Source organism: Chenopodium album, chromosome 17 (assembly GCF_948465745.1).
Source record: "Chenopodium album chromosome 17, dcCheAlbu1.1, whole genome shotgun sequence".
Lineage (NCBI taxonomy): Eukaryota > Viridiplantae > Streptophyta > Magnoliopsida > Caryophyllales > Amaranthaceae > Chenopodium > Chenopodium album.
The window spans coordinates 31,757,269-31,829,357 of NC_137850.1; the positions used below are offsets into that span (position 1 = coordinate 31,757,269).

Genomic DNA, 72,089 nt, shown 5'->3' on the forward strand with positions numbered 1-72,089 from the left:
AGGATGACGACGTTTTTTTTACTTAGATTTTAATTAGGATTTTTATGTTTTGGATAAATACATTTTAGTTGTTTTGATACAATTACCTCTCTTTCATTAGTTTAATTCTCTCTTAAGCTTAGACTTCTCTCTTGTTTTCTCTCTCTATAACTCTTGGTTTAATTCAATTCATTATTTCCGTTAACTTTGGTAACAATACGCAGTTTCATAACAAAAAATTGGTTACTTTATAATTTAGATTATTTTAATTAATTAGGAATAAATTGACTTAATTCCCTGTGGTTTGACCCTACTTCCCTATCTACTTAGTTAGAGGACTTAGGTAATTACTTTTGATAAGGTGATACGACTATAGCCTGTCAAAAATTTTTGCAATGGAATTACCGGCTATTGCGGAGCAGGATGTTCTATATTGGGGAGGCCACTCCTCGGGTGCTTACATGGTCAAGATAGGGTATGCTTTTCTAATGCGTGATTTTTGTTTACACGGGGTGTCAGGGGTGACTTAGTATTTCACAAGCTCATTTGGAAGCTAAACATACCGCCAAAGTGGAGCTTATTTCTCTGTAAGCTAGTGATGAATGGATTGGTTGTTAAGTGAAACCTGGCTCATAGAGGGTTTGAGGTCCAGGTCCTATGTGATTCTTGTGGTACGGAGCCGAAAGATCTACAACATTTATTTAGGATGTGCTCTTTTGCAAGGTATGCTTGGCAAAATTGCCCTTTACACATTGTCTCTAAACTTGATGAATCTGCTTCGCTTTGACACTGGATTTAGAAATATATCCTGCTTTTTCATAGCGAGGATGGTCGAAATAGTGTACGAGTTAGTACATTCGTGGGTGTTCTTTGGAGCCTTTGGATGACAAGGAACGGAAGAGTGTTTAACAGTAATGGTGGATATCTGGTGGACTTATTAAGAAATTATACCAATGCCATGGCAGCTTTAGCTATTTGGAAAAGGGTGGATTCGAGAAGCTCTATTACTACTCGAGACATGGTGTCAATGATATACCTTCGGGTTTTGCAAGACTGGATATTGGTAATGATAGGGATCTCATAATAAGTAATCCTCAAGATGTACGTTTGGAAATGATTGTGATGGTTGATGGCTCCTGGCAGAAAAGTAAGGGAAATGCAGGAATGGGATAGGCATACTCTGTGGACCAAACTACATATTTGGAGGGTGGAGGCACCTTTGGAAAAGCACTTTTACCTCTACATGCGGAACTTTTAGCGTGTTTAAAAACTATTCAATGGGTGCGGCTGAAGGGTTATGACCGAGTTATGGTCTATACAGACTCTTTAACTATTATCCAGTTGCTACAAAACCCCAAACGAAGAGAGTTTAGACTTCTTTGAACGATTGGTGCTCTGATTCAGGAAGGACCGCTTTTAAAGAACTGCATTTTTTGGAAAGTTGGAAGGGAACATGTCTCAAAGGCTCATGATATTGCTAATATGTGTAGGGTTAGCTTACATAGTTTTTCTACTTAGTTTTGTTTGTTTAGTTGCTGTTGTCAAAAAAAAAAAAAAAAAAAAAAAAGGTCATGTTCCAAAGGATCATGAAGATGGACACAATTGTATATGGAATGACTGCTTATCCTCTTGTATTTTCTCCCTACTTATTTAATTTCGTCAAAGATTTCACGTGAAGATGCTATGTATGAATGAAGGAAAAATTTGAAGAATGTCATTCATTCTTTTAGCAAAGGCAAGGCGTTGTATGTAGAATTGGTGCCAACATAACTTATGGCACCTCTACTAACACTACTAGAAATAGGCCGATTTCTGACGGAATCACTTTGACAGACCTGAATTTCCATTGGAAATTTTGAATTTTCCGAGGAAACTTAATTTGTCAGAAAATTCCGTCGAAAAAGGAACTTTCCGACAGAATATCCCTCAAAAATTTTCCGACGGAATTAACTTCTGTCAGAAATTAATACTTCGACTGAATATTCCCTCGGAAAATATTTTAATTTCGTGGATAGATGAATTCCGAATTAGTACATCTTCTTGAAAGATATTCCATATAACATTGTGTTGAAGGAATTGTCAATTTAGTGACGAATACCTTAATAAGTCCAATGAAGAAGATATGGTAAGTTGTAGTCTACTAGGAATTGGAGAAGGTAGAGTATTTTCAAGGTTCTATTAATTTATGCATTGATGATGGAATAGTTGTCCACCTCGGTTAAAAGGTATGTTTTCTAAAAAAGCATGTAAATCCACATTGATCTTGGAAGTTGAGGCATCATCTTTGGATCTGCCATGCTTTTGTTGAGATATCAGGTAGTCGTAATAATATCAATATTCATGATATACTCCTTTTATTTAATGATTTTTTTACACTACTTATTATCTATGTTGTGAATGACTGTCAATACAATATGAGGTGTTATCTTAATGATGGTATATATCCTAAATGTGTAGCATTCATTCCTACAATTTTACTAGTTTACTACTATAAAACGAAAAATGCCTTTTTTTCCAAGCTACAAGAAGCTAGGCAAAGGAATGTTGAGCTTGCTTTTAGGTTACTACAAGCTTGTTTAGCAATAATACAAAATCTTGTGCTAGCTTGTGACGAATCAATTTTAGGAAAAATAATGATAGCTTGTATCATTGTACACAATATGATCATGAAGGACGAAAAATATACATATAAAATGTATTACGATGAATATGAACAAGCTACACCAACATCTTCAAGTCGCGAAAATAAAAAGGAGCCTTTTAGCCACTACCAAATTCCAAGTTTGAAAAATTACATCTTAATAATAGAGCTCGTTGTCACGGGTCGTCTCCCTCATCAAATAGGTATCAAATAGGTCACTACAACAAGGCATAATCTTGGCTAGGGGGCTTGCCCTTAGAGCCCAGTAGCACACTTCCGCCTAAAAAGTTTTGTTTTGCATTGTCCTTGTATTTCTAGTGAACATCGCCTTCTCAATAATAACACAATTAATGAGCCATTTGGATGGGCACATGAGCTCCAAATGGGCTCAATTTAGGGAGGTCCACCATATTTTGGTCTAAAGATTATCATGGAAGTGTCGATTTTCCAAGATGAGGTCCCAAAATATGACTTTAGGTAGCAAGGAGTCCGAAAAATGCAGGAGAGTTTTAGATAGTTCCGGATATCTCTTGGAGGTTTTTTACGGGAGTATTCTAAAGGGGATAGATCTAGATATTTAAGGAACATCTTTTACTTTAGTAGAATTTTCTAGGGTCTACAATATAATGTTCTAGAATGTCCAAGGCTTCTCAAATACATTCTAATTTAAGACAGGTGTGTGTAAAACCTCATTGTATGTAATTTCTTATACATTCTAAGAAGGTAGTCTAGAAACCTCCATTTAAGGTTAGTAAGAATCTAAAGAAACCTTGAAAGTAGAGCACTATAAATAGGCTCCTAGGATCATATGTACATATTAGCCACCACGAATTGTATTTTTTCTTCAAGTAGTAAAAGCATTACCCCTGAAAATACTTGAGTAGGTTGGTTATTAGGCAGGTCGGGGTTGGTCAAGCGGGTCAATAATGGGGCGGGTCAGATAAAGGTCACTTCAAATTATCACTGGACAGGGTTAGGGCTAGGGGCGGGTTAGGGCCAGAAGCTAAATAAAAAGGGTAATTATTGGACTCCATGACTCAATCAGTAATATCTACCTGGAAAATTTTCATACGTATATAAATGAATGAATTGCACTTTTCCCAATAAAAATTATTTAAAAAAATTAAAAACTAAAAAAAATAAGAAAAAAAACGAAAATTGGTTAAATTATATATTTATTTACAAATTTACTATCAATCAACAATTTTATTTGAACTTTAAAGAAAAAAATTCAGGATAACAAATTTAGAGGAGTATAAAGAGAAAAGAGAGGGAAATGAACTAACAAAATAAAAAGTTAATGTTACATGGGGCTAACTCGATATTTACAATGACCGACTCTTCGACCGGAGACATGCTCATTGAAATCTTCTCCTAGTGAATAACCCTATAATGATTGCTATACACTCATCAAAAGTTATTAGGTTGTCCATAAAAATCATACAATAATCACTTAAATATAAACCCTAATAACAATCTTACCCATTTGAAAGAAAAAAGTGAAAACCCTTTAATTTGTTATCCGTCCCTTTTGCCATTGGACTATCATGTCCAATAACTAATTAACTAGCTCTACTTGTGAGAAATCTTTCTCCTACTTAGCCCATGTGGGGAATCCACAATGTGTTCAAATGAGTTTATTGAACCCACTAATTTTTTGGGAATTTTTTTTAATTAAAAAACTAGAGAAAAAGAATATACAATTTATCTGCATAATTATACAATATTTTACACATTCTTTTAAAACAAACTATTGGCGGGCCTGCACCCTAGTGTTTATGCGGCAATCTCAATCCTTTATTCCCTTTTCTTTCTCTCTCCTCTGCTCTCCTCCTTTTTACTGTACTCCATTTTTATTTTATTTTTTCATACATAATTTTCATTAACACCCACAAAATCAATCAATCATCAACCCTAGTTGAATGATTTTCAAAGCATCACCATTGTGCTTCAACATGGAGTATTGTTTCCCCGGAGAAGCGATCGCGATTCGTCGACTGCGAGTCCGGTGGTGGCTCAATTGAGGTGGCCTAGTGGGAGCTGTGGTTGTTTTCGGGGAGTAGACCGTTGTTTTCACTGCTGGTGGCTGGGTGAGGGTGGTTGGGGATGCTTTGGTGGGTTCGGTGGTTGGTGGGTTTAGCTTAAGGTAGAGGTAATGGTGGGTGGGTTCGGTGAACGGCGGCCAGTGATGCTATGGGTGGTGGTGCGGTGCTTGGTGGTTGTGGTAGGTTCAGTAAATGGTGGTTGATGAGTTGTGGTTGGTGGTGTGGTGGGTTCGGAGAACGGTGACTGGTGAGCGGTGTGGTGGAGGAGGAAATTAAGGGGAAGTGAGGATCGAAGGAAGAATGAGGGTGGCGTGAGGAATTGTGGATTTGTTGGTTGATATGTATGAGGATTTGTTCACATTTTCATGTGAAAGAGAGAGGAAGAGGGGAAAGAGGATAGAGAAGAGAATAAAAATAGTTAATCACATTAGATAACAAATTATGCATATAAGCTAATAAAAGTAATATATCACCCAATTGATGTTTGATATCAGTCAACATTAGGGACATATTAGACATCAATAAAAACGTATCAGCTAACAAACGGAATATATCAGCCAATAAAAGATATATATCATCCAACAATAGTAATAAGGAACATATTAGCCAACAAAAGATACATATCATCCAACAAGAGCAATATATCAGCCAGCAAAAGAAACATATCAGCCAACAAATGAAGCGTATCAGCCAACAAAAGGATGATATCAGCAGACAAAAGCAATAGGTAGGCCAACAAAATAAACATATCAACCAACAATAAAAATATACATATCAGCCAACAAAATAAATATATCAACCAACTAAAGAAAGTATAAGCCAAATGATGTCTGATACCAATCAACAAAAAGAACCTATTAAAAAAAATTTAAAAAAAATATATCAGCCAACAAAAAGAATATATTAGCCAACACAAAAATCATATCAACCAACAAATGATACATATCAACTAACACATGAAACGTATAAGCCAATAAGTAAAACATATCAGTCAAGCCATCTGCACGGAAATTTGCGTGCAGGCATCTGCACGCAATAGCTTCTCTTCTTTTAATGATTCCGAACTTACAATATTTTACAATATCGTGTTATATATTTATTTTTAATATAGTGTGATAAAGCTATGCTGATATCATATGATGAAGAGAGTTAGACGTTATTGAATATTAATGCAAAGAATGGAAATTTCCAACAAAAATGTTTACCACCAAACCAAGTATAAAATTTATCTACCGTATGTATGATAAAAATGTTCTTTTATCACACATTTCTCAACCTTTAATTTCCCCAATTTTTACAGTGATGCAACTAAAAAGAAACAAAGAAAGTATTTTACCTTTAAATAATACATGCCATGCATCACCGGTCCACCAGCTAGTAACGTTCACATTCTGCACACAACCAAAAATTCTTGATCTACATCGACTATATATACCCAAAACATACAGCAATGAACACATCATCTAGTAACCCTTCCATAAAAAATCAGATCAGTTAGTAATTAAAGCATTGTTTACCCCATCGATCACTAGCCTAAACAATTGACGGGCATTTCAGATAGATAAATTTGATGGTACATACACATCATTGATCAAAATAAGGAAGACCCCAGGACTCAGGCTGAAAATCCAAAAGTGACTGAAGACTGGAGTCTGCCAAGGCAGCAGCATCAGCCTCAGATTGAGAAGGGACAACCACTACCTTCATTCCAGCAGCTTTTGCAGCTTTAACACCTATCCTGTTGTTTTAAATGACAAAAGATAATCACGGCACAAAAACAACATACTATCACTCACATTCATATTAAAAGAAAAATAATACGAGTATAATTTTATTTTGTATTATTCATTAAAAAAAAAAAAAAAAAAAAAAAAAAAAAAAAAAAAACAAAACAAAACCTTAATGTCTACAGTTGTCACTCTATCAACAAATATTCACCTTAAAACAACAAATTTCATCAGCAAATTTACAAGACTTTCTTCCTATGCCATATCAGCATTTCAAAAGTACAAGTATAATAACTTAAGGCATCTTCAAACTAAATCAAATATATCTCTTTACACCTCATATTGCATTTAGATACGTAGTATTTAATCTCTTATTTTTTTTTTATAATTCTATTTCACTCACAAATCGAGCCTTAAATTAAACAAGGCTCCATTATTTAAGAGTCCATTTATGACTATACCGACACCTATCTAGTTCAATGCTATGCATTGTTTTGTTATGTCTTAAGATTAAAGTCTTAAAACAAAACTGCGCTAATATTGCTCTAAAATCTTAAAATCGTAAGATATTAATCTTAATATTGAATTATATGCAGTAATTTTGATTTGAATTATACAATATCTTAGGATTGAAAATATCTTAAGATTGGTAATTTCAAATGAAAATTTCTTAAGATAAATGTTTTCATTTGAAATTATCTAAATTCTTAACCAAATGAAATTAAACATTGATTGATTATAAAATCTCATTAACCACACTTTTTTTTTGGTAGGAAAATCAGGCCAAGCATAGGCTAGTGCAAGGTCTTAAGCCCCAAAATACCAAGTCACATGCAAACCTTGCTTAATCACACTCGAAAAATACCATGCTGCAGCATGGTCCTATAAATAGTAGTTGGCCTAGTTGCATTACTTACAATACATTTGATAGGAACACAAACACACCTTCAACTAAAATATAATCTAGATTCGAGTACTATGTCATTAGATCTTTTATAATTAGTGTTTTTCCAAAAAAAAAACTTCCTTTTGTAACTTTTTAATCAATTAACTATCTTTTCAAAGCCAAAAGTTTATATTTCAGTATTCAGTAAAGAAAACCATCTATATTTGGTATTACTAAAGAAAAATATTGGTACTTAGGGTACTAACAAAGCCTATATTCTAATTGGTACTGATAAAGAAGTGTAATGGTACTTATTTAATACTATTCAAGGACTACTTTAGTACCAAATAATATTTATTGTACCAAATTGAAAGAATTCATTAGTGGGCAGTAAAACAATAAACTTTAGGCATTGAAAAGATATTTATTTTTAAAAAACACAAAAGGTAGTTATTTCATTTGAATAACATTGTTTATAAATGGTAATTAATACAAAATAGCCTCCAAATTCCATAGATTTCTGACAATAGGTTGTAGCTTAGTATCCCAAAGGCAATAAGCTATGCTAGGGGAAGGGGGAGAAAAGAAAAGGACTCCTAGGAGAATGTAATTCAAAAATCTACTGCAACTTCTAGGATGACTATTTATAAGGTGACTTGAAGCGCTGAAAGTAGAGAGAACTTTTATACAAAAAGTAGAACCATTCTGACATATATTATTGCTTGAATGGATTAAAAAGGAGTGAAGATTCCCTATGCCCATGGAGTGACTTAATAAAAACATCCTATTCTTATAATCTTAACAACTACAATTGTTGAAAGTAAAACTCCATATGTATATCAGCACAATCCAATCAAAACGACAAATAAAATCTCTAATCCAAGTAAGAGTCAAGCAACTCCAAAAGTAGTGTACAAAAAGTTAAGCAGCAGTACTCAGATGTGTAAGTTAACAGACCTAAATCTAAAAAACAGCAGATCAGAAACCTAGTGCATGAATCTCCTACTTACAGAGAATTAACAGTTCATTCCCTTAATTGCGTGAATTTTCTATGTTATTAGACCTTCAGTTCAAATTATCAAAGTATTTTACTTCATGCTTCATAACAAGTTTGAGAGCAGGACAGCCAATGTTTTAAAAGATACTATGAATAGCCATTTATAACCACAAAAACTAAACAGGAAACCACTGACCATCTTACTCTTTAGTCACAAGACAATACCCTCCTGCAGAGTAACAAAGACTTGAGCATAATATCTGTAGAATAAACTTACAAAGAGTCCTCTATAACCAGGCAATTAACAGGATCCACTGATAGTCTTTTTGCAGCCTCCAGATATCTGACAGTCACAGAATTAATACCAGAAGAGAAGAAAATAGGTAAATATCTGGACGAGAAATATACCAATACAGCATGTCACATGAAGTTTAAAACCGAGCACTGAGATAAATGAAATTTAGTCTATAAGAGCTCAGTATAAAACCTGATATAAGATAAATAGGAGGATTCCCATTAGTCACTACGATGCCAAATTTGTCAAGAACTTAAGGCACAACATAAAGCCACTAATGTTTTGTGCCTCTAGATTTGCTTACTGTTGTATTCATTTTATTCAGTTTTGATAGACTGTTCAAGTCTGAGTACTTCAACTGCACCTAGGACTGATTTCAGGCCATTACAATTAACAAATACTATATTCCTTGTCCATCATTTAAAAGAGAATAAAATGACAAACGATAAGGGGTACAATATCTGAAGAAATACATAGTTTAAAATCCTGTTATGTGAATTAAAAGATCTTACAAGTCTGGAAATGGTATCCCTGATAGAACTTGGTCACTTCCAAGAATGACAGAAAACAGCTCCTTCCAACCTGCACAAGATTCCAAGCATTCAACATTTCAACAGAAATGTAAGTCTATAATATGACTGCAAGAAAACTGGGTCTAAAGCCAACAAGACAATAGTTTCATAGAATAACAAGGAAAAATTAATTTTTGAGAAAGATTTTAAGTAAGAAAAAGGGATGGGGGAGACCAATAAGGAAAAGCTATTATTGAGAAAGATTTTTTGTAAGAAAAAGGGATGGGGGTGACCAATAAGGAAAAGTTATTTTTGAGAAAGATTTTTTGTAATCTACACTAATGCAGTCCAGTAAAGATAGACTTCCTGATGAGGGATCCCAGCGAAACATAATGTGACCTCATTTGATACATATTTTTCTTATCGTTATATTATAAAGATTATATGTTAGAAATCCATAAGTCAGTATAAAGAAAATATGACATACTTGACAGGCTAAATATTAGACCTAGCGGAAGATTATAAGCTAGAAAAGTAAAGCTGATAGTCCGATGAGGCTTTCAATTGTTGGCAAAGATATAATTATGTATCAGACTATCAGTGTTACTAAAATCTACATAATTAGCACGTAGTTCTTCAATTTATTTTTAAAACTAAACTATGTCTCTGTGGGTATCATTATACGGCCCCCATTCAATTCACCTAATTTTTGCTGAACTAAAATTAATTTTACTGAACTGAATTTTTTTTTACTGATTCTCTATTAAATTTCTTCTTTAGAGTTACTGATTTGTACTGAACTGAAATATTTTTGCTGAACTGAAATTATATTTACTGAATATTATTTTTTTAAGGTGAACTTAAGAGGGCCTAATTTTGAAATTGTCTTTGAAATCAGACAGCAACATTATAAATAACACATTTCACTTTATCAGTTAATTGGTAAAAATTAAACGAGGTGAATGTCAGCCAAAACTATGCCCTTCAATACAAAAAAGCATAGTCGTGTTTCAGTAAATAACCATTATAGTTGTATTTCAGTAATATAAACCATATAAATCTTTCATTATAGTTGTATTTCAGTAATAATATAAACCTTTCAATAATAATAAGCATTGGAACCAACTAGTATTGGTAATCTTTGACCATGGAAAGTTCTGACCTTTTTGATAAGAAAGTTTGGCATCAATGTATTCTTGTAGAGAGTTTGAGGCAAGAGCAAATGGAATCTGATGCTTACGAAGATGTTGGATAAGCCGATTGGCACCAGGAAGTGCTTTGGCATCTTTCCACCTAAAATATATAAAGGGGAAAAGAAGAAAAGTTAAACCTGAACTTAACTCAGGATACAATTAGTAACTTCAATCCTACAGAAATTTATGGGGGGAGTTTTAAAACACTTATAGATAATTGAAAATAGCCTCACTAATTTACTAAACACCTGAAAATCTAACAATATCATATCTAACAATATCATGCTTTTTGTTTAGGGATGGGAGGGACTCCTCGAAGTGAAGGCTAAGAGAATGCAGGTGCCTAAAACATCGCAAATAAATTCCACGTCGATTTCACAGCAGGAAACATCCTTCAGAATTTTTCTTGAGATGTAGTTAAATAGTATACAGTCAGCCTCATTTATCACCCCAACTTCTTTTAAGGGACGCCTAAAATCAATGTCCACTTCTCTTCTATAGAAATAGTTAGCATACATTTCACAAACATACCATTTACTCTATATTCAGAATCACCTTCCATATAAGAGAGATTAATTTCAAAGGAATGCTTCTTTTTAGGAAGGTTTACTAAGTACAATCCTTAGGCCTTAAAAGGCATAAGAGTGAGATTAATTTCAAAGGAATGCTTCTTTTTAAAAAGGTTTACTAAGCACAATCCTTAGGCCTTAAAAGGCATTAGAGTGATTAGACTAACATTGTTATTGAGCAATGCTCGAGTCACCAAACTCGCTAAATACAGGTAAATGAGACATGTACAAACTGCATAAACTACTTTGTACTTACATCTGAACTTTCAAAGTTTACCTTATCTTGGAACTACTCAAGCAATTTACTTAACTCACAAACTTGCCAATTCATCATAGGTAAAGATTGAAAACAGACTAAAAAAGCAACATAACTAATCATTCAATTCTAAAATGTAATGAAAAAATCACAACTTTAGTATAACACAAAACTATATCAAAAACAAAATTAAGCATATTTGCAACAAAAAAAAAAAAAAAAAAAAAAAAAAAAAAAAAAAAATTACTTAGAACGATATAGAGGAGTAATTTCAGCAATAAATTGATCAGGAGTAAGAGGAAGATCATAATTCTTAACAATTGCAACAGCTGATTCTTTCTGGGTTCTTCCCACTCTCCCATGCTCTTTATCAGTAATCAAAACTTTCCCATAACCCGCCAAATAATCTCTCAAAACACATCTTGTCGCAATTTCTGCATGCAAATTTTTAAAAAAAAAATTAAAAAAAATCAATCAAATTATCACTAAAGATCCAAAATCAAAATTACCCAACAAGATTAAAATTCAAAATTTGAACCTGTATCCAAAAGGGTACCATCCAAATCAAGAATTACAGCAGAAATCGCTACCCCATTAATGGATTCGTTGATAGTCATTACTAAGATTTTTTAGAGAGAAATTTTGTTTGGAATTGATAAAGAGGATGATGAAATACTGAAACGGCGGTGTATTTATAACAGGAGATAGAATTATTCTGTTTTTGATAGAAGTATCGGAAATTGATGCTGATTTGAGGTTGGAAATTTGGCAATGTGTCCAATGTCCATCTTATTGAGAATGATTAGGAAGTTGACAAATGAGTCAAGTTTGTGTCATATTTGGGTTATGAGTTGTTAAATTTTACTTGTACTTATATTGAGATAATCGGATAAGTAAAATAATGTTATGGGATATGTTTTGTGAAATACAAGTTTGGTAATATTGTGTGAGACAAATAATATTGTACAGTGTGAAAAAATATATTGTGAAAATATTGCCCTTTATGTATACCTATTCTATAAATTTTATACGTGGTTTATTGTGTTTAATGAGAATTAAAAAGAATTATTATTGTGACCTATTTTTAGGGCCGGCCTGAAGGGGTAGGCCTTGAGTGCGACCACCTAGGGTCCATGTCAGAAAGGGGTCCAAAAATTAAAAAAAAATAAAATAAAATTCAGTTTGCATAGTTGTAGAATTTTACTCTGTAGTTTTACTCGTAAAAAAAAAATACTTTTTAAAAAGATAATTACTGCATTTAGTTAGCAATTAACATTAAATTACTTAGATGTCAATTAGGTGGAGATAACAATGCAATATAACCTCTTCACTTCTAATCTTCCGGTTTCTATGAGTATCTGCTCCAAAATATTAATCTTTTCAATTACACCGTTTCATATTTATTCAAATACCGAAATATTATGCAAAGTTATTACTCCAGTATTGTGTATGGAGACAAACTATTCAAATAATATAAGTTATTTACATTGTCTTATATTTAAAGCTATTGCGTATTAAAAAATTTGTTTACATAAGGAACCCTTTTCTTACATTATGCTTAGGCCCATAAATTTCCAAGAACAGGGCTGCTGGCTATTTTGTGAGTCAAGTATCAATTTATATTTCAACGCATAAAGGTTAATCGATCAGGAGGGGTGGAGGTAAGGATCGAACCCGATCACACTAGGGGAGATAAAAGGACTAACCAACCCTCCACTCCTTGATCCTCAAAAAATAACATTTATTGAAATTTAGTTTTGTGCCCCGTGCGATGCCTGGGTTGTTTATTGAATTTTTAGATAAATTTTCATTTAAAATATATATATGTTATTTGAATATTATATTCGTGAATTAATAATCACTTCACTATCATACTTGTAAAATAAAAAAATGGGAAATTCTCAATGGTAGCTATTTACTTTTGCACATTCTCATTGGTAACAAAATATTTGGCTAATTCTCTCAAATAGCATTATTTTTTATTAGTTTCTCTGAATTGACAATATTTTTACATTAAGTAACTAATTAGCTTAATTATATGATTTTTTAAAAAAAAAATTAAAAAAGTTGTGCAATACTCTTCACCAGCCACCCCACACCACCGACTATCCACCGGAACCCATCACCACCAAGCTCGCCTAAACCCCTCCGAACCCACCCCCACGCTGCGACTAGCCACCAGAATCCATCACCACCAAGCTCGCCTCAAAGAACCCTGCGAACCCTCCACCAAGCTCGCCTAAACGGACCTGCGAACCCACCCCATGCCGCCGAATAGCCACCAAAGTCCACCACCAGAAAGATCGCCTAAACCCCTACGAACCCACCCACGCCGCCGATTGTCCACCAGAATCCACCACCACCAATTGCACCTGATGAAGATTGTCAATTGGGGAAAAATCGAAAACCCTTAAAATCTAAAATAAAAATTTCTAGGCTAATGAGGAATCAATTCAGCAGAGGAAAGGGGAAAGGAAAATGAAGGAAAGGGTGGGAGGTTCAGGCGAGTACAATTGTACGAATATCGAAGGTGATGGTGGGTTCTGTTGGGTTAGCGGCGACGTGGGGTGGCTGGCAAAGAGGGGTCTGTACATTTTTTTTTTTTGATAATTTTTTTTTACAAGATTGTTAATTAACTGTTAATTATTGTTTAATTAAGCTAATTAGTTACTAATTATAAAAAAAAATGTCATAATAGAGAAACTAATAAATAATAATGCTATTTGGGAGAATTTGTGAAATATTTTGTTACCATTGAGAATGTGCAAAAGTTTATAGCTACCATTGAGAATTTCCCTAAAAAAATATAGTAATACCGCTCATAAAGGTGTTGGTGGTTTAAAGAAATTAAAGAGTTCGAGTTGGTAGTTTTTGAAAGTGATGCTAATAGCATAGTCAGAGCAATTTGAAGAAATTAGTTTGGAATTGCACCCATTTTCATATAACACTAAATAATTCCTATAACACTAAATAATTAATGTAACACTGACCGAGTAACTCCTGTAACACTAATGAAGTAACCCCTATAATGTTAACCAAGTAAACCATAACATTGACCAATTAAACCCTAAAACACTAAGGGAGTAACCCCTATAACACTAACTGAGTAACGTCTGTAACACTAATTAAGTAACTCTCCTTGTGGCTAGCCACATATAAGAATTTGTGATTTTTGAAAGTTATAATTTATTTTATTTTATTTATTTATTTATTTATTTATTTTTGAATAAAGTTATACGTAGTAATTTAAAGAAAGAAAAAATTAAAGTAGAAAGCTGGATTTGGCAGAAGTGTAATGTAGGGCTGCAAAAGTAATAATGCACAACTAAAAAGAATGGTTGTGTAAAGCTGTAATCTCTTTTCATTTTCTTTGAACATTTAAAGGAAGGCTATCCAACTTTTTTATCTTCTTCAAAAATATATTAAGATAAATTCTACGTGTCATAATAATAATAATTAATTGTTGCTTACGTGGCGCATCACTTAGCGAAAAGTAGGTCTGTCAAGTGTCGTTGTCTCATAGTCAGGCTAAAAATTTAGCTTTATATATTAGTTATATGATTATTAAAGTATCCATTTATGGTTAATATTGCAAATTAATTAAAACTGAGATAGTACTTAATTACTTATTTTGTTCCTTTAATATTGCAATTTTACCCCTTCTAAATTTTCAACTAAGGTGGAGGAATTTGAAATTATAGAATCACAATTCTTTGTTTTTGCAAAACAAATTACTGTATTTGAAAATGAAAATCGGAATAGTATAAAATTGGAATTGGAATTACAAAACCTGATATGAAATCCATCATCCCAAACACTTTCTGAACAGTTTCTATAGTGCTACTACAGTACATGTTTTTATAGAAGTATGTAACAATCAACAAAGTTATAAAATGCCCGTAAAAATAAAAATAAATAAATAAATAAATAAAAGTTATAAAATGATTTTATGAATATTTCACCAAATACCCCTAAGTTATTTTTTTATTCGCCAAATACCCATCAAAACTTTCAAATTCACCAGATGCCCTTGACTTTAACAAAAATATTACAAAATGCCTAAATGACTAACGGACGTTAACTACGTTAGTCATTAAGACTAAATTTGCCACGTGACAACCTATGATTGGTTGCCATTTATATTATTTAAATTTTAAAATAATAACTTAATCACAGCCCAACCCCAGCCACCATCCGTCGGGTCATTTCCGATAGTTCCCTCGTGCCAGTGCCATCTCGAACTCGACGAAAACCACCGCAGCAGCTTGCACCCGACGCAAACCAACGCCACCCTAATCCATCACCGCCAATGAACCACCACTCCACAATCCTTAAAACCCCTCATCTCTCCCTCGAAAACCCTCCCCCTCCCCACCGCCAATGTCGAAATTCCCATCCCCATGCCGACGAACCCAAACCACATCCCCCCCCTCCCCCGCAATCATATCCACCCCCAGAACAACCACGCCAAACCCCAAAATAAAAAACCCAAAATCGAAACCCTAGATATTGATTTTTATGGTTTCGATGTTGGGGTTTTAGGATTTCGGGTGGTGGTTTTTGGCTAAGGTGAGCAGCGACGAGTCGACGACGTGGGGATAGAACTTGGCTGCCAACGAAGGTTTTCGACTCAGGTGGTTTAAGGGGGAAAAGTGAGTAGGCTGGGGGTTTTTCGAGTGTAGGCTGGGGTTTTGGAGTGGGGGGGAAGGTGGTTCAGGGAAGGATAGGGGCGGCGACGACATGAGATAAGGGGTGGGGGCAAAGGGATGGGCTACCGTGAGCCCGTGAGTGTGGTGGTACGGTGGGGAGAGTGGCTGGGTTTGGGATTTTTTGTAATTTTTTTTTTTAACTTTTTTTGTTCAATATAGTAATTATAAAAATGAACCAATTAGAAGTCGCCACATGGCATAATTAGCTTTAATGACTAACGGAGTTAATTGTCGTTAGTCATTAAGGGCATTTGGTGACAATTTTGTGAAACTTAAGTGTATATGGTGCATTTGGAAATTCTTATGGGTATATGGTGAATAAAAAAAATAACTCATGAACATTTGGTGAAATTTCCGATAATTTTAAATAATAAATAATACTCTAAAATATCTAAATATGCTCTTGTTAAAAAATTCTCCATAGTAAACAGTTACTTCAAAAATAATACTACATATTTAGATTTATAAAAATATTATATTTTCTTTCTCAAAGAAAATATATTATATTTCCTATCAAAATAGTTTGGACTACTTCACAAAAAAAAAAAAAAAAAAAGTTTGGACTATTGACTTAACATGATCAAAGGTAGACACTATACCATGACAAATTGACAAGAAAGCATGAATTAAATCTCGGAAAAATTTATAAAAATAATCTCACCTTTTACATATCTTCTCGTAATAATCCCATTTTTTTAAAATATGGAAATAATCTCACATTTTTTATTAACCTTCTCAAAATGGACCCTTTTACTTGGAACTTGGTGAACCGGTACTATCCAGAACCTACAGTACTCATCCCCCCTTTCCCCTGCAAATAATTAAAGACCAATGTAAAAATAAAATATAAAAAGGAATCGCTTGGTTTGTGGGATAACCATGAAGTTCAATGGCGGATTACGCATGAAGTTCAATGGCGGATTTTAAGCAGCAAAATTGGAGGTTTTTTTTTTTTTCATTTTTTTTTTTTTTTTTTTTTTTTTGCTGATTTAGTACTAAAAATTTTCAAATTTTGTGGGTTGAATATGAAATCGAGTATGTAATTAGATCCATTTTCTTCATTTTGTGGTTTTTTTCGGTTGAATAGGTGATTGTGGTGGCACTTCATAATTTGGGTCTTGCTTTGCAACACGAATTACAGACTGAATGTTGTGGTGGCACTTCACAACATTCATAATTCGAAAAAGATGACCTAGATCCATCATAATTTGATTTCCTCATAGCAAATGAAATAAAAAAAAAATTAAATTGTTAGATTAAGAATTTACAGAGAAAGGGGAGAAAGAAAGAAATGGGAGATGATAATTAAGAAGACAAAACAAAAGAGCATTTCAAATTAAATACAAACCAAAATATTAACGAAGTTAAGTGCCACGTAGGCTAATTTACCTACTATTGCAGGTCATAAATGAAAGGGGTCCATTTTGAGAAGGTTAATAGAAAAGGTGGTATTATTTTCAGATTTTAAAAAGATGGGACTATTTTATTCTTGTAACTTTTTCCTTAAATCTTTTCACAAACATTTTGCCCTTGCCAATTAAAAAATTTAAATGCATGAAAAACCATGAGTCCACAATAACAGTATGCAGCAATGGCATGCTCAAGGCCTAAGCCAATAATTTATTTTCTAAAGAAAATAAGCGATTAAATAAACAGTATGCAGCAATGGCATGCTCAAGGCCTAAGCCAATAATTTGTTTACTAAAGGAAATAGGCGATTGACCGATGCAATCCAAGACATCTCACCGTATCTTGCATATTATGGAAACATCAGCCAATTTTATTCTCATTTTTGTTCCTGTGAGCCCAGAAAAGGATTTCAGGAGTTAGGAAACACATTCAACCTTAAATGTGCAGCAGTCCCTTGAATTACAAACAATAATTTTACTCCTTGAATAAAACACATAACTTGGGGAAGGAAAAATTAAAAAAAAACCAACACAAGGCCTCGAAAAATATAACTCAATAACCTTAAGAGCAGCCATAATGAAGTTAAGAGGTCTGATACACATACCAAGAACTATGGGAATAGAGAATATCGTTTGGGAGGGAGGAGAAAAAAAGAACTACTATCAATATTAAAAGACATCAAATGGTCGAAACTGATTCATGGCATCATCAGCCACGCCTCAAACTTATCTTCCAGGGCTGTCAAGAGAAGCAAGGAGACACAAATGGGAGTATCATATTTTTGTGTGCATCAAAGCCTCTAATAGCCCACATGGCACAACACCATGTTACAAAAAGCAAAAGAAAAGAAAGATCCAAATCATCTTCTCTACTTCTTTAACTAAAACACCACGACCCCAAGGTTCATGCCAATGCTCTTCACTGCAAAGAACGAGTAATTTAACAATTACAATCGGTGTGATGGATCAGAAGGGGGAAAAAAAAAGGAGAATAAAACATGCAAATTATGAATCGTAAACCAACTAACCTCTGCATCTTCACCAGCATGTGATTTTGCACCATCTCCCTTTTGGAGGAAGTCTTCTGTTTTAAGATCAGGATAAAAGAGTATCAGAGCTTATGAACTGATAGAAGCAGCTAAAAATAATAACAAAATAAATCATGAAGCTAATGCAATATAACTTGGCCACATATAGCTGTGCCAGATTTTGATCAAACTTAGTACGTCCCACAAAAGGAACTTTTTCTGATAAGGTAACCAACGATATATAGATATGCTGAAAGATAATTCTAACAGGTGCGCAAATTTCTACTTAACCTAAAAACATAACCACAAACCATCTATGGATTATTTTGACCTTGTTTAATGCTGATAACTTTCACATGACATCTTGAATCAATTAAGTTAATATTTGATACCTCCACAATCAGCAATAACCCAATGGGAATCCCACTGAACTGGGGTCATGGATTGCTCCACATCCACTTGACAGCAAACCAAATACTTATTTCTTTTCCCAGGAGGCAATTTATATTCATTGACTTACCATACTTGCTAAGTACATCTCATGTTTCCGCAAAATATTTACAAGTAATAAAACAATTTCTTGATATTTATAGCTCCTGATAAAAATACTACTTGTAAATATTACTTCTGGAGCAAACATTTTCCAAAGCTTCTCTTTTACAATAGGTTTTTTTAAAGACCAGGAAAAATGGGAGGCATGACAACTAAAGAATTCACCTAGCAATTTCATTTTCAAGCACCTGTGAACATGCAATGCCAGGCTTTTAATTATTCACCGCATACTAAGTTAACGCAAATTCCATTAAAAAACTAGCCTAGAAAATCCTCCTCTTCCTTTCATCCAATTACAAAATTTGAATTAATCATATTTCTTTTATCCTTCAAGTCTCCTACCCTTTCATCAATTTAATATTTAATTTTCTTGTACAGAAACCAAATATTAGTCAGGACTTGAGACAAAGGAAACATGATTGATTACATTATAGAATTCACATAAGAGAAAAGACATGAAATATATATTAAGCTTGAGAACCTATATAATATATAGAAAACAAAAATTTATGTTGAAAATTTTTGCAAAAAAAATCACCTCCTTCTTCGGGGATGTCAGAAGTCCACAAGGTGAGATTGTCTCTAAGGAGCTGCATGATTAGGGTACTATCCTTGTATGAATCCTCATTCAGAGAGTCCAGTTCTGAGATAGCTTCATCAAAAGCTTGCTTGGCAAGGTGGCAGGCCCTGAACACATTTCAAGAAGGAAAATGAATTAGAAGGTACACAAGAAGTAGCCCTCTCCATATTTTCTTTCTTTTTGACAGGAGCGGAGCTCTTCAAGTTGAACAAAAATATACAAGAAAACAAACCTTTCAGGAGAATTCATAATCTCATAATAAAATACTGAGAAATTGAGAGCCAATCCCAAGCGTATAGGGTGGGTAGGAGCTAACTCAGCCTCAGCTGTTGTGGTGGCACTCTGCGAAAATGGAAGTATTGAAATAAGCAGACAAACCACCACCATAAATTGAGATGCACTATAAATGCATAGTTATCCATATTTTGTATCTTGATATGTTACATAAGCATGTAATCCCCATACCACCCAAATATTAAAGTGTGAATGTCACACTTCCTGTACAATATGAAAGTTGTAAGTCCCACACCAACACAGTAATTATGATCAATTGTTCATAGCCATATTATAAGTGCGAAAGGCAAAAGGCAAAGGGGAACATATAAAGAAAACCACCAGATCAAAATCATATATACCTTTTGATCAACAAAGGTAAAAATAAATACCATATACAAATGAACCTTAAAATATAATAGCACGAAAACCAACAGATCAACAAACATGCAGACAAAGAAATACATTACTAAATCAACGTAGAAAGGTATACATTGATTACATTCACAAGTACATATCAGATATTTCTAGAATACACCCACAAAAATAATTATGATTGTAAACATAAAGAATACTGGTGTCAAAATATGATAGCCAAATATTTTGTATTCATCGGTGATTTTCACTGGCAAAAAAACTAGCTTCTTTTTGTCATGGATAAACAATTTAACACATGACACAGACCATTAACCTAGTGCCACCTAAAGGCTCTCGTATACAAAAGGGTCTATAGCGATCAAATGTAGCACAAAATCACATTCCATTTGAGTCAATCAGACCCTCAGTTACAATAAAGCATAGATTCCTTAACATCTCATTAAAAATTACCATCACAATATAATACAAGAAATCAAGCTTTAAATTAATTTCACCTCATATGCTTTCATAGACTGATCAGAAGCCTCTTTCCTCTCATTACCAAACTTGAACTCAGCAAGATACCTATAGTAATCACCTTTCCTGCAATAACATTGAACCATCGAAAACACGCCATTAATCATCGAAATTCATACACATCCATACATTATACATACAAAAGATCCTCCATCATCATAAAACCCGAAAAAGACCCTCACATCTTATAATAAAAGACGGTCGATTCGCCAGCAGTTGCGGAAGGAATGAGATGCTCATTGATAACAGTCATAATATCACTACAAATGTTTGTAAGCTCTAATTCGACCTTCTGCCTATACTCCTTGATTCTCTTCACATTCTGTTCATTCCCTTTGCCCTCTTCCTTCTGCTCGATCGACGACAGTATCCGCCACGAAGCTCTCCGTGCTCCAACAACATTCTTATACCCTACTGAAAGTAAATTCCTCTCTTCTACAGTCAACTCAACATCAAGCTTCGCAAGATTCTTCATCGCTTCCACCATTTCTGCCACAATTCATTAACCCACAATTCATCAAATTCCATCACCTCAAAAATTGAAATTAACTCCAATTAATCAATCTAAATTCAAATTCTGCTCAATCTAACGCAAAATCCACCAAATTAATACCAAAAAATCGGAAAATCAACAGTATTGATTCAAACAACAAGTAGATCAAGAATCCCTAAATTTTACAAATTCACAATAAAAGTCAAAGTACAGTGAACTAAACAAAAAAAAAAAAACAAAAAATAGATTCCATTTTCCAACAAAATTCCAGAAAATAAAAAAGGTAAGAAGAAATCTTCACCATCGTAGCGTTCAGCTTGTTCAGCAAGCTTGGCGATGTAGACGAAGTTCTCACGTTCTTTAGTAGACGCCATTGAAAAGAGCAGATCTGAGAAATGAGCAAGTTGATGATTGTTCTCTGGTACGAGGAAAAAGTGGAGATGAAGCTTTCTCTCTCTAAAACGACAATGGAGGAGGAGAGAGAAAGTGGAGGTTGAGGAAGATAGAGGAGAGAGAAAGAGAGAGAGAAGGGAAGAATGGTAGAATGGTGATGGTGGTGGTGGGGAGATGTTAAGGGCTCACACGATAGTGACACGGAATCTTTTTGGGGTTTAGGCGGGGTACCTTTCTTTTTTTTATTAATTTTATTTCTCTTTTTTCAACCCTTTAAAAGCAACTTTTTCGTTTCTTTTTTATCGTCCGTTTTTATAATAATTGACATTGTAGAATGGGGAAGGCGTATAAGTATTTTAAGATACCCATCCAGTTCTCCGATGAAGCTTGAACTTGAAACCTCCCTTAAGCTATATTAAATTGTTTACCACCTGAGTCAACTCTTGTTAGTAGTGAAGGCGTATATGCAATAATGATTGATACACTTTTGGCTTGTCATGTACATCGATGAAGGGCTTGTTCTCATGCAATGATTTTCAGTTCAGTTCAACTCAATAAGTTCAGGTCAGCTCAGCTCCTAATTTCCTTCTCTTATAAAATATTCAGTTCAGTTGAGTTCAGTTCTAATAAGTTCAGTTCAATTCAATTCAGCTCATTTTAGTCAATGAGAACAAGCCCGAATTACTTTGAATGTTTAACGGAGGAAGTAGTAGTTTGGACAGCTGTAAAAATATACGAGTATTTTTTAGTTTTCAAAATATGAAAATGCAAGAAAAGCCATATTTGACTTGACACTATATATTTTGTGGGTTTGGCACGAGATTTTATACTTTGGTTCGGTTTAACTCGAATCGAATTTTGATCACTTATGGTTTAAGTATTCTTCCTATGAACTTGTGTTGGCAAGTTTTTGTTGAAATCTTATGGTATATTTGTATGGATATTATGAAATAAACATATGCATCTACAATATGTCAAACCCACAAAATGGTGTCTACGTCAAAAACTTGCAAGGGTGATTAATGTAAATTGTGCCAAAATCAGAAGGATGCTTAACATGAGAAGGACATAACCATTCATCTTTAAACAATGGTCATAATGAAATAGAAACGGTTCACTTTTGTGCATATTTTTAAACTAAATGTGCATCGTTTTCCTTAATCACGTGCATTTTATGTTAATAGAATGTGCATATTATCTTAAGCTTCGAGAAAACTATCTTTCATTTCAAAATTGAAATATGCACATGAAGATATGCATATTCAATGCTAAACAAGGAATTCAAGATGAGAAGTGAGAAAAGTTAATATTGAGACTCGTGTGGTGAGAAGAGAGATAGAAAGAAATCATATGCAAATATGGTAATGAATCTATTAAATTTTTTATAAAGGTAATTGTTGCAATATTTGAGCAACGAAGGAAGTACAAAAAAGTAGCAAAGAATTTTAGCAAGCATGCAACACATTGTGAACCATTTTTAAATTGAAAGTGATGACAATATTTCGAAGGATCGAATTAGCTTCAAGGGAGGTAAGCCAAATGATTCTCATGTTTCAATAAATGCTCAACAAGCTCATGCTTTAATAGCTAAGACATTCAAGATTCGACTTGAAAAAGGAGATACACATGATAATCGATGTTATATGTCTTACCTTAAGAGAATCAATGATTTGAGAACGCCATTCGTGTTGGGTTTCGATGAGTCCGACTCACCGCGGAAATAAAACCTGAGCCCAAGAACAAACTCACAATTAATATAACAAAATGCATAAATAACAGAATAGAGAAAAGACTAAATTACCCTTGTAGCGTGCTTCGCTCAATCGGATGGAGCTCTTACTTGAGAAAGCCGAGCCTCACAAATGGCAAGGAACTCCAATGAAGTCCACCCACAACTCGACCCGACCGGTCTACTACTTGGAGGTTAGCCAACTCCGACCAAAAAGACTACCCGAGTAATTAATGAGCTTATAGGTTTTCTCTCAATTGGAGATGCCTAATTGATACTCAAGTGAACAATCCTAAGGTATGCCTTGGTTATTTATAAGGAGTGCTTCCTTGTGAATTCCACTCATCTTTCAATGTGGGACTTTTTCACTAAAAGATCCCACATGGAAATAATGTTGAATTCAATCCTTAGTTAAATAAACCAAGGAATAGTTAAGTAACAAGTGTCACATGGTTAGGTGAGGACCACTTCCTCACTTGCTCCCCAAGGCAACTCACATGCATTGTGAGCTAACCATGTGGCACCCAACTTTAAGCCCCAAGTTGGGTTCGGTTGGGCCGACACCCTTCGGCCAGCGTCCATGACCCGTCATCCGGGTCCGTGGCCTGTTGCCACATGGCACTGCCAATGTGGCACGCTGCGATGTGGCACTCTGCCAACTTGGCGCGCTGCCACGTGGTGGCTGCCACATGGCGCGCTTCCTTAGCCTTCGCGTGGCTAGGGTTTTTACTTGTTACTTGAAGCATTTTCCCGTCTCGCCAATTCCTAAATTTTGGCTCGACTTTTGAGATTCGGTTCCGACGCTTTAAGCTCGGAATTTGACGTCTTTGTTCATAATACTCGGGTGACTCATTAATTCCTTTCGGATTAATTCGTCGTGTCGGATCTTTAGTTTCTTGGGTGTGACCCGAAGGGTTCAGTCAAGATTAAGCTATAATATTAATTATACATTAATATTACTGATCGGAAGCGGCCTCCACCTAGGCATTTCGACCCTTGAACTTACTGAATAATTAGCTTTCCAATAGCTCCGAACCCTCTATCGGAATAATACACTTGTTCGAAGGACACCATTCCTTTCAATCTCCCACGGACAAGTGCGCTTTTAGAGTATAGCCTTTTTCCTATGTCACTTAATGTCTTTTCATGAACTATAAGGTAAGAATATTCGTCATCCTTATTACGTCCAGAAGTGTTTCTCGAGGTCTGAGTTTGATTTTCAATAAACAGATGATTTCTAAAATCCATCCAAGCACGACCATGCATTTTCACAGTCTCGCTCTTCGAGAGGCCTTGTAAACAACAAAGACATGTTCCCTATTATTAATAAGGGGACATTCCCAGTCTTGTAATGTAAGCTTCTCTTACTAAGAGGACCTAGCCGTATGAGTGTTGCCGTTATAATCTCCATGTACAACAACGGACTAGTACTCAAACAAGAGAACTCATAATACTCATGGTCGAGGAAAGAGGTTCCGATAGCCATAATGAGAAGTATACTTATGACAATTTTTAAATCTCTTAAAGTATTCTCATAAGTCGATCCAGTATGGTCCTAAACCAATACTTGTGCAAATGATTAATGACAATCATGTCCTTGTAGCACAAGAAACGGTGCTATAAATCAAACTACACATTAATCTCAAGCGTTCATTAATCGTCCATCATTTAAATGACCTCTATCAGGGATAATTTTCGATTATAATATTCAATGTTCACTTAATAGGTGTTTCTTTATCCAAGACTGGTCTTGATACCCTATTTTGAATATTCTCAAAATCGAATGGACTCATAATTTAATTCTAAACCACAATTAAATAGAAATGGAGTGATAAAATTACATGAAATTAAATTATTCCAAAACCTGAACGGTTCATCTTATGATAAATGGTTTTTCCAAATGCTTTAAGAGTAATACTCTTTATAAAACATTTATAGAAATCACACCCATATTTAATATGCTTGATTTCTTTCGTGCAATTGTGAATGTTGTCGTTCACTTATTGCATAGGTTTACTTATAATTACTTTGCAAATCCTAGCATCTTCATTATCGATCACTTTCATAATAAGATGATAAGATTTGAGAGTGTCATGGATTATATGTGATTTAGGATTTATTGCCAAAGTGATGGCTCCTACTCATCTTCATGATCTGAGATCTTCAACTTGACAACCTACAATCATCAACGTTCAACAACGAACTTTCCATTTAACATCTTACTTATTATTGCCTTTAAGGCAACCATATTCTCAACATATATTTTAGTAAACTTCCTGATGATGCTTTGCTTGGGTTTCACACCAAACGATTCACAATGATTTGGGATACCCTAATCACTTGTGATCATGGAAATTTACCTTAAATTCCTGCACATTACACATGGATGCATGTCCATGTTACCATTCTCAAGCCACAACTCATTGTTAGCTCGTGCTTATAAATGGTTTCCTTGTTAAGGTTTGTGCTTGCCAACATCAATTCTCAAATTACATTTGGTTCCATGCGTCAAGAATCCATCCCTTTTACTTATCCAAGTACTTTGGATGTTCTTGATCATAATCTAACGGTCCGTGACTTAGATTTATTTTGATTGGTACTTTATTCTTCTCCTGCTCCAAGCAAGTAAGTCGTGTGACGATTCCATATCGTAGCGTACATGAATGATTCTCAACATTCCATCCATGTTACATTTTAGCTCATCCAGTTTCACTGAGTCTTGCTGAACTATTTGCTATGTGATATGGTTGAAAGTCTCTACTAGAGTCTTTCTTGTTTGACTTAGCATTTAGCCTAGCTTATACTTAGTTCAAACATTTACATAGTTATATACATATGGGTCTAAAGCCTTTCAAAGTCCTTCAATTCATGTTTAACATGTTAAATTCCTTTACTCATTTAAACATTTTATTAAGTCTATACAATAGATCATAATTCCCAATATGTACTAAGTATCATCTTTTGCTTGGTCCATTGTCGAAAATACTTTCAAATATAAGCATTTAGCATTTGATAGTTAATTTACAACAGAGTTCGTAAACTTCTCGTTGGACCTTACAAGATTGACACTTGCTCCCACTAAACTTCTTATCCATAAGAATTTCTATGTTTCTTCATAAGCCAATCCTTTTAATTAACTCTATGAGAAAACACGTTCCAATTCCTTTATGCAATGCTACCTTCAATCCCATAATGGGTTTCTTGAGCTTGCTTTCAAATCTAGCATTATTTTGATTTTCAAAACCCTTGGACTATTTTCAGTCACTTCCAAAATCCTATTTTAGGAAGGCGCTTTTGGTATCTATTTTGCCATATTTCATATGTGCAATTTTGCTAGAATAATCACGAAAAGACTTGAGCATTCCGATTGGTGAATAGGTTTTTATTAAAATCAACTCCGTGAATTTAATTATATCCTTTTCAACCAATCTAGCTATGTATGCATGTACATTTCTACATTTGTTAGTTTTCTCCTTGAAAACTTATTTGCAAATCGATGGGTCTTTCACCCTTCATGAAAATTAATCAAGTTTTAAACATGATTTTCAAACATGGAGTCTGTTTTGGATTTTATGGCCTCTAACCATTATTCGGAATTTGGATTTGTCGTAGCTATCTTATAAGGCATTATTCCCATACTATCTAATAGTAAATAGTATGCTTGTAAGTCTTAGGTTTATTTCTAACTTAATAGAAAATTTATAGGATTCAATCCAAGCCTTTGGTGAATTCTATACCTATACGGGGTAATTGCATCAAACACTGAGTTTCAAGGCGCTTTCAAAGCCCTTTTATTATGTTGATCTTACTCTAACTTTTCAGAAGTTTTGTGAGTAATGAATTCTCTTTTAAGGCACTTGTAAAGTCCTTTTGAGTATTCTTGATCAATCATTCTCATGAAGCCCTTTTGAGTCTTCCGAGATTCTCAGTTCTAGTTTGTTGCTAAGCTCGATAGTCATCGAGTTCATTTTCCTCCCACTTGTCGTTTTGAAAATGTGTTACTTTCTAGAAAGACACCACTTAGAGAAACAAACATTATGTTCTCATATAGTTTGTGGAGGTAATGCCCGTAATCTCACTTGAATGCTTACAAAGAGACATGTATATTGTCTTTGGGTAAAAGTTTGTTGTGAAACAAACAGTTAGCTCCCACTTAAGCTATCTTAGCCTTTAATGAGCCATTAAGCTCCTACTGAGCCACCTAGATCTTGCTAAGCCGGTGAGCTCCCACTGAGTCACTTAGCTCCCACTGAGCCAGTGAGCTCCCACTAAGGATAAGAGTCTTAGACATATACTTGAAAGGACATTTAGAAGTTAATTATATCCATAACTAAATATGGTGTCCTTTCTTAGCTTCGACATTTTGTTTAGTGTAACATTAGTCATTTGTGCAAATCTTTAAGAGTTTTACAGGAAGGGATGTGATCCATCATTGTTTGAGTCATTTTCAAATGGCATCGAGGTCTCCGTGAAGACACACAATGTTCTTTGTGGAGTTATTTATGAAAATTTCAATTCATAACTTTGTGATGGTCACACTTGGCTTAAGCAAACATCGCTCGATCTAAGCTAGACGTTGTTTGATATCTTGCCAAGTTGATTCTATACTTCACTGAACCTTTGAGCTACTCAAGGTCAACTTTGTTCATATTTAATGAATATAGCCATATTCTTTTAAATTCTTCGTGAAACGTTGAAGTAATTGAATCTTCTTTAGCTTTCGGAGTCAATTATCTATGTCAAGAACAATAGCTCTTTGCTTTGTCGGTTTTTAACAAGTAAGTCTTGCTTATCTTAGAACGATTCCGAATCGAGCCTATATAGCCTTGATTACGTCCTTGTTAATGTGACATTGCTAAAGATGTTCGGAACACAAATCATGCCTATGATTTGAACTTTGTGAGTTATTCATGTTAGAGAATTGTTTGTTTATAATAAAGCATTCTTGACTCATGGTTTAGACAACCATGCCATTCAAATAAATTCGCAACTATTGCTCTTTACTTTGAATGTGAGTCTTTCCATGTGTTAACGGATTGTTTGCTGATTATGGAACACAATAACCATTTATTTGTTCCAGCCTTAGCTTAAAAGGTCTTTAAACAAAGCATACAACCTTATAACTGATGTAGCACCACTTGCTTCATTCTAAGCTTGTAAGACAATTACTTAGCTTTACTTCAATAGTTTGAGGTCACTTTTAAAGTGGAACACTAAAGTAGTATTTGATACTTGTGAAGATAATGACTTGCTAAGTTAACCAGAATAACATGAACTCTTTAGTAGAAAAGGAATCTTATTCCTTTTCTTTGTTCCTCGTTTCCTATATTTCTTATCATACTTTATCTCCTAATCTTTCAGAATCATTTCTTTAAGAGTCTTTGACTTTTATACTTTGTTAGGAATGACTAAGCATCTAGTGCGCCGTAAAACAAAGTTCCATCTTTTCGTTTAATTCGTACTTGAATTACTACATCAATGAGTTGTACTCATTAGTGTATGAAGCGAAAAGATATGTTGGTTGTCAACTTCTGACAATTTGAGTTTTCAACTCAATACTTCATGTTTATCAAAACTACCTAGTATTTTGAATACATGATGTCCAACCGTCCTTACGGACTTAGTTATAAAAGTCATTTATGAGAATTGTATTTTAGAAATGCCTTTCCTTTATTTGAGAACTATTCTCAAAGATTTCCTTTACCAATCATTGAAAACAATATAGTTTGATTTGGAATTCTACAAATATAAGTGCAAAGTATAACCATTTATCGAGAAAATAACATAATAAGTTTGAAATTTAAAAGCATTTATGCAAACTTTCAATCTTATTTAGCGTCTTATCCATGCATTAAATTTGTCCCCATTTGGTGAGAATAAGGCGATTCCAAGATCCAAAGAATCAATGAGTGATTAAGCATGCTTTGGCTTGTCTTAACACTCAATATTCTAAGGTAAGAAACTCTTTGCTAATGGCTTCAAGCCATTCTCGGTTAGATAAATCGTCGCATCTAATGCTCTCTCAACAATTTATCCCCTTTGCCATGACATGTTAGGACTCCATCACTCATATCGTTGAGTATAACCAAAACCAACATGTATGCAATGTCTTGCTTTGGCAAACCCATCAACATACCTTACATATCCTAGGGAAAAATAGTGATGTCTCGCTTTGGCGTAGCCCATCACTACTTTCAATAGGTCGATAAGTGTTGTTTTGGAATGACAAGTTTTACTCAACATTTTAGGGACCTAGGGTTTCTATATTGGTTTATTTAAGTGAACTTAATTAATCATCACAACATTCGAAATCCTAGACATGCATCTAACATATTATTCATATATATAATCATAAATATATATCGAAAACATAAATAAATGATGCATTTGGCAACTAGCATGACCCCTTGAATTTTCAAGTCTTCAAGGGTCGTCTTTTGCAACTTCATGGCTTCGTCTTCCAAGAACCTCCGTCTTTAAGACATGACCAAAATAATGCAAATGCTAGTATCTACAAATAGGACTAATCTAAATATTAAGGTACAAAAATACTCAACGGTTCGCAGACCGTATTTAGATTTACAAAAATACATGATGGAACGTAGTTCGTATTTTCTATCCTAATCGGGCCCCACTAGTTTCCATTTTTATAAAACCTGTGAGAGAATATACATTCCATTCATCCATTCACTATTTGTAAATGGCCTATGCATTTTACTATGATAAACAAGTAATAATGCATACACACGCGTAAACTAGTAACTAATTTAGGTGGTTAATCCGATTAACGCCCCTAATTAAAACTAGTCAAAGTTATTTAACCGATTATGTAATTTAGCGCAATTAAATTTGAAGCTCCCACTAAATTCCGCATCCATATTAATTAAGCCGGTAAACCCAAAATTTTGCAAATGTCACTAAAAAATCAGGGCCTAGCCTCCAAAATTTTAATTAAAATAAATAAACATAATTAAAATAATTAAAACCGGCAAAACGAAAAATAATTGCCCAATCATTGAGGAGAGTAAGCCCAAAACATTAAGGGGGGGTGCTGCTAGGCTGCCTAGTCGAGCAGCCTTGCTGGCGCTTGAGTTTGGTGCTGCCTAGCTGTCCAGCTTACTACTGGCAAGTGCTCCCCACATGGTGCCCAGCAGCGCAGCACCTGCTGGCCTCGGCAGCCGCACGACATGCTTGGGATGCTTGCGTGCTGCTGGGCTGGCTGGTGCCAATGCGCTAGCTGGACAGCCCTGCCTGAGTGGCACACACGCACTCTACCACGCTCCAATGCACTACACTTGCTCGCATCACACACACTCGCACGCACCAAGCGCACAACCCTTATCCCTCGGTAGCCACATGCGGGCTGCATGAGCAACCCAGCTGGCCAAGGGAAATTCGTGGCTATTGTGCCTCGGTTTGCGTGCTAGTGCCTCGGGATTATTTCCCTATTTTGTGTGATGTTTCTAATCAATTCTAAATTAATTTTAGAATCAATATTTTGAGCAAAATGAAATTAAAATAAGTCCAACTTAATAAATTCATCCAAGTGCACAAAACAAAAATTATTTCCAAGAACTATTCTTTAATAAAATTGGTTCAACTTGATGCAATAAAATGAATAGGGCTATTCTCACTATTAATTTAATTAACTTAAATTAATCACGAGATTTGACAAAATTAAAGGGGAGTTGGAATTATGAACACAAATATTCAAATAAAGATTCCAACTTTAACTTGTGAATCCTTGAAAAATTATATCTTCCAATATGAAGATAAATGAAATTTCTATCACAAGATTGGAACTTTATGATTCCAATCAACTAAATACATGATTAAATCAAAAGTTCCACTAAAAATTTATGGAATTTAGTAACTCAAAGTTCCAACCACTTACAACAATTAAAGATTGGATCTTTAGAACTTAGAAGCCTCAAAGAATAAATTTTTCACACTTAATGCAATGGATTTGCAATTATGTGAAAATTTAACCAATCTTTCAAGCGACTAATTACTACAAAGTAACCATGCTTCGAGAGGTAAAAAAATGCAGAAACATTAAGGAAAGAACCATATACATAATCACCATAAATATGCCATTAAGATTCAAGGTTAAAAGATTTAAAAATTTTCGTCAAAAACGAAAAATCCTCGAAAAAAGGCATTTCTGGTCAGATTTTGGCTTTTTCACAGTCCTAAAAGGGTTTTTAGGCGAAAATCTGGGTTTGGGGCCAAAAATAAGCTTTAAAACGGGTTTAAAATTAATAAAACCGAGCTACTAATCTAATTAGTAACATAAACCAAAAAAATAAATCATTAAAAACACCTTGAAAATATTTGTTGTAAAAATAAATAAGCAAGGCTCCGATACCGCTGTTGGGTTTCGATGAGTCTGACTCACCGCAGAAATAAAACCCGAGCCCAAGAACAAACTCACAATTAATATAACAAAATGCATAAATAACAGAATAGAGAAAAGACTAAATTACCCTTGTAGCGTGCTTCGCTCAACCGGATGGAGCTCTTACTTGAGAAAGCCGAGCCCCACAAATGGCAAGGACCTCCAACGAAGTCCACCCACAACTCGACCCTACCGGTCTACTACTTGGAGGTTAGCCAACTCCGACCAAAAAGACTACCCGAGTAATTAATGAGCTTATAGGTTTTCTCTCAAGTGGAGATGCCTAATTGATACTCAAGTGAACAATCCCAAGGTATGCCTTAACTATTTATAAGGAGTGCTTCCTTGTGAATTCCACTCATCTTTCAATGTGGGGCTTTTTCACTAAAAGATCCCACATGGAAAGAATGTTAAATTCAATCCTTAGTTAAATAAACCAAGGAATAACTAAGTAACAAGTGTCACATGGTTAAGTGAGGACCACTTCCTCACTTGCTCCCCAAGGCAACTCACATGCATTGTGAGCTAACCATGTGGCACCCACTTTGAGCCCCAAGTTGGGTTCGGTTGGGCCGCCACCCTTCAGCCCGCGTCCATGACCTGTCACCCGGGTCCGCGGCCAGTTGCCACATGGCACTGCCAATGTGGCACGCCGCCACATTGGCGCGCTGCCACGTGGTGGCTGCCACGTGCGCTGCCACATGGCGTGCTACCATGTGCGCTGCCATGTGGCGCGCTTCCCTAGCCTTCGCGTGGCTAGGGTTTTTACTTGTTACTTGAAGCATTTTCCCGTCTCGCCAATTCCTAAATTTTGGCTAGACTTTTGAGATTCGGTTCTGATGCTCTAAGCTCAGAATCCGACGTTTTTGTTCATAATACTCGGGTGACTCATTAATTACTTTCGGATTAATTCGTCGTGTCTGATCATTAGTTGCTTGGGTGTGACCCGAAGGGTTCAGTCAAGATTAAGCTGTAATATTAATTATACATTAATATTACTGATCGGAAGCGGCCTCCACCTAGGCATTCCGATCACTTGAACTTACTGAATAATTATCTTTCTAATAGCTCTGAACCCTCTATCGGAATGATACACTTGTTCGAAGGACACCATTCCTTTCAATTCGAATACTAACTAATTTCTATTGTTTAATAGATAAGGTAAAACAAAACATGATGTTGCTCATTTTATAGAGATTTCCAATAAAGATGGTACCACATGTGAATTGGTTGTTAAACAATGATTGCTCTCTCAAGGAAACCGATTATGATTGGTATACCAATCTATATCCATTCACAGTTTCCATCAAATGGGAAATGGAAATTTTGAGTTAGTTCTTTAGCACTGAGCATATGGTTAGCATGACAAAGCTAACTTAAATCACCTAGTGTGATGCCCCAGCTTTGAAAGGAATGGTGTCCTTCGAACAAGTGTATTATTCCGATAGAGGGTTCGGAGTTATTAGAAAGCTAATTATTCAGTACGGTCAAGTGATCGGAAGGCCTAGGTGGAGGCCGATTCCGATTAGTAATATTAATGTATAACTAATATTACAGCTTAATCTTAACTGAACCTTTCGGGTCACACCAAGCAAATTACGATCCGACACGGTGAATTAATCCGGAAGGGATTAATGAGTCGCTCGAGTATTATAAACATAGACATCGGATATCGAGCTAGGAGCGTCGAGACCGAGCGTCGCAAGTCAAGTCGAATTAATAAATCGACAAGACGTAAAATAAACTAATGACATGACATATTAGGCTAACACGCACTGTCGCAAGCACCAAGCAGCTAGCTAGGGCTTGCGTACTTGCAAGGGCCCTTGCGGGCTGCTAGCAAGGCATGTTGGCCAGCCCGCATCGGCAGCCAAATAGCGCAACAGAAGCCTTACGGGCTTGCGGTGCGTGCTGGCTGGCTGAGGCCTAGCAGCGCACAAATCAACCTTGTGGGTTTATGGTGCGTGTTGGCAGGCAAAGCCGAGCAGCGCACTAGCAGCCCGCGTGGCTTACGTGTGGCTACAAGGCCTAACCAAGTCAAAAGGGGCCTTGACCGGTTTTCCTTGGTGACCAAGGAGGTTGACCGGTCATGCCCTTTTATGATTGGTGGGTTTGGTGGCTTGGGGATCAAGGAGACCATGTGGTCCTCCTTGTGGTCCTTACCTAACCACTCCCATGTGTGTGCCAAGTGTTGTTTGATTATTTTCCTTGCAATTTAATTTAATTTAGAATTAAATTAATTGTTTATTTTCCCACACTATCATTTCTCCCACATGAAAAGATGATGGGAATTTTGGAGAGCCTTTGCCTATAAATACCAACCTTAGGAGTTGGGATTATTCACTTGAGTAAGAACTCAATAAGGCATCTCCACTTGAGAGAAAACCTTTAAGTTCAGTAATTACTTGAGTAGTGTTTTGGTCTGACTTGGCTAACCTCCAAGTGAAAGACCGATCAGGGTCGTGTTGTGGGTGGATATCGTCGGAGGCTGTTGCGCTTGTGAGGCTTAGCTTTCTCAAGTAAGAGCTCCGTTGGTCGAGCGAAGCACACATCAAGGGTAATTTAGTCTTTTCTCTAATCTTGTTATTTATGTCATTTGGTTATATTAATTGTGAGTTTTTCCTTGGGCTCGGGTTTTATTTCCGCGGTGAGTTAGACTTATCAAACCCAACAAGCTTTGCTTTTGAAACCGAATTTGGTGTACAACTTATACCAAAAAGTTGCATATTTCATTTAGAGAGCCCAAATGCTAAGATATTATTCCATAATTACACGTGTTTGATTGATAGTAGTCTTAGGATGAGTGACCTCCTACAACAAAGCTGTCATGGTGTGCATGAGTGAGGACAAAATTAAATGCGCTGGAAGAACTTTTGTTGGTTTTGTAGGGATAATGTCAATCCTTGGCGAGCACTTGGTAACTTCCCTACTACCCTAGGTGGTTGGGGTGTTACAGATGGTATATCAGAGTAACCTTACGACCACGTACTGAGGTCAATCGCCTAGCGAAGGAGGTCATGGGTGACGTTCTAGGAAGTTTCCTATGATGCATAAGAGTAAGGACAAAAATGCATTTGAAGAATTTGTGTTGGTTTGTAGGGTTAGTTGGATGCACATTTGCTAGCTACCTTAGGTGGTAGGGGTGAGTGGACAAAAGAGCATGTCATTGATTACATCAACATTAGCATGCTCTTGTGGTTTGCTCTATTTGACAATTTTTAGGGAGGATGAGTGATTGGATGGATGAGATTGGTTGATGTTGAAGCATGTTGGTTAGATTTGCCTTGAATTGGTTGTTCTTGATTTTGATTATTTGGGGTGAGGCATGTTTTAGTTATTCATTGATGAGCTCTTTGCTTAGGGACAAGCAAAGGTCTGGCTTGGGGGAGTTTGATATGTCTATTTTATATAGTGATTTACCTCCGTCCCTTGGTCATAATTGGTAGTGTTTTTGGCTCTGTAGAGCCACTTTTATTACTAATTTGTGTTTTCTAGTATCTTCGTAGTTTTGGTTGAGTTTTGTAGGAAATTGCACACTTGGAGCATTTTCCCAGATTTATTGGAGTAATTACGAGCATTGGAAGACCACGACCATCTTTCAGAGCCCTAGGCCGGTTGGAGTCATCAAACCGGTTATTAAGGGTTCGATATAGGAAAAGTCGAGGCATTGGACCGAGTTTAAAAGCCCCAAAGAGGAAATTCGGATTGGGCTAAAGAATTGGAGCCCAATCAAGTGTCCAAGTAGCTTTGCTCGTCCGGAGGGCCCGAAGGCGCGCCCGGCCGGGCGGGGCAGAAGAAGGAATGGGCAGCTCTTCGCCCGAAGGCGCGCACGACCGGGCGCGAGAGAAGTTTTGGAGACAAAAAGGCGAGCCCGGCCGGGCGGTGCTTCGCCCGACCGGGCGCGTGTCTTGGAAGAGCGTTTTCGACGTTTTTCACTTAGTTTCTAATTAGGATTTTTAGGAGTTTGTATAAATACGTTTTATTAGCTTTTGATACAAGGACCTCTCTTTCATTAGTTTAATCTTCTCTTAAGCTTAAACTTCTCTCTTGTTTTTCTCTCTCTACAACTTTGTTCCTTAATTCAACTCATTATTTCCGTTAACTTTGGTAACGATTTATTCCTTATTAATTTCAGTAATTTAATTTCTTTAATTCATCATGTCTTGTTTATTTGCTTTGATTAGTTTAGATTTAATTATGTGTGAGTAGTTTTCTTTCTAGGGTTTGTGGGGATCCAAAAATAATATGAAAGGGTAATTTATTATTGTTGATTGTCAATGCTTGATTAATTTCCTATTGATTGATTTAATGCAATGCAATTAGATTAAGCCTTGTTTAATTGTATGAGTTTAGCAATATTGATTCGAGATATGAGAATTGATGTTTAGGCTTAGTTTCAATAGGCAGACTAATTTATAAATGGTTAAGTCCAGATTCGAGAGATGCGATTTTTTACCGGTAGATTAACTCTGTGATTGTAATACGTAGCGAAAGCCCTTTATGATCTGATTAATTGATGCATTGATGATTGATTATTATGTTTTACCCTGGAATATTATTTATTATTAAACCTATACCCTAGGCTTTTATTCATTGATTTTTCCCTACTTTTATCTCCCTTAGTTTACTTCATCATATCTATAATTTAGTTACTCTATAATTTAGATTATATTAATTAATTAGGAATAGGAAGACCTGTTTCCCTGTAGATCGACCCTTCTTCCCTATCTGCATAGTTAGAGGAACTTAGGAATTATTTTTGACTAGGTGATACGACTTTATCCTGTCAATTGGAATCATAAAGTTTCAATCTTGTGATAGAATTTTAATTTATCTTCATATTAGAAGATATAATTTTCAAGGATTCACAAGTTAAAGTTGGAATCTTTATTTGAATTTTGTGTTCATAATTTCAACTCTCTTTTTAATTTAGTCAAATCTCATAATTAATTTATGTTGGTTAACTTAATGCTGAGAATAGGGGTGCTAATCGAGTTGAGCAGCTCGCGAGCAACTCGAGATCGACTCAGTCAACGCTCGGTCAAAACTCGACTCGAGAAGGATCGACTCGAACTCGACTCGGCTCGAAACATTAACGAGCACGAGTCGAGCAAGCTATAACTCGACTCGATAAGCTCTTGAGCAGCTCAATAATATTTAAATATTAAAATATTATATAAAAATTTATTAAAATAGTAAAAAATATGAATTAAATCGTGAAAGAAATAAATTGGATTAATTAAGATGGATGCGGAATTTAGTGGGAACTTCAAATTTAATTGCGTTTAATTACATAATCGGTTAAACAACTTTGACTAGTTTTAATTAGGCGTGTTAATTGGATTAACTACCTAAGTTAGTTACTAGTTTACGCGTGTTTGTGCATTGTTACTTGATTATGGTTGTAAAATGCATGGGCCATTCACAAATAATGAATGGATGAATGAAATGTATATTCTCTCACAGGTTTTATAAAATGGCAACTAGTGGGGCCCGATTAAGATAGAAAATACGGACTGCGTTCCGTCATGTATTTTTGTAAATCTAAATACGGTATGCGAACCGTTGAGTATTTTTGTACCTTAATATTTAGATTAGTCATAATCGTAGATACTAGTATTTGCATTATTTGGGTCATGTCTTGAAGACGGAGGTTCTTGGAAGACGAAGCCATGAAGTTGCAAAAGAAGACCCTTGAAGACTTGAAGCCTCAAGGGGTCATGCTAGTTGCCAAAATGCATCATTTACTTATATTTTTGATATATATTTGTGCTTATATATATATGAATAATATGTTAGATGCATGTCTAGGATTTTGAATGTTGTGATGATTAATTAAGTTCACTTAAATCAACCAACATAGAAACCCTAGGTCCCTAAAATATTGAGTAAAACTTGCCATTCCAAAACAACACTTACCGTCCTATTGAGAGTAGTGATGGGATACGCCAAAGCGAGGCATCACTATTACTCCTAAGAACATAAGGTATGTTGATGGGTTTGCCAAAGCAAGTCATCGCATACATGTTGGTTTTGGTTATACTCAAGGATATGAGTGATGGAGTCCTAACATGTCGTGGCAAAGGGGATAAATTGTTGAGAGAGCATTAGATGCGACGATTTATCTAAACAAGAGTGGCTTGGAGCCATTAGCAAAGAGTTTCTTACCTTAGAGTAATAAGTGTTAAGACAAGCCAAAGCATGCTTAATCACTCATTGATTCTTTGGATCTTGGAATCGCCTTATTCTCGCTAAATAGGGACAAATTTAATGCGTAGATAAGACGCTTAATAAGATTGAAAATTTGCATGAATGCTTTTAAATTTCAAACTTATTATGTTATTTTCTTGATAAATGGTTATACTTTGCACTTATATTTGTAGAATTCCAAATTAAACTATATTGTTTTTAATGATTGGTAAAGGAAATCAAAATAGTTCTCAAAGAAAGGAAAGGCATTTCTTTTAAATACAATTCTCATAAATGACTTTTATAAACTAAGTCCAAAAGGACAGTTGGACATCATGTATTCAAAATACTAGGTAGTTTTGATAAACATGAAGTACTGAGTTAGAAGCTCAAAATTGTCAATGCTTGACAACCAACATATCTTTTCGCTTTATACACTAGTGAGTACAACTCATTTATGTATTAATTCAAGTACGAATTAAAGGAAAAGGTGGAACTTTGTTATACGGCGCACTAGATGGTTAATTATGCCTAACAAAGTATAAAAGTCAAAATACTTAAAGAAACGGTTCTTAAAGACTATGAGATGAAGTATGATAAGAAATATAGGAAACAAGGAACAAAGAAAAGGAATAAGATTCCATTTCTACTAAAGAGTTCATGCTATAATAGTTAACTTAGCAACTTATTGTCTTCACAAGTATCAAATACTGCTTGAGTGTTCCACTTTGAAAGTGACCTCAAACCATTGAAGTAAAGCTAAGTTATTGTCTTACAAGCTTAGAATGAAGCAAGTGGTGCTACATCAGTTGTAAGGTTGTATGCTTTGTTTAAAGACCTTTTAAAGCTAAGGCTGGAATAAATAATGGTTATTATTATATTCCATAATCATCAAATAATCCGTTAACACTCAAAAAGACTCACATTCAAAGTAAAGAGCAATAGTTGCGAATTTATTTGAATGGCACGGTTGTATAAGCCATGAGTCAAGAATGCTTGATTATAAACAAACATTTCTCTAACATGATAAACTCACAAAGTTCAAGTCATGGGCATGATTTGTGTTCCGAACATCTTTAGCAATGTCACATTAACGAGAACGTACTCAAGGCTATATAGGCTCTTGACAGTTGATCGATTTGGAATCGTTCTAAGATAAGCAAGTCTTGTTGAAACCGACAAAGTAAAGAACTATTGTTCTTGGTATAGACAATTGACTCCGAAAGCTTAAAAGGATTCAATTACTTCAACGCTTCACGAAGAATTTGAAAGAATATGGCTATATTCATCAAATGGAACAAAACTTGACCTTGAGTAGCTCAAGAGTTCAATGAAATACATAATCGACTTGGCAAGATATCAACACGTCTAGATTAGATCAAGCGATGTTTGCTTGAGCCAAGCGTGACCATCTCAAAGTTATGAATGAAAATTTTCATAAATAACTCCGCAGAGATCATAGTATGTCTTCACGGAGACCTCAATGTCATTTGAAAATGACTCGAATGATGATGGATCACATCCCTTCCTATAAAGTCCTTAAAAATTTGCACAAATGACAAAATGTTACACTAAATAAATGTCGAAACTAAGAAAGGATGCCATATTCAGTTATGGATAGAAATAACTTCTAAACGTCTTTTCAAGTATATGTCTAAAACTCTTAGCCATAGTGAGAGCTCACTGGCTCAGTGGGAGCTAAGTGACTCAGTGGGAGCTCACTGGTCTAGCAAGAGCTAGGTGGCTCAGTGAGAGCTAAATGGCTTATTAAAGGCTAAGATAGCTCAAGTGGGAGCTAACTGTTTGTTTCACAACGAACTTTTACCCAAAGACAATATACATGTCTCTTTGTAAGCATTCAAGTGAGACTACGGGCGTTACCTTTACAACCTAATTAAGAACATAATAATTGTTGTTCTAAGTGGTATCTTTCTAAAAAGTAACACATTTCCAAAATGACAAGTGGGAGAAAAATGAACTCGATGACCATCGAGATTAGCAACAAACTAGAAATGAGAATCTCGGAAGACTAAAAAAGGCTTCATGATAATGATTGATCAAGAATATTCAAAAGGACTTTTCAAGTGCCTTAAAAGAGAATTCATTACTCATAAAACTTTTGAAAAGTTGGAGTAAGATCAACGTAATCAAAGGGATTTGAAAGCACCTTGAAACTCAGTGTTTGATGCAATTACCCCATATAGGTAACCAAAGGTTTGGATTAAATCCTATAAATATTCTATTACGTTAGAAATAAACCTAAGACTTACAAGCATACTATTTAATATTAGATAGTAAGGGAATAATGCCTTGTAAGATAGCTACGACAAATCAAAATTCCGAATAATGGTTGGAGGCCATAAAATCCGAAATAGAGTCCATGTTTGAAGATCATGTTTAAAACTTTATTAATTTGCATGAAGGGTGAAAGACTGATCGATCGCAAATAAATTTTCAAGGAGAAAACTAATAAATGTGGAAATGTATATGCATACATAGCTAGATTGGTTGAAAAGGATATAATTAAATTCACGGAGTTGATTTTAATAAAAACCTATTCACCAATTGGAATGCTCAAGTCTTTTCGTGATTATTCTAGCAAAATTGCACATATGAAATATGGCAAAATAGATACCGAAACCGCCTTCCTAAAATAGGATTTTGGAAGTGACTATGAAAATAGTCTAAGGGTTTTGAAAATCTAAATACTGCTAGATTTGAAAGCAAGCTCAAGAAATCCATTATGGGATTGAAGGTAGCATTGCATAAAGGAATTAGAACGTGTTTTCTCATAAAGTTAATAAAAAGGATTGGCTTATGAAGAAACATAGAAAATTCTTATGGATAAGAAGTTTAGTGGGAGCAAGAGTCAATCTTGTATGGTCCAACAAGGAGTTTACAAATTTTATTGTAAATTAACTATCAAATGCTAAATGCTTAGATTTGAAAGTATTTTTGACAATAGACCAAGCTAATGACGATACTTAGTACATATTGGAAATTAAGATCTACTGTATAGACTTAATAAAATGTTTAAACAAGTAAAGGAATTTACCGTGTTAAACATGAATTGAAGGATTTTGAAAGGCTTTCGACCCATATGTTTAAAACTATGTAAATGTTTGAACTAAGTATAAGCTAGGCTAAATACTAAGTCAAACAAGAAAGACTCTAGTAGAGACTTTCAATTGTATCACATAGCAAACAGTTTGGCAAGAATCAGTGAAACTAGATGAACTAAAATGTAACATGGATGGAATAAGATTGAGAATAATTCTACAATTAAATCCATCATGTACGCTATAATATGGAATCGTCACACGACTTACTTTCTTAGAGCTTGTGAAGTATGTATATAGTGCCAATCATCTTGAATCTATGTAATAGATCGTTATAATATGATCAAGAACATCCAAAGCACTTGGATAAGTATGAGGATGAGTTCTTGACGCATGAAAACAAATATAATCTGAGCATTGATGTTGCAAGCACAAACCTTAACAAGGATCAGATCCTTAACAAGGATCAGAACCTTAACAAGGATCAGAACCTTAACAAGGATGACATTTGTAAGGACGAGCTATGAAGTGTCGTGGCTTGAGAATGGTAACATGGATGTGCATCCATGAATAATGTGCGGTAATTTAAGGTAAATTTCCATGATCACAAGTGATTAGGGTATTTCAAATCATTATGAGCCGTTTGGAGTGAAACCCAAGCAAAGAATCATCAGGAAGTCTACAAAAATATATGTTGAGAATATTGTTGCCTTAAAGACAATAATAAGAAAGATGTTAAATGGAAAGTTCGTTGTTGAACGTTAATGATTGCAGTTTGTAAAGTTGAAGATCTCAATCATGAAAATGAGTGGGAGCCATCACTTGGACAATAAATCCTAAATCACGGATTATCCATAACACTCTAAAATTTTATCATCTTATTATAAAAATGATCAATAATGAAGATGCTAAGATTTGCAAAGTAATTATAATTAAATGATAAGTGCATAATATACCATATTTTTTAGTCCCTAATATTAGTCCTATAATCGTTTTCTATTAGTTATTTTATGAAATTAGTCACTTTAATATTTTTAGTTCTTATTTTATGTTAGTATTTTATTTTATAATAATTGATACTTAATATTATGTTGTGTGTTTTTGGTAGGAAGACAAAGGAAAATAAGGTGGACTTGAATTGGCAAATGCAAAATAGCTACAAGAAGCTCACTTGTGTTCACCACTCAAGATCACGTGCCATCAAATGCAAATAAAACTAGAAAAAGAAAAAAAAGAAGAAGATAAGAAGGAAGAAAGTGGCGTGAAAAGCACTGAACTAATGTATATCCAAACCCACGAATATTCAAGATTCATCTCCATCAAAATTGATAATTTCTATCTGAAATTCAAGGAGAAAATATAGAGAAGATGAATCTATATCTTATTCTACAATTTTATCTTCTAAAAATCGGAAATTTTAGGTCGATTTTGGTGTATACAAATCCCCAATTATTTCTTCTCAAAACACACAACTTAGCCAACAATTATACAAAGAGTGAGATAGTTCAAGTGAGTTCGTAATTGGGCAATTGGTGAAGAGAAGATAGCCATTGGAGGGCAGCTTAGTCTCGCATCCAAGGTAGAACGAGAACGAAGGTGAATCGCAGGGTCGAAGTTGGGTTTATTCGGGTGTTCCTGGGAGTATATTTCATAAGTCTTCTTCTTAACTTAATTGTTCCATATTACTGATTTATTTGATGTTCTTGCTAATTTGATGAGATACTTTTATTGGATTATTGGTATTATAGTTGATTCTTAAAAGTATTATTTTTCGATTTAATGGGTATTTGAAATTTTCTTGTTCTTGATTATCAAATTTGCAATTCGACTTTGATTGTTATCTTTCATGTTGTAAGTTGTGAATTATTGCTATCTATATGGTTTGGATTAGTTTACATCATATAGTGAAGTAGAGTCTAATTTTATATCGAGTCTGCGATTACGATTTGGTTTAAATTAGAAAGCAATTTCAATCTAAGTAATCTGACATTTATGTGTTTAGATTGGTTAGGACTTATGAGGTCTCCTAGATATCAATGCTTCCAAGATTAATTAGTACAAGTTGCGACCATATTTGTGTTAACTAGGTTGGTTTAGAGTCGATTTCGGCTAAGTTTGGAATTGGTTTCAAGTAAGGGAGATGGGGAGCCTTTGTTACTAAAGTCTCTACAATTAGTATAATCGTTAAATTGAGTAATTTTGCAGAATCGGTCAATTATTATTCTCAATAATTTAGTCTGAGTACAGTTATGAATGAAATTGGTTAAGTGTGTCATCACTTGTAATGAGTGGATTATTATTTAATTCTTGTCTAGTTTAGTTGATCATTTGAGTTAAACCCCCCCCCCCATTCTCATGTATATAGTGTAAATAGGATTCTTTATGTATATATAGTTTACGTTTCGAGTTGATTTTGAGTTTTTAGAATTAATTAATCTCCTCGTGGATTCGACCCTTACTTACCCTTTTTACTAGTTGTTAATATTTTTGAAGATTTAAGTGAGGTAAATTATTAATTAATTTTATACGGTAAACGACACGTATCAATAAATATATGCAATAAGTGAACGACAACATTCACAATTGCATGAAAGAAATCAAGCATATTAAAATATGGGTATGATTTCTATTAATGTTTTGTAAAGAGTATACTCTTAAAAAATTTGGAAAAACCATTTATCATAAGATGAAATGTTGAAAGGTTTTCATAGTGGAATAAAAAATTATTACTAATTATTCCACAAAAATGTTTAATTGTGGTTTAGAATTAAATTATGAGTCCATTCGATTTTGAGAATATTCAAAATAGGGTATCATGACCAGTCTTGGATAAAGAAACACCTATTAAGTGAACATTGAATATTTTAATCGAAAAGTATCCCTAATCAAGGTCATTTAAATGATGGACGATTAATGACCACTTGAGATTAGTGTGTAGTATGATTTATAGCAGCGTTTCTTGTGCTACAAGGACATAATTGTCATAAATAATTTTCACGGGTATTAGTTTAGAACCATACCGGATCGACCTATGAGAATACTTTAAGAGATTTAAAAATTGTCATAAGTACACTTTTCATTATGGCTATCGGAACCTCTTTCCTCGACCATGAGTATTGTGAGTTCTATTGTTTGAGTACTAGTCCGCTTTGATGTTCGTCAAACGTTTGCCGTACATGAGGATTATAACGACAACACTCGGGCGGCTAGGTATTCTTAGTAAGAGAAGCTGACAGTACAAGATTGGGAATGTCCCCCTATTATCAATAGGGAACATGTCTTTGTTGTTTACTAGGCCTCTCAAAGAGCGAGACTGTGAAAATGCATGGTCGTGCTCAGATAGATTTTAGAAATCATCTGTTTATTGACAGTCAATCTTGGATTTCGAAAAAAACTTCTGGATGTAATAAGGATGACGAATAAACTTACCTTATAGTTCATGAAGAGACATTAAGTGACATAGGAAAAAGGCTATACACTAAAAGCACACTTGTCCGGAAGGACAAGTGGGAGATTGAAAGGAAGGGTGTCCTTTGAATAAGTATATTATTCCGATAGAGGGTTTGGAGTTATTAGAAAGCTAATTATTCAGTAAGGTTGATAGGATAAAGTCGTAGTCACCCAATAAAAAATAATAACTAAATCCACTAACTATGTAGATAGGGAAGAAGGGTCGAACCACAGGGAAACGAGTTAATTTATTCCTAATTAATCAATATAATCTAAATTATCAAGTAACCAATTTGTTATTTATAAAGGAGAACTAAACTACTATGAGTAAAAGTGGAAAGGAATAAAAGTAGGAGGAAAATCAAGGAATAAAAGACCTAGGGCATAGGTTCATCAATAAATAATATTCCAGGGTAAAACATAATAATCAATCATCAATGCATCAATTAATCAGATCATAAAGGGCTTTCTCTACGTATTACAATCACAGAGTTAATTTACCGGTATTAAATCTCGTCTCTCGAATCTCGACCTAACCATTTATAAATTAGTCTGCCTATTGAAACTAAGCCTAAACATCAATTCTCATCTCTTGAATCTCGAATCAATATTGCTAAACTCATACGAATTAAATCTGGCCAAATCTAACCGCATAGCATTAAATCAATCAATAGGAAATTAATCAAGCATTGACAATTAACAATAATAAATTACCCCTTCATATTATTTATGGATCCCCATAACCCTAGAAAGAAAACTACTCACACATAATTAAATATAAACTAAACAAAGCAATTAAACAAGTCATGATGAAAGAGAGAGAATAAATAACTAAGATTAAAAGAGAAGAAATCGTTACCAAAGTTGAAGGAAACAAGAGATGGAATTAAACAAAGAGTTGTAGAGAGAGAAAATAATACTAGAATTTAAGAGGAGAGAGAGAGAGAGAAAAGTTAGAGAGAGAAAGAGAGAGAGAGAGAGTAAGGGAAAGGGAGAAAAAGAATACTAAACTCGCTTAACAAAAGCGTATATAAACTAAGCTCGAAAATCCTAAGTTAAAACAACTTAAACGACGCTTAAACTTCTCCTCGGAAACACGCGCCCGATCGGGCCCGCCTTTTTTTCTTCGTGAGCTTCTCTTCTCGCGCCCGATCGGCGCGCCACCGCCCGATCGAGCGCGCCTTCGGGCTACTTGGACTCCTTGTTTAGGCTTGTAACTCGGCCCAAACCAAATATCCTCCTTGGGGCCTTAATCATTCGGTCCAATGCCTCATCTTCTCATAAGTCGAGCCCGTAATCACCAATTCGATGACTCTAACCGATCTTGGGCTACGAAAGATGGTCGTGCTCCTCCAATGCTCGTAGTCACTTCATAAAATCCTGGGAAAATGCTCCAAGAGTGCAATTCTCTATAAAACTCAACCAAAACTACGAAAACACTAGAAAACACATATTAGTAATAAAAGTGGCTCTAAAGAGCCAAAAGCACTACTAATTAAGACCAAGGGATGGGGGTAAAACACTATATAAAATGGACATATCAAAGGTCAAGTGATCGAAATGCCTAGATGGAGGCCGCTTCCGATCAGTAGTATTAATGTATAATTAATATTACAGCTTAATCTTGATTGAACCCTTCGGGTCACACCCCAACAACTTACTGTAGACACCCAAATGTGTCCCCCAAAAACCAAACCCAGTGATGAATACTTTTCACGTCATTTGATTATCGAGCAAAGTGAAAGTGTGGAAAGTCTAGTGATGTGAATGTTTTTATTAAAATATCTCTCTTTCTGTTTTTGAAAATATTTCTTTTTACACTCTATTTATGAAAATATCCAGTCCAATTTAGTTTGGTCCTGATAAGGGTCCAATAATAGTGTAGTTGGATTGGGCTCGAAAAGAGCTTTCCAACGATATATTATAAGCCTAATTCCGATGAATAATAAGGAAGTTATGGCCAAAATACTAAATTGGGCCTGAAATGAATTTTATATGCGGCCCAATGATCTAGAGGAGGGCCTATTAATTATTATTCCTAAAGTTATTAGGATTGATTTTAATCTTCTAGAATATTTAGAAGGTTCTTTTTAATTCTAATAGCATTAGGATTAATAATTATATTTTAAAGAGTTTTATTTGAAATAAAATATGTGATTTGTTACAAACCTGATTTTAATCTGATAAACACGGAATTTGCTGCTTAATCATATTAAGAAGAGGATTCTGTACAAAAGCGCGTTTTATCTTTTAATTAGCGCCCAACGACAATGTCTGTCGCTAGGCGCTAATGGCTGTCGCCTGGCGCTAATGGCTGTCGCCCGGCGCTGATGTCTGTCAACTGGCGACAGATGCCAGTTTTATTCCGAATAGAACTTGATTTGTTTCTGGACTATTTTTCTATAAATAGGGTCCTACACCTCCATTTTCCATCATCAATAATCAACAATTAACAATCATCAAGAATTCACAACCATCATCTCTCTCTATTCTCTCTCTAAAAGCTAGAAGCTTTCTCTCTCTCTATTCTTTTTCTAAACCTTCCCTCTTACAAAATTCCTCATACATTAGTTCTAGACACACCTAGCCAAGTTCGAAGTTGTCCTCGCCCTAGACGTGAAAGGTTAAATATTTCTGAGGGTTTGGTCCCAAATCCCTATTTCAATTATTTAAATTAATTGTTTGATTTATTATTTTCCTTGAAGTTACTAATGCGTGTATTTTGTTATTAGAAAGAGATACGAGGCATCTAAGTAATTAATTTAATTATTCTTTTGATATAGAAAGCATGCTTTGATTATTTTGATTCATAGTATCATGTTAGGATGTCTTTATGATTCCTAGTATCATGTTTAGGGTTAACTAATATTTCTGATATTATGCATGTTTAGGATGCTTCCTATTCTTTTCTAAACATGATACTAGGAACCGAATTAGCACTGTCAAAACGGTTTGATAGTTCGGTTTCGGTTCGGTTTGAAATCGGTTCGGTAGTTAATCGGGTCGGTTTGGAATCGGTTTAATTGTCTCGCGGGTCGGTTTTGGTTTGGTTTAAATAGTTATCGGTTCGATTCGGTTTCGGTTTATTCTTAAGCGGTTTTAATTCGGTTCGGGTTGTAAACAGTCCGGGTAGTAAACAGTTCGGTGCAGGCGGGTTGCGGTTTGTTAACGGTGCGGTGTAAACGGTTTTTATCCCGGTTCAAACAATTTCGGGTTGGAAACGGTTTCGGGTTAGAAACAGTTCGGTTCTTTTTTGGTTCAGTTTATTTCGGATCTTTTTCGGTTCAGTTTTTAACTGGTTCGGTTCTTTTTCGGTTCAATTTATAACTGGTTCGGTTCTTCGATGGTTTAACCACTTTAACGTTATTCATATCGGTTCAATTTCAAGTTTACTAAATTATGGTTCTGGTCGGTTTTCGGTTTCAAAAAATAAATTGTTTATCGAGTTGTTTGGATTCGGGCAGTTAAATGGCTTTGGTTTGAAATTTGATAGTACTTGCTAACCTTTTGCGTTTATAAGTTTTATATAAAGTCGGCAAGTCGCGAATCATTTCATATTTAGGCAACATATTATAAACAAATTCTCATTGATTTTATAAATACATATTATGTTCTGCTTCAAGTTTAGTCATACTGATTTTACTAGTTTATTACGAAGTAGATTATAAGAGTTAGTGTATTAATGTATTATTGTTATACAATTAGGTTATTATATGCTTCTTATTTAATCATTTATATACTACGCATACTATCATGATTTGATGAGTTTTTGACTTCTTGTGAAATGGAAATTTGCAATTTGGTAATTCGATACTTGATTAGTCAACAAGACTGATAATTACGACTCGTTTATCATTATATATTTTCATGAAATTATGAAGATATTACAAAGTGCTTTGATTTGTATAATGAAAGAAAACACTAATGACTAATTAACAAGGTAATATTGATTAGTTCAATCGATCATATGTACACATTATTAACACGTGGCATCTAACCATCTCATAGATAAATATTCGTATCATCGTTATTCGTATGTATTAGTACAAAGTTATAGACTCATTAGTGATCTTTTTAAATTTATCTATTTATACATTTTATTAATATAACGTTTTTATAATTTTTACGTGTATGAAAATAAAGATATACTAGTAGATGTTTTAATACGTGTCTTGGGCACTGATCCCGATCAAATGGGGCAAAAAAATACTAAAGAATTGAGGGAATAATATTTTTGTAGATAAATGTACAACACACAAACACACACGGATCACCACTCTCAACCATAGATTAAAAAATCAATGGTTAGATTCTTTCTCCCACATTACACACGGATCACCAATCTGAACCATAGATTAAAAAATCAATGGTTAGATTTACATGAAACCACTCTCACCCTTTTGAAACCCTTTCACTCTCACTCTTACTTTACCACTCATCCTCACGGCGCCTCTCCTTCTCACGGCTAAGCGCCTCTCCGTCTCATCGCCTCTCCGTCTCACGGCGCCTCTCATTCACGGTGTTTGCTGTCCTAGCGCCTCTCTCTCATTGAGTCATTGGTGTTTGCTCCAAATTCAGGTAACCACACTCTCTCTCTAGATTTTAATTGATATGTTTTGTTGGTATCATGGTATGAATTGGTTTTTTTTTTATTATTATTTATATTTTGTATATGTATTTCTTGTAATGCATGGCAATTGAAAATGTAAATTTGGGGATGAATGGATGAATTGACTGAAAGTGTTGAAGAATGGGGTTTTGTTTATAAGGAATTAATGAATATTGGTTTTGTTTACTGATTCTGCAGTAATGTAATTGTAAATTCATCTAGTCTCTTTTAAAGCTTAATACCTAATGAAAGAAGGAAATATTATATTTAGAGGAAAATTAGAAGCTTCATGGGTAAATCCATTTTCATCAACTTTTTGTTAATATTTTGACTTCTTTGTTTCCACTGCTCGAGCAATATCGATTTGTCTACTGGAGAGCAAAATGTATTCCTTATTTCCTTGCATGGATAAGAGGCATAATCACTACTTGGCATATATTTTTTGATGTACCCTCAGTCAATTTAGTTTCGTTTACTTAGTGGAAGTCTCAATTTATACTAAGATATCAAATTGGTATCCTGTTTTTCCTGAAATTCATCTTATACTTTTTTATTGTTCCACATGAAATCACTACTTGGCTGCTTAGTTATTGTGAGAAACAAGAAACTATGTTTTCTGTATGAGTATCTTTTCCACTATAGCATAGGTAACAAGATCTGCTTTTTTCTCCTTTTCTGATAAAATTTAATAGTCTGGAAGGCAGGATTGGTTGATTGGATTTCCAAAATTTGTTTCCATTTTTTTGTTTGACAAGAAAAAAGTATAAAAGCTCAGAAAAAGGAGTTCAAGCAAAAGAGGGAACACTGTCCATTAAAATCAAAGCAGGGATTATCCCAATTTCTTTGAATCTCACAGTCTAGTGATCCTTTAAATCCCCCGTTGTCTTAGCCCATAATAATTTTGCTGTCAATAACTTATGAGCTTGATCATGTGAAACTGGCATAATCTTGGATGATTATTATCTATCTGATTTTGTTACATTTCTTGATTCTAACTCCCAATTACAGAACTGGACTAGTATATACTATATAGTCTTATTTTGCTGTTTCAAAGACAATTTGTCTGCCATGTCTGCTGTTCTGTTCTGCTGCTGCTGTTCTGCCATGTCTGCTGCTCTTCTGTTCTGCTGCTACTCTTCTGCTGTTCTGCCATGTCTGCTGCTGCTGTGTCTGCTGTTCTGCTGTGTCTCTGCTGTTCTGCTGTGTTCATGATTCATGATCCTGGGATGATCCTGGAAGACATTACTTTGCTTCTTAGTCTTGATAGCTGATCAAAGATGATCCTGAGATGATTTTGGAAGATTTATTATTTTGCTTGTTACATTTCTAGTCTCAATGCTACAGTACAGTTTTAGGACTTTGTTAGACTTCATATATGCTTGTAGCAAAATAGCACAACCATTTTTAGTGTAGGCTTTTGTGAGGCTAAGGACCTAGTTGGGCAGGAAGATTTCCCAACTATTTGTATGTAATTGCTTCCAAAACTCGTAACATGATCAACTTTTAGATGTTTCAATATATCCCCCTTTTTTTTTATCATGTCTTGCTACCAAATATTACATACGAGTATATAGATTGTAACTTAATACTCTCTTTCTTTTAATCAAATGTTACATGTAATATGAACTATGAAGTACATGATTAATCATACTTCATAGTTCATACTACTTGATTTTTCTGTTTTCAGCTGTCAGTGTGCTTATCATGCTGAGCAGTTGGTAAGCCACTTCTCATAGTCACCAACTCAGATGTCTGAAAGCAAACATGACACCAAGTAAAGTTTTGATTACTAACGGTTTGTAAACGGTTCGATTTAGAAGCGGTTTGGTTCATAAACGGTTCGGTTTATAACCAGTTCGGTTTACAATCAGTTCGGTTTTTAAATGGTTCGGTGCAAACGGTTCAGTGTAAGCGGTTTTTTGCCAGTTTAAACGGTTTCGGGTTGGAACCGGTTTCGGTTTAGATACGGTTCGGTTCTTTTTCGGTTCAGTTTTCATTCAGTTCGGTTTATATTCGGTTCGGTTTGTTAACGGGTTCGGTTCTTAAACGGTTTACCATTACTCGGGTCGATTCGGTTTCGGGTTTACTAAAATACGGTTCAGGTCGGTTTTCGGTTTTCGATTCGGTTTTTAATCGGTTCGGTTCTCATTTGGGTCGGTCGGTTTCGGGCAGTTAAACGGTTTCGGTTTGAAATTTGACAGCACTACCTGTTAGGGATAAAAGCTTTGATATTTAATGTTTAGTGACATGCTAGGGTTTGTTATTAATCTTGTTAGTGTCATGCCTAGGATCTTGCTATTATTATTATGCATTATTGAGATTATTATGATGATGATGATTGTGATTATTTTATGTTGCTTGATATATATTGTTTTTATTGCTTGAGCACGCCCTCTCTTGCAGGATTAAAGGGAATTTGTACTTGAAATCACGCTTAATAAGATAATTAATAATCTTGTTTAGGCTAATATGATTATAATTCAAGTGATCGCCAATAATAGATTTGTTTGTGCATTAAATTCAACCAACATAGATTAAACAGGTTTAGGGTTAACCTATTGATTGTATGTTAGTCAGAAAGCGCACATGAATACGAGAAGAATAAAGTAAAGGCCTATCTTTAGGGCAAGTTCAATCTCTTTTAGGTTGGATTTGTACCTTCATCCCCGAACTTCCAGTCATGGTTCCAGACCTATTGGAGTTAACGATCTTTTGGATCGTTAAGGGGTGTAACCTTTACCCTGTGAACGGTTTAAAAGTTCCTAAAACTTGTTGGCGACTCTTTTACTCTAGCTTCCTTCCGTTTGGACGCCACCATGCTTAAGTGTATGATCACAGTGGGGCTCAAGTGTGGGATGCTTCAAATATTCCCTATAGTTTTTTGGCCACTCTGCTGGGGAGGATTTCTATTTTAATTCCTAAAATTTATTTTGGCAATGATTTAGAATGAGTGGATGAGACTCGAAAAGTTCTAAGTATTTCATGTGAGTAATTTTGATTAACATTGTGGTATATGCATAAAAAGGTCCGCATTGGAAAGACCATCCGAAATGCGTCAAAAACATTGGATTTTTACACGTAGGAAATTAGGGAAATATCTTTCACAACTAAAGTCGAAATAACGCTACCAAAAAAACTGGAAAACTCAAGAATAGAAAGCTGCCGAGGCATGTAGGAATTAGCGCTGAGAAAAAAGCGCCATCGCCAAGCGATGGCTCTATTGCCTGGCGACAGTTCTATCGTTTGGCGACAGACGCTATTTTCTCGCGCTGAATTCTTCCAATACCGAACCAAAAATCTACCTTCTTGTTTCGATTAGTTTCTAGTACTGTTTACTCGATTTTACTTCCTGATTGAGTTTTTTCCTTTTTTCTAAAACCCATATGTGTTCTACATATGGCCATAACCCTCTGGGAATTCACGCTCCATCTACCCAATCGAACGCTCCTGTAACGAAAGGTACATCCGAGTTTGTTGAATTCACCAAATCATAGAAGCGAGTTTAACTCGAGGGGTCCCATCCACTCGCGCCAACCCTTCCAAAGGTAAGGCTTCCGCACGGTGCATCCGGACTCATAACCATGGACCCTCTTTGACTAACCCATATCCTGAACTTTAGAGAACTAGAGCCATGGTTAGGTTGCAAACTCATTGCATCATATTGTGACTATTTGACTACTTGTGCATTATTTGTTTGTGCATAACCTATATGTGTTTTCACTAACCGTTTGTTTGACCTGTGAATGAGTTTGAATGAACTAATTAATGACTAAAGGACTTTGCTAAATTAATTAATTAATTAATTAATATAAATGATTAAAGTCTAAATAAATTGATCGAACTTGACTTAGTACGACTTTAGGCTTGTCCCTTTAGAGTAAAATACTGGAAACGGTCTCTGACCAATGTTCCGGAAATGGTGCAGAGGTTTGGACTATAGCGCCACGCGCTAGTAATTAGCGCCAGGCGACAATGTCATCTGGCGCTGGCCCTTAGCGTTTGGTGACAGCCCTTTTGCTCCGGCGACAGTCCATGTTTTTGCTCGAGTCCTCGCGACGAGTCTAATTAATCAGTTTGCTTAAACGGTTTAATTAGTTTATTAATGACATTAATCATGTTTAGTCCTTAATTAAGTCTAGTCACATAGTCTAGTCACATGGTCATGACAAGAGTCAAAACATGTCACTTACACTCATTAATCTTAGCACACACTTTGTGAATATGTCACCGTGACCATGTCTTAGGTTTATGCATGAGTCGATTTTTTCCGTCATTTTAGTTGGGAGTACATTCTATTCCTAATTCTTTCATATCTCTCCATCTACATCGTCTTTCCATTCTCTACATGCTTTCTCCATATCACAACCTTCATTCTTCCTACCACATTCCATCTACTGCATGTTGAATAGAGTTTGAGTCAAATAATTAACAAAAGGTATCCATAACTTCCCTTTTCACAGCACTTGGTCAAAGAGAGAAGGGAGATTAATCAAGGACAACACCTTTGTTCAAGTACTACTTTTTGAAAAACCAGTTAGTCGGAAAAGAAAAGCTAAGAAGATAATGGCGTCTCAGGAAGAAGTTAACGAACTTAGGAAAGACGTGGCCAACTTAACTGAATTGATGAAGGCTATGGCTCTTCAAATCAATGACCCTGTGAAGCAACAACAAATGGAGCTCATGCAAGAAAGCTTGAGCAAACTATCCAATGACTATAGATTCCAGGGCATTAGCTCACAAGGGGTCTCAGTGGACAAGGAGCTTCTTCCGCAGAAGTTCAATGCCAATGACATCCCTAAGTTTAAGTCAACTAACAATCCTTCTTTCCACCTAAGGGCCTTTGAAACTATAATGAATATTAAAGGGATTGATAGGAAAGTCTTTCATTCTTTGTTTTCTTCATCTCTTGAAACCGTTTGTCAACAATGGTTATTTTCCCTTGACAAAGAAAAAACCTCTACTTAGGACGGAATAGTAAACGCTTTCATTGATAGATATAAGTGCAACATTTAAGTTGAAACAGACCATAGACAACTTGAGATGCTAAAGCAAAAGGAAAATGAAGGGTTCACCTTTTTCTTTAACAAGTGGAGAGAAACTTCTGCTAATATGGTCGAGGTCCTTATTGGAAAGGAGTCTGTAAGGGTGTTCATTAAGAACCTTCAAGACAAGTATTCGAAGCATTTGAAATATCAACATAATTTGAATACTTTCAAGGCCGTCTACGACATAGGTATTGAAATCGAAGATGACCTTGCAAAGCAAAAAGCTACTAACAATAGCAACAACAGTGGCTGGAAAGGAAAGAAGAACGACAATCCTTCTTCTTCTGAAAACACCCACTCTAGCAACAACGTTAGTACCTTTGATCTCAATGAAGTCTTAGCCATGGATAACCAAGGATCTAAAAAGCAATTAAGGAAAGAGTTCACTCCTATTGGGATGAGCTATGATACTGCCTTCGATCGACTCCATGCCAAGGGACTCATTACTCCCATTGGACCTATTCAAGATCCCGCACCTGAGAAGAGATTGCCTAGTTGGAACCCAGATGCACATTGCAAGTACCATCAAGGTAGGGGTCATACTACTGAGAGCTGTTGGAAGCTAAAAGAGGCCATCCAACATTTGATCGATAATAACAAGCTTCCCATACCTCCAGCTGGCAAGAAGAGCAAGTAATGATAAAACACAAGACAAGAGGCGAGCTTCAACGACAAGATTTCGTGACCTCTTTTTCTATTTCTGTTATTCATCCCTTCCCCCAATAAGTCTAGCATAGGCACCTTTCCTTAGAATTTATTTTGTAGGATTTTTCTTCCTTTCCTTTTAATAAAATGAGCATTTATTTTCTTGCATATGATTATCGCATTGCATTGAAAAAAAAAATTCATGTCGAACTAAGCATAAGGTATACCAATGATTCGAGGCACCCCTTGTAGCCTATTATATCACCTTTCATCTTTCACCTTTCAAATATACAATCGCTTCTTGTCAAACCACTTTGAGCCTCGCCTAATGATAGACCTTTATTTTTTCAACCCACATCTACTTAACCTTGGGATGGGACGGTGTGCAACTTATGCAATTTTAAAAGCTTGAGTAATTTCAAAAAATTAAAATAAGCAAAAATAATAAAAGTGTGCAAAAGGGCAAGTGTTCCAATGTATTTGATATGAACATCTCTTTGATATGAACACGTCTCAGATTGCGTCTCTTATCGAGTGCTCGGTACCGTGCCTGAGAAACATGAATGCCAAGTGAGTGATAGACCACATGATCGGGATTGCCCACACTTATAAAAAAAATAATTGGATAAAAATAAAAAAATGCAAAAGCAAAAAAGAGAGAGCAAAATATAAACAAAAAAGAGTTAAAAAGTGAGAAACCTCGAGCATACAAATACAAAAATTCAAAAGCAAGGTTGCACACCTTAGGGGCTTATCTAGGGTCTTGAGCCTTTATCCCCTTCTTCTTTAACCTTTAGCCTAACCACGTTACAACCCTCAAAAAACCTCTTTGAGGTATACACACACTTGTGCGAGGTTTGGCTAGAGCTACGTTCGGCCTAATTCCTAACAGACACGTAGGCAACCTCACAAGGAGGTGCGGCCGTAATAAAACGCATTCATTTATATATACATTCATGCGTAATCATATCAAGGGATCTCCTATGCTCATCCCTATCTACTTAGAGCTAGACTTGGGGGCTTGATCCTTACATCGTTAGCTTACCTAGCCTAAGAGCCACCATCATTTGACTCTTCTTGAAATAATATTTTTCCATACCGTTAGCCTTTGCAGCCTAGCTTTAGTGTCACTTTCACACACATCATAGATACATAGACAAATAATCCTCCCCATAGGAACCCTTTTTCATGAAATCTTAACACAACCATGAAGCACGCCTTGTCATATCAAGATCACTCACTCATCATTGCATCACAAAGTATGAAGTACTTAGCCTCCGCGCCTAAGTTACCCAAATACTTTCATCATCGAGTCAACAATAGGATGAACTAATATTTGCACTATGAGATACAATGTCGACGCATGCATTTGACTAAACTCGTTCAACATGCATCGTCAAACACTTCACTTCTTCCCTTTTGTGTCTTTCTTTTTCGGGAGAAAGTCGGTACCCTCCACAAAAATGAAGGAAATTTTTTAGCTTTTCTGCATTTTGAGTCAAACACATCACAACACAATGCACACACGAGTCATGTACACATTGAGTAATGTCTTGTTATCACATTGAGTTAAGTCTACGCACACGAGTCGATTTGAGTACATCGAGTTACACGTCGAGTCAGGCAATAGCATTAAATCACATAAGAGTCACACACATGTCAAAACACATTGAGTCAACCACAAGTCAGCGAATCACCTTAGGTCAACCCTAAGAAAATCACCAGCAAAGTCTTTTGGCAATCTTTTGATTTTACAGGATACAACCATTCAGCAAAGCTCCTGTTTGCAGCTAACCGAACGATCTCAACAAACATTCAAGAATTCAAAGCTCTTTTGTTCAGAGACACGTGGACATTCCTATCAAAGCTCTTTTGTTCAGAGACGTGTGGACATTCTTTTCAAGCTCCATTGTTCAGAGAAGAGTGAACAATTCTCAAGATGCTCCATTGTTCATAGACAAGTGAACATTCCTCAAAAAAGAAGCTCTATTGTTCAGAGACGAGTGAACATCAACGGCGGTGAAGCACTAGCAAACTGAGGATCAACAAGCGGGGATCTTTGACAATTTTCCCTAGGATATGGAGGATTGTCAAAAAAAATATAAGATGGCTACAAACAGAGTTATCTTCGATGATTTTCCCTAGGATGTGGAAAATTGTCATAAACAGTAGAAGATCGCTACAAGCGAAGCAATCTTCGATGGTGTTCCCTAGGATGTGGAAGATTGTCACAGCGAAAATTGAAGACCGCTACAAGCGGAGCGGTCTTCAGGCGGTGTCCCCTAGCTTGTGGAGGTCGTCACAACAACAATGCAGCAATAAAATCGATTACTCTAGAGACGTGTGCTTGACGGTGCAAGATACGCGTTTCTTAACTCTTTTATCTATTTTAACTAACGCTAGTTTGCAGGTATCGGCGTTACAAGAATGATTTACGATCGCAGAACATTCCGAATCATTCTCCGTCCCTATCACTACTTTGAATTTCCTTTTCGAAACTTGCGTTTCTCCAAACTCAGTCAAAGTGGGGGCTTCTGTAGACACCCAAATGTGTCTCCCCAAAACCAAACCCAGTGATGAATACTTTTCATGTCATTTGATTATCGAGCAAAGTGAAAGTGTGGAAAGTCTAGTGATGTGAATGTTTTTATTAAAATATCTCTCTTTCTGTTTTTGAAAATATTTCTTTTTACACTCTATTTATGAAAATAGCTAGTCCAATTTAGTTTGGTCCATGATAAGGGTCCAATAATAATGTAGTTGGATTGGGCTCGAAAAGAGCTTTCCAACGATGTATTATAAGCCCAATTCCGATGAATAATGAGGAAGTTATGTCCAAAATACTAAATTGGGCCCGAAATGAATTTTATATGCGGCCCAATGATCTAGAGGAGGGCCTATTAATTATTATTCCTAAAGTTATTAGGATTGATTTTAATTTTCTAGAATATTTAGAAGGTTCTTTTTAATTCTAATAACATTAGGATTAATAATTATATTTTAAAGAGTTTTATTTGGAATAAAATATGTGATTTGTTACAAACCTGATTTTAATCTGATAAACACGGAATTTGCTGCTTAATCATATTAAGAAGAGGATTCCGTACAAAAGCGCGTTTTATCTTTTAATTAGCGCCAAACGACAATGTATGTCGCTAGGCGTTAATCCTGTCGCCTGGCGCTGATGTCTGTCACCTGGCGACAAATGCCGGTTTTATTCTGAATAGAACTTGATTTGTTTCCAGACTATTTTTCTATAAATAGGGTCCTACACCTCCGTTTTCCATCATCAATAATCAACAATTAACAATCATCAAGAATTCACAACCATCATCTCTCTCTATTCTCTCTCTAAAAGCTAGAAGCTTTCTCTCTCTCTATTCTTTTTCTAAACCTTCCCTCTTACAAAATTCTTCATACATTAGTTCTAGACACACCTAGCCAAGTTCGAAATTGCCTTCGCCCTAGACGTGAAAGGTTTAATATTTCTGAGGGTTTGGTCCCAAATCCCTATTTCAATTATTTAAATTAATTGTTTGATTTATTATTTTCCTTGAAGTTTCTAACGCGTGTATTTTGTTATTAGAAAGAGATACGAGACATCCAAGTAAGTAATTTAATTATTCTTTTGATATAGAAAGCATGCTTTGATTATTTTGATTCCTAGTATCATGTTAGGATGTCTTTATGATTCCTAGTATCATGTTTAGGGTAACTAATATTTCTGATATTATGCATGTTTAGGATGCTTCCTATTCTTTTCTAATATCATGTTAGTATCATGTTAGGGACAAAAGCTTTGATATTTAATGTTTAGTGTGACATGCTAGGGTTTGTTATTAATCTTGTTAGTATCATGCCTAGGATCTTGCTATTATTATTATGCGTTATTGAGATTATTATGATGATGATGATTGTGATTATTTTATGTTGCTTGATTTATATTGTTTTTATTGCTTGATCACGCCTTCTCTTGCAGGATTAAAGGGAATTTGTACTTGAAATCACGCTTAATAAGATAATTAATAATCTTGTTTAGGCTAATATGATTATAATTCAAGTGATCGCCAATAATAGATTTGTTTGTGCATTAAATTCAACCAACATAGATTAAACAGGTTTAGGGTTAACCTATTGATTGTATGTTAGTCAGAAAGCGCACATGAATACGAGAAGAATAAAGTAGAGGCCTATTTTTAGGGCAAGTTCAATCTCTTTTAGGTTGTATTTGTACCTTCATCCCCGAACTTCCAGTCATGGTTCCAGACCTATTGGAGTTAACGATCTCCTGGATCGTTAAGGGGTGTAACCTTCACCCTGTGAACGGTTTACAAGTTCCTAAAACTTGTTGGCGACTCTTTTACTCTAGAATCCTTCCCTTTGGACGCCACCATGCTTAAGTGTATGATCACAGTGGGGCTCAAGTGTGGGATGCTTTAAATATTTCCTACACTTACGATCCGACACGACGAATTAATCCGGAAGGGATTAATGAGTTTCTCGAGTATTATGAACATAGACGTCGGATATCGAGCTAGGAACGTCGAAAGCGAGCGTCGCAAGTCGAGTCGAATTAATAAATCGACGAGACGTAAAATAATCAAACAACACGACATATTAGGCTAACACACACTGCCGCAAGCACTAAGCAGTTAGCTAGGGCTTGCGTACTTGCAAGGGCACTTGCGGGCTGCTAGCAAGGCATGCTGGCAACCCGCATCAGCAGCCAAACAGCGCACAGAAGCCTTGCGAGCTTGCGGTGCGTGCTGGCTGGCCGAGGCCTAGTAGCGTACAAAGCAGCCTTGTGGGCTTGCGGTGCGTGCTGGCAGGCAAAGCCTAGCAGCGCACTAGCAGCCCGCATGGCTTGCGTGTGGCTGCAAGACCCAACCAAGTCAAAAGGGGCCTTGACCGGTTTTCCTTGGTGACCAAGGAGGTTGATCGGTCATGCCCTCTTATGATTGGTGGGTTTGGTGGCTTGGGGATCAAGGAGACCATGTGGTCCTCCTTGTGGTCCTTACCTAACCACTCCCATGTGTGTGCCAAGTGTTGTTTGATTATTTGCCTTGCAATTTAATTTAATTTAGAATTAAATTAATTGTTTATTTTTCTCACATTATCATTTCTCCCACATGTAAAGATGATGAGAATTTGGAGAGGCCTTTGCCTATAAATACTAACCTTAGAAGTTAGGATTATTCACTTGAGTAAGAACTCAATAAGGCATCTCCACTAGAGAGAAAACCTTAAAATTCACTAATTACTCGAGTAGTGTTTTGGTCCGCCTTGGCTAACCTCCAAGTAAGAGACCAGTCGGGGTCGTGCTGTGGGTGGATATCATCGGAGGCCGTTGCGCTTGTGAGGCTTAGCTTTCTCAAGTAAGAGCTCCGTTGGTCGAGCGAAACACGCATCAAGGGTAATTTAGTTTTTTCTCTAATCTTGTTATTTATGTCTTTTGGTTGTATTAATTGTGAGTTTTTCCTTGGGCTCGGGTTTTATTTCCGCGGTGAGTTAGACTCATCGAAATCCAACAAGCTTTGCTTTTGAAACCGGATTTGGGGTACAACTTATACCAAAAAGTTGCATATTTCATTTATAGAGCCCAAATGTTAAGATATTATTCCATAATTACACGTGCTTGGTTGATAGTAGTCTTAGGATGAGTGACCTCCTACAACAAAGTTGTCATGGTGTGCATGAGTGAGGATAAAATTAAATGCGTTGGAAGAACTTTTGTTGGTTTTGTAGGGATAATGTCAATCCCTGACGAGCACTTGGTAACTACCCTACTACCATAGGTGGTTGGGGTGTTATAAATGGTATATCAGAGTAACCTTACGACCACGTATTGAGGTCAATCGCCTAGCGAGGGAGGTCATGGGTGACGTTCTAGGAAGTTTCCTATGATGCATAAGAGTAAGGACAAAATGCATTTGAAGAACTTGTATTGGTTTGTAGGGCTAGTTGGATGCACATTTGCTAGCTACCTTAGGTGGTAGGGGTGAGTGGACAAAAGAGCATGTCATTGATTACATCAACATTAGCATGCTCCAAATTTGGAGTGTAAATAACGCATGATTGAAATCTCTATTGTTGAGATGTGCATTAACGAGATAAATTGAGATTTATGTTCGTTGTATCCTATGGGGTATAAAGTTTAGATCTTTCAATCAATTATATCAAAAAGAATAAAGGGATGTCTTTAGATTAGGGAAGTGAAAGAAAAAGAGTGCTACAAAGTAACAAGTCCTCAAAAAATTCAACTAAGGAGACATTGTTTCTGACTCTCTGACTACTAGTTCGGCGACCACAAAGATTTCAAGAAAGAAGGAAGAAAATAAGGGCTCATTTTTAAATTTTGCTAAGAAAGATAAGTCTACCTTGAAGGAACTTCAGGCTTAAAAATACCCTTTGCTAATCGAACATTTCGATTATTCTTGAATAACCTAACCCTTGATACCCATTTACTCAGCTCGTAGCAACCTCAGCATGTCACCAGCCCATTTTAATTGGTTGTCAATCCATGTGTCACTTTTTTATTGGTTTAATTTTTTTATTTATTTTAATTTAAATTATATTATTACTTTTATCCTTCTGAATTTACTAATTAATATTTTTTTTTAAAAAAAACCTCCCCTATTTTCTCTCTCCTCCCCTCCAATAGTAGATTGATAGTACAATATTACCTTCCCCTTTTTTTCTTCCGTTCCTTGATCTCCACCAGAAAATCATCTCTTTCCTCCATGTCTGTCTAAATCCCATATCTTATCCTCCACAGCTCCACCAAAATGCCTATTTTCACTGGATAACTTAACGATGATAATGGTTTCTTTATCATCTTTTATTAGATTTCTTTTATATATTTTTTGTTGCTAAATTTCAAGGAACTTTGAGAAATATTTATTGAGAAAGAAGAAATTATGAAGAGAGAGAGAGAGCTAAGAACGGGTGATGATGAAGAAGGGGAGGGCTAGGTTCAAGGTTGGTCGCGCTATTTCATATCCTTAAAAAGAGAATTAAAGTAGTTTTTTTTTTTTTTTTTTTTTTTTTTTTTTTTTTTTTGGTGGTGGAATGGGCAAATGGTGTTGGTGGTGGTCAAAAGGTGTAAGTGGAGGTTTTAGTGATGGAGTGGACAAAAAGGTGTAGGTGGTTGTCAAAAGTCAAAACCTCATAGTATGCTTCAATGGATGCGGCTCAGATGTTGGTTATGGTGGTGGTTGGAAGGTGGCTTTGGTGTTTGGAGGGTGCTATGGGCGTTAGGAGGGGTGGTGAGGTGGTTATTTGGTAAGGTGGCAAAGGTGGTGTTTGGTGATGGCATGGGAAGGTAATGGGGGTGGTGTTGGTGGTGATGGGTTTTATTTTAGGGAATAAAAATAAGAAATTGATTAAACTTAAAAATGAGGGAAAAAAAAAATCTAGGATTCTAGGTAATCGGTCATCAAGATTCGTTATGAGATAATACCCTTCAAGGTCGGATTATTCTAGAATAATCTAAAGATTGGATTATTTTCACACAATCAACAAAAGGGTTGGATTTTTCTAAAGCAATGTTTATATGGCTCTTATTTGCAAAGGGAGATATTAGTTGTTGATATTGTTAGCAGATAATTATAAGTGTGGTTTCTTATTGTCTATCATGATTTCATAAGCTTGAAATGGCAATAAAAATTACAAACTAGCAAAAAGGTCATATCTCATATGTTACAAATAATTGGCCCAAAAAAGAATGATCTAAGAAAACTTGAGATGATCGTTACACTACAAGTTACATAACACTCGCTGATCTACTAAATCAACGAATTTGGCCATGCTGGCTAATCTCATCTCCTCATTCCACGTTGTCGTTCTCGTTTCCTGAAGCGTTCAAGCATAAGCTCATCTGTTGCTGCGAGCCTTCTCCCAGCTGGTTCTGCACCACTGTCACTGGGCCTTGAACCCGCTCCACGATCCTCTGTTCCTCTATCCTTGTACAGCTCTGGATGATCTGCAAAAAATCCAGCCAGTTTTGCTTAGAAAAGTTCTTTCAAACTAAATAATGACAGCAATTATACAAGAACATTTTAAGGAAAGGGCTTTTGGCTCCTGTCTCAACCAAGGCGAAAAAAGATATTGTTTTTAAAAAAGCTCTATTACTCTTCAACAGAGTTACAGGGGAAAAAAACCACTGAATTAACTCCACAGTGTGAAAACCCTAAATCCAAAAAACAAGAAAATAAACCACATTATCAATAACAGAAGTGGTGGTGACAAACCTCTCCTAAGTTTTTCAGCATAATCTTTCCCACGCTGGAAATAATCAGCATTGTGATTCAAAGAATTGGTTGATTCTTTCTTGGTCTGACCTGTATATCTCTTTTCATGCAGAAGCTTTTTGGCTGCTTCAGTTTCCTCGATATTTTTCAACTTAAACCTGCAATTAGAAAATGAGTCACACATAAGATGATGCTGTTTTCCAGATGGACAAGGTATTTGGAGAATAGAGTTAACATACTCAATAGGAAGCTGTATTTCTGCAATACCAGTTGTCCACTGAGTAGAGCTTTCTTCCGAATTTCTCTTTTTCACCTAACCAGGCAGAATTGAGATGAATGATATTGTTACAGATTTCTCATTAATTTTCTCTGCTAAATGACAATGGTTGTGAAAACATTGAAATCACAATTCCATTCAATCAAACGTTTGCAGGAGCACACATTATACATCTTCTGTTTTACAAAATGAAACTGTCCTACAAGTAAAGTTTGGAAGCAGATGCAAGTCATGCAATACTTCTAAAATTACCTCATTTAATAGCCGCAGATAACCAAGATTATCCTGCTAAATACCCATTGCCATCTAACTAAAACATCAAGTTACCACTTCAATCAATATATATAACCACACGCATTGAATTACCCAACTTATCAAACAAACCTACTGACTTATCTTATCAATTCACAACCACTGATTTCCAATGATGCACGGGTACGCCCACCTCCTGCCGTTTCCGTACCAGGGACGTATCGGGGACGGGCACGGTACGGGTACGTCCCCAAGTCGTACCCTTGAAAAGTGGTACGGGAAGAAAATTTGTGGACGGCTTGAAGCACCTTCAGAAACATTTCAGGGACAGATCACCTCCATTTCTGACGTCCCCAATAGAAGCCCAACCCACTTTTTTTTTTTTTTTAAAACACCCCAATTTTACTTACCTGATTTTGATTTCTTGAAATCCCTAAAAATTGAAGAAGCCACATACAATATTGCGACCCACGATTCCTTAGAGGCGACCACTTGCAGAGGACACTAGTGGTCGGCGATCTCCAAGCAGCCATTACTGAACCTTGATGAGGAAGAAGATGGTTTTTTTTTTTTTTTTTTTTTTTAAAAAAAAAAACTAAATTATTTAATTATCTAACATTTCAATTGGTGAAAGGTAAAGTAGCTGTAATTGCCATTTTTCGTCCCCGTATCCATATTCGTTTTTGTACCCGTATCCATTTCTGTGCAACCTAGCTGATTTCTACATCTTCAACCTCCAACCATTTTAATTTTAATTACCAAAACACCATCACCCATTATTTCATCATTAACCCACCAGGCCAACACTTGTTTCATTCTCTCTCCTCCCATGGGACTTTCACAAAGAAACCTAAACACCACCAAAGCTATCTCCAAAATTGAACATCAAACCACAACCACCATCATCTACATGTTTTTTCCATTGCCACAATGAAAACTAACAACACAACATCAGTTTCCAATTGGCCCTTAATTTTCTCCTATGTTAATCGGACACGGCTAAAATTGCGAAGTGTCCGTGTCAACACAGACAAATACACGGGACACGTGCCCGACCCTTCATTGTGCACTCGGACATTTCCATTAAAAGTGGAGAGGAAAAAAGAGGAGAAACTTGAAAGAAAAACACATCTTGTTCAAAGACCACCACTACTATAGAGAAGATGGGGAGAAGAAGACTGTAATATTGGGAGAATTTACCAAGGAAAGAATTAAAATAAAAACATAAGGTTGGACGTAATGAAAATTTTAAAGCTTTTTTAATATATAAATTATTTACATAAATTTAAGTAACGTATTGAAGTGTCCTCGTACCCGTATCCAAATATCAGACAAATTCCCTGTGTCCTAAAATTTTGGAACTTGCCGAATCAGAAACTTGGACATGTATTTGTGTCTGACACCCGTTCCCAAATCCATGTAACATAAATTTTCTCTCTCGCATTTTCTCACTCCTCTCTTTCTCTCATGCACACACAATGAAGTGAATCAAGACCTATTCTTATAAGTATCTATCTTTATTACTTTATTTATGTATTCTCTTGGTTTTGCCTTACTCTTAAAGTGGGGCCAAGGTTTAACATGTAAGTATTATTATTGATTTTTATCTTGTATTAGTATTAGTTATGGGATGTTGGGCTTTCAAAGTTATACTTCATATTGTTAATTAGTGGGCCATCAAGGTTCACTAATTATTATTATTAAGGCTTTCTTATTTAGTTTGTTGGCGAGGCAGGCAAGTTAGATTTATATTTCTTATATATTAGTCATGTGTCAACAATTAAACTGGGACATGTATGAAATAAAAGTAGATTGTTCAGCTTTTGCTTGAAGAGAACTTTATCAAGTTCCCAATTAGTTTTTAATCTTTAGGATCATTGCTCCTAAGATTAATCTTAAAAGGCATTGCCTTTGTAGGACTATCCTTCAATTTTCCACCATTAAACCCCTTCAATCCTGCCATTCATCAAAAGGTCATGAAAATTTCATCCGTTGAAAATCCAAGCAACCCACAACGCCGGTAGCGACCCAAGCAACCCAGGTGAAGCACCTTAGGTATCCAGTGGCAGAAGTTTGCTATTACTGTAAATTTCATATTTATGTTTGCCATCATTGTAAAAATAAGGTTTAATAAGATTTGACTAGGGTATAAAGTAACGTTGAATAAGTTCGGATAAGTTCACATGTAAGCAACAATAAGTTGAAAATAATTGACCTAAGATGTCCAGTAACTTAATAATCTAATCATTGTTGAGGATGATGGGAAAACTCAAAAAGGATTCGGGGAGATTTTTTTAAAGTTTACTTGCATAGCCTAAAGTTGGAAGTAAAGTAGATGTGAATTATTGCAGATTTGAAGTATTGGGAGTTGGGAGTAGGAACAAGAGAGCTTTGATGAATGAGTTGGGCTTTATGTGCATAACAAGCAATTAATTAAAATGCTACCATTAAAGCGAAAGAAACAGAGACAGATTTGAAAGTTTGAATTAAGAGAGTTTTGATGAATGAGTTGGGGTTTATGTGCATAACAAGCAATTAATTAAAATGCTTCCATTAAAGCGAAAGAAACAGAGACAGATTTGAAAGTTTGAATTAAGAGAGTTTTGATGAATGAGTTGGGGTTTATGTGCAGTTAATTAATTAATGTTAGTTTTTATTGTTGGCTGGTTGCTGCTGCTAATATATAAAAAAAAAAAATCTTAATGTTAATTTTCATGGGTAATTGTAATCTCTAATTTGCTATTCTGCATTTTTGCGTGTTACACTGTTACTCTGTTAGACTGTATTGCTTTTATTCTTGAGAATAATTATTACAAATGTGCTTTTAGCGGGTCTGGTCATCGCCGTATTGTTAATTACCCGAAAAAGCGGATACCCGCTATTAGGGATGTTTGTGGCTTCATGTGTTGTAATTGAAATTTTTTGGATTTTAATGACCTCTGACAGAAATTAGATTAAATTGATAGCCTGCTTTTCTGATTTTAGGTTACTGCCATGACTTCTTCCTCAAATCAACCTCTAAAATTGTCCTCCTGGTAAAATGAAACTGGGCCTGAAAGAAAAAATAAACTTGATGGAATCTTCCATTTTCTACAAACTTGTAAAAATTAATAACTTCAAAGAATCAAGTGCGACTTTGATTCTTGCTTTAGCACGCTCATTTGATGGGGAAAACTCATTTAATTTCACTGGACATCTTAGGTCAATTCTTTTCAACTTATTGTTGCTTACATGTGAACTTATCCGAACTTATTCAACGCTACTTTATACCCTAGTCAAAACTTATTAAACCTTATTTTTGCTTATTTAAGCCACTTAAATTTTAAGTGAACTTTGTTTGTTATAAAAACAAAGATAAGGCGAAAAGAGCACATCCTCCGCTGAAATTTCTTTCTTTTTAACTTAGAATTGTGATTAACATTAAGATTAATTAAAGATGCCCCATAATCTTTGAGTTGACAGCATTATCTGACCTACATATAGTACATCACAGTAAGCAGTACATCAAAAAACTGCAGATAGATTCTGCAGGAATCTACTGAGAACAAGAAAATATTTGTACAGATATTTGTCATAGCTTCAAATAATAGAATCCTAAACTTTCACTACCATATTAAGCTTACAACTCTGAATGAGATACCAATGAACACATACTAATGCATACTGCATCATTTTTCAATTTACATGTCCATGCAACAAGCCAACAATACATAGAGGTTATCATAAATTTCATGTGCTTATCATAAATTGTCGGGGCGTGTAGAGCAAAAAAAACATCCACATCAGATTAACAAAGAACACTATAGGATAGACCACTTTTATTGTGCTTCTAAGCAAGAAAATTTAATACCTTACAAGTTACAACAAAGAGAAGATATTATATGTTAAAAAATAAAGAACAAGAAGGTAAATGAAAACAATTGCAAAGATACAACAAGACTACAAGCTGTAACAACCAGTTAATAAATCCTAAACAGACAAAATATGATAGCAGATGATGCAATAGGAAAGATTGATAAATTGCCAAGGGAAGGCCACCAAAATATTTTATTAGCCACAACTCAGAATACAGATAAGAAGTTCACATACTTTTAAATGATCCGGAATCTTGTATAACTCTTCTTCAGCAAGAGTCAATTCACTCTCAGATTGTTCTATTGCAGCAAGTTCCTTGCCTCTTTTCTTGGCTACCTCTTGGTCGATATACTTTAACCTGTTGTTTGACAGTAAGCAAGGCTGAGAATGTGTCTTTTTAAAATATATGTAGACTATTGAGAACCTGGGAGATATGCTCCCCATAAAGACAAGCATTAAATCGAGGTTTTATAACTTTAATCAAGGTTAAAGGTTTTGTTTTTATCAAGGTTTTATAACTTTTATCAACAAACTCCATAATTGCAAAACTAATAACAATCAAATATTGAAATACAAAACAAATGAATGCAAGCATGTTAGAAAAACAAAGATGTCAAAGTACATACTTACATGAAAAGGAACACTAACTCTAATGTGTACTTGCATGCTCAAATCTAGAAAGCAGTCTGAATTAAATGAAGTGGGAAAAGAGACGAGACAGGTAACATACATATTGGGGTCTTCAATCATGACAGCAGTTTCTTGTGCAAACGTATCCTGCAAAACTAACTCTTCTTTATCTCCATCAGCCTCGACTTTTTCGCCTATCTTTGTCGCTTCATTAGATGACTGTGGAATCGAATTAGCAGGGATTCCAGATCTCCTCTCCCTCTGCTTTTGTAGCAATTTCACCTCCTCTAATGCCAACCTACTCAAATCAACACTTGCAAGTCAAACCTTAGAATAGAGAAACGGCAACATGCTTGAAGAGAAATACTCCCTCCTGCCCATAGTGACTTATTACAGGAATACGAAATAACATATAAATACTGCCCAACAAAGGCGGAACGAATTGTAATTAACATTGTTTTCATTCTTACAATTCTCATCATCTAATTTCCCACTCAAACCAACAATGTGAATGCATACGCAAGTAATCCAAAATGTTCGGGACATCATAAGATGAAATTAACACTGCACTTACTCCTACAAACATAATCATCTTCTAATTTCTAAGCTAATAGGCCTTCACATAATGTTTCAAAATGCGCAAACATACAAAGTAATTAACCAACAAATGCAAAATATATACAGTAAAAACAAGGTACGGAATGATGAATAGTAGCACCTTCTATCTTCCTCGTCATCTGAAACATTGTCTGCCGCTTCATCCTCAACTTTCCTTTTCCGGAAATTCTTTGGCATGTTAATAAATCACAACAACTTTACACCAGGAATTATTGCGGAAACTAGCGCACTTGCCTTGATCACCGATTTGAACACTGAAACAAAAAATTGAGATGAATTTGTCTAGAAGTATTGATTTGGAAGCAGTGAAAAAAAATCTAAAATCGACTCTAATATTGAATTGAAGTGAACAAAACAATTAAAAATACAAAGCTAAGAATTGGAGCATAGAAAACACTAATTTGATTCTAAAATTTACCATAAAATAGAGAAATTGAGAGAGGAGAAATACCTAATTTACAGACGGGAGAAAGAGAATGCAGCAGAGGAAGAAGATGAAGTTGTCGTAGAAACAGAGAAGGAAAATGGTTGGCAGAGAAGATTGAGAGCGTAGGAATTGAGTGATATAGGAAGGAAGCAATGGTGGATTTGTCGCCGGCAGGAGTGCTGTGCTTACTGATGAAATTGCTGGGTGTGCGTCGTTAACAAGAAAGGCCAGTAAAAGGAGCATTGAATTACGAGACTTGTCAAGAGTTGGGGATAGATGCTGCGCGAGTTAGACATTAGTACAAAATAAGAAAATTTTGTACAAAACTATCCCAGGCTGATTTGTAAACAACTACATTTATTTTTTTTATTTTTTTATTTTTTAATTTTGTTTACAACTACTAATAAGATGGCAAATATTTGTCTAGAATTACTCATAAACAGTTTCCGTCCAATTGAGCTATTTGTGGGGCTAACTCTTAGGTTTCCCACTCAATTCTCTACTCGTTCATTACTTTTCCTATAAAGTCATCCAAAAATCTAAATTCAACTCAAATTTTCACTAAATTAGGTAATATTTTAATCTATTGCTTTAATTCTTGTTCAATTTAATTGGTTTAGGGTTCTTAATTTACTTCAATAAACATAATTAGGGATTCAATTTAGGGTTTAGGGCTTCAATTCAGTTTGAGGATTTTAAATTCTAGGGTTTATGGCTTGAATTGAATTAGGGGTTTTGCTTATTTCGTCAATTAAAAATTTAGGGTTCTAATTTAAGCAATAAAAAATTAGGGTTTTCCACATGTTCAACAATTTATAATTTAAAGACCACGAATTTCACAGTAATTACTACAATTTACCTCGTTCATCCCCGTTTTCGTTGAGTATTTTTCTACATTTAATTTACTTTAGCCTTTCCTTTAACCATTGACAATTTCACCCTTTGACATGGAATTATCTAAAGCAGCAAGAACATGAAGAGGAAAGAGAAAGACAACAACAAAAAAAGGATTATAGGCCCTGTTAATTTTCCAAAAAGGGGGTGAATATGGAGATTTACTTAGGTTAGTTTAAGATGGTGAATGGTGGAAGGTAAAAGAAAAGGAGGGAAAATGGAGGGAAAGTATAAGGAAGATAGAGATATTTGAGGAGGGAAGTTATTTGGGTGGGAACCGTAAGAGTAGGCCCCACAAACGACTCAATTGGACGGAAACCGTTAATAGGTAGTGCTAGACAAACTTTTGCAATCTTACGAGTAGTTCTAAACAATATTTTTGAAAACGGATAGTTGTTCACAAAACAGTCTATTTTAGGGTAGTTCTACACAAAATTTCTGCAAAATAACGATAGTGAGTGGCTTTTAGAAAGTTCAGCATAAGAAAACGGGTTATGTTTTTCAATTTTTTCACATCTAAGGACTCGATAGGCCGATACTTCTTTATTTCACCTTCAAGACATGTGGTTGACTTTTCAGCCATTTAACTCACCTTTAACTCATTGGACTATTGGAGTGAAATAAAAACTTAGGTCCTTAAAAATATTTGAATGTCATTGTAATATCCCGTATTTTTATAAGTATTTTTAATTTAAAGAGTATTTCACAAAGTATTTAAATAAGTTGAAATCAATTATTTATGGGGTTTTATTAATTTAAAGAGTTTTATTAAAAGTCTAATTTATTTATTTGATAATTTTGGAAACACTTTATTTTTATAATTTAAAAATATTGGGGCATATGATTTTATAAAAGGTAATTTTGAAAGTCAACGATATTTAAATGAAAGTCAAATTTTAGTTGGAATAGGAAAGGTATTATTAAGGTAGGAAAGGAATTTTAGGTAGAAGGGTTTTTGACATATGAGCAAAAATCAAACTTTGCCCAAGATGGAAAAATACCCAAAGGTAACTCTCTCTCCTCTTATTTTCTATTTCTCTCTCTTATTTCCCCCCTCCCCTTTTTTTTAACACCACCACACACACACCATCACCGGTGGCCGGCTGCCACCACCACCACCACAGCCGGCCACCGCCAGCCGCCAGCACAGCGCGGCAGCAGCAGCAGCAGCCGCAGCCGCAGGGGGGAGGTGGCGCCGACCACCCTCCCCCTTCTTCTCCCTTTTTCGTGCACTCATATAAAAAAATTATTCTTTTTGTTTTAATACTTAATCTAATTATTAATTTTGGGTTTTGTGATGATTTTATGATGTTTGATTATAAATAATGAATATAAATTTTCAGATTTGGTTTTGAAATAAAAAGCCCCAAATTGAAAACCCTAGGTTTCTAAATTATTGTATATTGATGGAAATTGATTATGAGTGGTTTAAATTATTGAAATAGGTGTTTTAAAACATATTTACAGCAAGTTTTGATGATTTAATAAAGCTAGAAATTTTGTTAGTAAGCCATAATTAAGTTTCTTGAAGGGATTTTTGAGTACCCGTTAATTGGGATTAAAATAAAGGGTTTTAAATTAAATTTCGGCTTATTTTTTTAAATAATTTATGAGTGAATTAAGTAGTGTATATATTGCTGGAAATTTGTGTGGAGTAGATATTAACGTCTCTTTGTAATTTTGGATTGTAGGAGATTTCCAAGTGAGTGATATTGTGTAGTCGTGGCGATTTTGAGATCGTATTCAAGATACGTTCGCATACTTGGTATTTATTTGATGATGTAGGAACATGCTAGGCTTGAATAATTAATTGCAAGTAGTATCATGATAGGTATTGATTGGAATTTGTTATTTGGTTGATGTTGGTAATTGAATTATGAAGCATGAATTATTTGTGATGGATTGGTGATTGGAAATAATTATGTTGGCATGTTGAATATGAACCACACTTTTATTATTGGCATGATTGGAAGCATGTTTCATTAAACTAAATGTTTAATTTGTTTTGGAATATTGAAAGGGAATTTATTATACTTCATATAATATTTATTGATGCTTTAAGCTGGGAATGGAGTTATTAAGTGTCTTAGTACACAGGAATGCATTATATTGCGTTGCCTATGTGCACTTAAGATGTTTATAACACCGAGGGATAGGATTTGCAGCGCATTATGTGTTTAAGGTGTCTTTGACACCGAGGTAGATTAAAAAGGATTCAACATTAAAAGTTATGTGGTCACTCATTATTCAAGAATTAATTTGGTATGATTGATTGCATGTATAATTATAATGTTTGATTATGTTATGGTTTGAGAGTCATCACCAAGTTGAA

At 35.3% G+C, this 72,089-nt stretch overlaps 3 protein-coding genes across 5 annotated transcripts; all 3 read right to left on the bottom strand.

Annotated features, from left to right (window-relative positions):
* Positions 1-3,892: 3,892 nt before the first annotated feature.
* On the bottom strand, positions 3,893-11,902 carry LOC145589567 (bifunctional riboflavin kinase/FMN phosphatase-like). 3 transcript variants are annotated; one of them, XR_014101756.1, is made up of 8 exons: positions 11,639-11,902; positions 11,348-11,534; positions 10,245-10,375; positions 9,083-9,152; positions 8,553-8,618; positions 6,247-6,403; positions 6,002-6,056; positions 3,893-4,909 (listed from the first exon to the last, which is right to left on the bottom strand). XR_014101756.1 is itself a non-coding variant. In XM_081646188.1 (7 exons), the coding sequence occupies exons 1-6, from the start codon at positions 11,715-11,717 to the stop codon at positions 6,250-6,252; spliced, it is 687 nt and encodes a 228-aa protein (XP_081502314.1). In that variant the 5' UTR covers positions 11,718-11,902; the 3' UTR covers positions 3,893-6,056; positions 6,247-6,249. The 3 variants fall into 3 exon arrangements, 1 of the variants encoding a protein (XP_081502314.1); XR_014101755.1 differs by having other exon boundaries at positions 3,893-5,519; XM_081646188.1 differs by having other exon boundaries at positions 3,893-6,056.
* A 5,855-nt stretch (positions 11,903-17,757) lies between these two features.
* Positions 17,758-21,562, bottom strand: LOC145589569 (14-3-3-like protein D). The gene is made up of 7 exons (XM_081646189.1): positions 21,340-21,562; positions 20,728-21,034; positions 20,524-20,611; positions 19,611-19,720; positions 19,337-19,485; positions 18,247-18,302; positions 17,758-18,140 (listed from the first exon to the last, which is right to left on the bottom strand). The coding sequence occupies exons 1-7, from the start codon at positions 21,410-21,412 to the stop codon at positions 18,138-18,140; spliced, it is 786 nt and encodes a 261-aa protein (XP_081502315.1). The 5' UTR covers positions 21,413-21,562; the 3' UTR covers positions 17,758-18,137.
* Positions 21,563-62,172: 40,610 nt separating this feature from the next.
* Positions 62,173-69,057, bottom strand: LOC145587784 (protein COP1 SUPPRESSOR 2-like). Its single transcript, XM_081644459.1, has 7 exons — positions 68,888-69,057; positions 68,537-68,690; positions 67,919-68,116; positions 67,423-67,546; positions 63,044-63,117; positions 62,805-62,962; positions 62,173-62,536 (listed from the first exon to the last, which is right to left on the bottom strand). Exons 2-7 carry the CDS (start codon positions 68,611-68,613, stop codon positions 62,373-62,375), a joined length of 795 nt encoding a protein of 264 aa, XP_081500585.1. The 5' UTR covers positions 68,614-68,690; positions 68,888-69,057; the 3' UTR covers positions 62,173-62,372.
* Positions 69,058-72,089: the final 3,032 nt, after the last annotated feature.

Coding starts and splice junctions, on each gene's coding strand:
- LOC145587784 (XM_081644459.1), bottom strand. CDS start 68,613: ATGCCAAAGAATTTCCGGAAAAGGAAAGTTGAGGATGAAGCGGCAGAC. Junction 63,118..67,422: donor AGATTCCGGATCATTTAAAA/GTATGTGAACTT, acceptor CTGCCTGGTTAG/GTGAAAAAGAGAAATTCGGA. Junction 62,537..62,804: donor TGCTGAAAAACTTAGGAGAG/GTTTGTCACCAC, acceptor GATTTTTTGCAG/ATCATCCAGAGCTGTACAAG.
- LOC145589569 (XM_081646189.1), bottom strand. CDS start 21,412: ATGGCGTCTACTAAAGAACGTGAGAACTTCGTCTACATCGCCAAGCTT. Junction 20,612..20,727: donor ACCGTCTTTTATTATAAGAT/GTGAGGGTCTTT, acceptor ATGTTATTGCAG/GAAAGGTGATTACTATAGGT. Junction 19,721..20,523: donor AGTCTATGAAAGCATATGAG/GTGAAATTAATT, acceptor CCATTTTCGCAG/AGTGCCACCACAACAGCTGA.
- LOC145589567 (XM_081646188.1), bottom strand. CDS start 11,717: ATGACTATCAACGAATCCATTAATGGGGTAGCGATTTCTGCTGTAATT. Junction 11,535..11,638: donor TGGTACCCTTTTGGATACAG/GTTCAAATTTTG, acceptor ATTTGCATGCAG/AAATTGCGACAAGATGTGTT. Junction 9,153..10,244: donor CAAACTTTCTTATCAAAAAG/GTCAGAACTTTC, acceptor AATCTTGTGCAG/GTTGGAAGGAGCTGTTTTCT.